The 72,089-nt window shown below is 45.3% G+C and overlaps 1 protein-coding gene across 1 annotated transcript; it reads left to right on the top strand.

Annotated features, from left to right (window-relative positions):
• The first annotated feature begins 30,873 nt into the window (after positions 1 to 30,873).
• LOC142313010 (uncharacterized) lies at positions 30,874 to 64,863 on the top strand. The gene is made up of 6 exons (XM_075351997.1): positions 30,874 to 31,283; positions 31,413 to 31,619; positions 31,668 to 31,791; positions 31,875 to 31,972; positions 32,170 to 32,260; positions 62,485 to 64,863. Exons 1-6 carry the CDS (start codon positions 31,206 to 31,208, stop codon positions 63,291 to 63,293), a joined length of 1,407 nt encoding a protein of 468 aa, XP_075208112.1. The 5' UTR covers positions 30,874 to 31,205; the 3' UTR covers positions 63,294 to 64,863.
• Positions 64,864 to 72,089: the final 7,226 nt, after the last annotated feature.

Below are 72,089 nucleotides of genomic sequence, written 5' to 3'. Positions count from 1 at the left end.
TGTGTACCATGGTTACTAGCTTACCCCGCCTCCCGACACACGTGTCCCGGAGCCGGCGTATGCTGGTAACCATGATACTATGGAAACCATGATACTATGGAAACTGCTTTGCATAGTTGCCCGCTCGGCCACGCCCCGACCACACTTTGCCCGCTCGGCCACGCCCCCACACACTCTGCCCGTTCGGCCACGCCCCCCACACACTCTGCTCGCTCGGCCACGCCTACCAACACTCTGCCCACTCGGCCATGCCCCCCACACACTCTGCCCGCTTGGCCATGCCCCCCACACACTCTGCCCACTCGGCCATGCCCCCCACACACTCTGCCCGCTTGGAATAGCGGACTAGCCATATTCCATATATTCCATATTCATATTTCCATATTGGCATGGAAATCAAATCTTAATATACATCAGAGAATTCACAAAGGGGATAAGCCATATTTATGTTCAGAGTGTGGGAAAAGTTTTGTGTGTAAATCAGATATGCTTAAACATCAAAAAAGTCACATAATGAAGAAGCCATATCTGTGTTGAGAGTGTGGGAAATGCTCTTCTTTCAAAACAACTGTTAAATATCAAACTGCTCACATAGATGAAAAGCCTTTTTGCATACCCAGAATGTGGGAAATGATTTATTTTAAAATTAAATTTTGTTTATTAGACATTGTCTTTTTACATATTGGAGAACTTATATGGGTACAAGCCATATTCCTGTTCTGAATTTAAGGAATGTTTTTCCCCCCTCATTAAAAAAATAAATAACCTTTAAAAAGCTTGTAAAATAGCTTTTTTTTTAACCTGTACAAGAAAACACTGGCTTGCAGACTTTTGGGCACATAAGATCAAAATTACTATTATTGTGAACAGTTAAGCAAGTTGAAGATGAAATGCTGTCTATAAGGCGTAAAGTTAAAGATCACACATTTCCTTTGTTTTTTTAGGCAAAAAAATAAAATTATCTTTTACATTTGTAGTTTACAAAAAAGGAAAATGGGTTGATGGAAAAGTTTGGGACCCTGCATAATTAGTACCTGATAGCACCCCCCTTTGGCAAGTATCACTACTTGTAAATACTTTTTGTAGCACTCAAGTTTTTCAACTGAAATTAATATCAAGCATGACAAACCAAAAATACATTGCAGAATATGGAGCTGGGTACACAGACAATCCCAGCAGGGTATAATCCAACTCCACCCAGAACTCCACACAAACAGAAATCAGGAAGCAAGCCTTAATACCACAGAAATAAAAACAACAAGAAAGTGTAAACAAACCAGCAAATGGTACAAAGACAAAACTTATTTGCAAGGAGTTCAGATGGAAACAGATGATAGGGCAGGCTACAGAATGTCACAGTACCACAGGAGACAACATTGACCACCGGCCCAAACCGAGAGAACACTACTCAGTTATATATGTTACGAGTTCTGCTTCTAATAACTCGCGTTCTCCTTTGTCCCTTTCTGGTGCTCTGTTGCAGCATCCTGTTGGTCCCAGATCACAGTAGCGCTGTTGACTAAGATCTGATAGTGTGACACTGTTGCGATCTGGAGGGCGACGCTGTTGCGATCTGCGCATGTGCGCCACGTGGAGAACGCTGATTGGTCGCGCGTGACGTCACGCCACGTGGAGAACGCTGATTGGTCGCGGGTGATGTCACGCCACGTGGAGAACGCTGATTGGTCGCAGGTGATGACCGCTGATGCGATGTCACATGTCTCTGACGCTATGGTTGCTGATTAGCTGTGTGATCCTCCATCTTGGAGGAGGCACAGAGTCTATATAAAGCCCTGACACACGTTGTTCAGCGTTCACTCGTCTTGGTCCATGCATAGGAGTAGACGCTCCATGCTGGTTCCTTCCCTGCACCACTACTGTCACAAGTAGGTGAGCGCTATCAGTAGGATAGCGTTCTTGTACACCGCAGCATAGCTGCTGTCCGTATCCTCTCACACTAGTGGAGCGGACTTAGGCAGGTGCTTGCTGCATGTGGCCGTGCTGGGACTTGTTGTTCCACCCCAGCTCTTACTTAAGAGAGCTTTCCCTTTGTTGCTAGCGGTTAGCTAGCGGACTTTAAGTACTCTCCTGTGCTCTTGCACAAGTGATCTCATACTGTCTCTGTGAAGATTAACGGAGACATTACAGTGCACACTCTGTGTGAGTGTAGCGATACGCTTGTTATCACTCATATGCTCCTCTGTGAGTTAATAGAGGTACCTGTCACTGTGTGTGGTTACGGTTAGTGACCACACGTTTATGTAGAGCTCTGTGCAGCTAAAAAACTCTACTACGTCCCCTTTTGGTTACTTTTATAGTCTCCATTAGTTGTTTAGCATATCCCTCATTTGCGTTTCTGCTAATTCGGTAGTCGCTGTGATTTAAACAGTGTACGCCGTCTTTGGCCTTAGTGCCACTGTAACGTAACAGTGTCAGTACTGCTTCTGTGGTACAAGTTCCCCCTTGTCCTCTGCCATTTTCAGCAGCAGGTTTCCTGCACAGTGGACCCTGACTGCCTGATAGCCTGTGGTTATCTACTATCAGACAGCCCCCGTAACATATATAGGCCCAGTCTGAGCAGCCTGATTTCCAATCATCATCCGCTGTCTGGCTTCTGTTAAGCAGAATCACTCTACTACTAGCATTGGCCACAAGAGGGAGCCCCAAACCGGAACCCAGTCCAAATATGTTGACAAAAGCCTTCCCAGCCTGAGCATACCAGATCCCAGCTGTCAGCTTGACTTGGCTGGTGATTTAATTTGGGGGACCCCACTTTTTTTTTAATTATTTTCTATTATTACTATTCAATTTTATATTATTAATTTAAAACAATAGCGTGGGGTGACCTCTGCTTTGGATTACCAGCCAAAGTTAATCTGCCAGGTGCAGGCTGCAGCTTTTTGCTTTACCTTAGCTGGCTACCAAATGGGGGGGACCCCACGTTGTTGTTTTTTTAATTATTGAATTTGGGGCTAAAGACCAGACTGAACACTTTAGTGCCACATGAAAGGCACTAAAGGTTACCATATTACAATCTGTATGTGGTGGGATATTATTTATGTGTTTCCCCCTGTGTCCATTCATTTTTCTATCTATATCTAGCTTTTGACAGTATGCAAAACTTCATGTTAACAACGTATGTCCGCGTGCTGTCTGTGTGCCGCGCATTTTTCTTGCACCCATTGACTTGTATTGGCGAGGCACTCGGCCACTAGCAGCATGCTGCGATTTGTCCCGTATGACGAATTGTGCCAAGAGAAAAGTAGCAGATTTGCTCTATTGTTTAACATTGGTGTGAGTGCAATGCACATTTTATTTGCAGATGTGACTGAAGCCTTATTGTGAGGATGCAGGAGAGGTTTTCTTCTGATGACTCTTCCATGAAGTCCATATTTGTGCAGGTCTCTCTGAACAGCAGAACAATGTAATAATAATTTTTAATTATATAGCGCCAACATATTCCGCAGCTCTTTACAATTCAGAGGGGACATGTACAGACAATATGAGACATTACAGAGTAACAGAATTCACCAGAAAACAAGAAGAGTAAGGTTCCTGCTCACAAGCAACAATTTATGAGGAAATAGGGGAGGCACAAAAGGTAAATGGTAAAAAAAAAAAAAGTGATGGGCCAGTCTAAAGAAATGCGTTTTTACGACACTCTTAAATATGTGGGTACTGTGAATTAAATGAATTGTCCTGGGTAGTGCATTCCAGAGAATTGGCGCATCTCGTGAGAAATCGTGGAGACGGAAGTGGGAAGTTCCGATTATGGAGGCAGTCATTTTTTAGGTCATTAGCAATACGGAGAGCATTGGTAGGGTAATAGAGATAAAAGAGGAGATGTAAGGCGGTGCAGAACTGTGGAAAGGATGGGTAGGGTGATAGAGATGAGGGAGGAGATGTAGGGTGGTACAGGGTAGTGGAGAGCTTTGTGATAAGTTTATAATAAACTCTATAGCGGCTGGGAAACCAGTGCAATGACAGGCACAAGGTTGAGGCAGCAGTGAAGTGGTTGGAGAGGAAAATTATCCTGGCTGCTGCATTCAGAATGGATTGGAGAGGGGAGAGTTTAGTAAGAGGGAGACTAATTAGTAGAGAGTTACAATAGTCCAGACAATAATGAATAAGAGCGACAGTAAGAGTTTTTGCAGAGTCAAAAGTTAGAAAAGGTTGAATTCTATGTTTTTGAGGTGAAGGTGACATGAGTAAGAAAGTGATCGAATGTAGGGAGTGAAGGAGAGATATGAGCTAATTGTGACTCCAAGACAGTGGGCATGCTGCTGGGGAGTAAAGGTCAAATCTCACACAGAAATGGTAATATTGGGTTTAGGAAACTTAGTAGAGGGATGAAACATGAGAACTTCGGTTTTTGACAAATTAAATTTTTGAGGGATGACATGATGTTGGATACAGCAGACAGGCAATTGTTGGTATTTTGTAGTAATGCAATGGGTGATGTCAGGAGAAGAGGTGTATGTTATAATCTGGTCACTGTGGACGATCAAAAAAATCCCATGAGTAGAAAAACATAAGAGTAGTTGGAACCTGAGCTGACCGCAATCCCCTATCTGTCAGACCACACTAGAAGTAGCCGTGGAGCGTTACTAAACACACCTAGATGCCTCGTCACAGCCGGAGAAACTTACTACACCTCACAGATAGAAATGAAAAAAACCTATCTTGACTCAGAGTAGTCCCCAAAGGAATAGCAAGCCCCCAACATATAAAGCCAACAGTGATGTAAGAAAACACAATACACAGATAGGAAATATAGATTAGCAAAGGCGATGCCTGACTTCCTAGATAGGACAGATAACTGATTGCGGCCAGCGAAAAACTCTGCAAACATACCAATCTCCTGATAATAAAAAATACTCAGAAAACATGGACTCTCCCCCACTATATCAGGTACTCTTGTAAATAATGGGAGAAACAAAATACCAAAAAGAACACAAGAAATACAAAAGTGCAAATAATCAAATAGGACAGGGAGAATCTCCCTTTTCTTGCAGTGGTGCCTACAGAGGGGGAACCCCCATGCTCATCAAAACAGAAAGACTTGACAATGTGAGGTGGTCATGGCTGGAACAGGTGCTAGATCACCTGGGCTTACACAGAGCTTTTAGGAATTTTGTGAGGGTCCTTTATGCAAATCCTCAGGCAAGAGTGAGTACCCGGGATTTCTGTCAAAAACATTTCCTTTGATGAAGGGAACCAGGCAAGGATGCCCGATGTCACCACTATTGTTTAACTTGGCTATTGAACCACTGGCTAGACGTTTGAATGAGGGGGGGTGGTTTGAAGGGATCAAGGTAGGGAGAAAGTCATTGCACTCAGCCTTATTTGCTGATGATATAATCCTGTTCATGAGCAAACCTAAAACGCAATTGAGTAGAGTCATAGAACAAATTGAGGAGTTTGGGAGGTTAGCAGGGTTTAGACTTAACAAAAACAAATGTGAAATTCTCTTCTTGGACGGAAAGAGAGCGGAGGGGGAGAGGGGTGCATTATGTGACATTCCAATAGCTAGAAATACAATTAAATACTTGGGAGTAGAGGTTGGGAGGGATACTAAGACCATATATTCATTAAATTATTCCCCTTTGATCGAGAAAATTGAACGTGAACTGCAAGGTTGGGCAAATTTGCCATTGACTCTTCTGGGAAGAAATCATCTAATAAAAATGATGAGCTTTTCCAAGCTTCTCTATCCAATGCAGACAATCCCATTGCTTCTTAAACACTCGGATGTGAACAGATTGACAAAAGCGTTCTCACGTTTTTTGTGGAAGGGATATAGGCCGAGGATTAGTGCCAAAAAGCTAATGTTATCAACAGAAAATGGAGGGATCAGACTACCTAACATCAGGGGGTATAATTTGGCCTGTATCTTAAGACATGTAGTCGATTGGATTAGACGAACAAGTAGGTATTCTGACTGGGATATAGAGGCTGAATTTTGTAAACCTTGGGACCTGAGTTAAATCCTACATACCTCCATTCCAAATTTTCCACCTAACATTAAACACTCACTGATTTGTAGAGACACAGTGATGACTTGGAAGGCGGTTAGGAAAAAGTTCGGGTTAGCCTGGAACATCTCCAAATTCCTTAATATATGGGCTTGTCCTGACTTTCCACAGGGAAGGGAAAATTATCTCTTTAAAGAATGGAGGGAAAAAGGGATTGGAACTCTAAAAAACCTGATGCATGATACAGAACGGAGATGGATGACGTGTGAGGAGTTGAGAGCCAAGTATGACTTGCGCCCATTCCAGACTCTCCAGTTTGAACAGGTGAAACAAGGGATAATGATGACACTATACAACATAAATAACGAATATGAGGCAAATCAGATGGATGCGATCATATTAAGGGACATCCATGCCACAAATATATCAAGTCTTTATGGAAATATGAGAGAAGTGTTAGTCCCTAACATATCAGGAAGAATGTTGGAAGGGTGGGCAAAGCAGTTGGGAGATCAAGAAGTGGAGGAGAAGATTTTGAATGGTTGGATGGTGATGAGAAAGAAGATTGTGAATGTGAACTTAAGAGATACCCAATTCAGGATCATACATAGAGCTATCTATGGATTTAATATACTGAATGCAAGACATCCAGATAAGATGATGAGTTGTCCAAATTGTGGTACAATAAAAACAGATCTATATCATGGGATATGGCAGTGCGAAAGGATTGAAAGATTTTGGAAACAAGTCCAAGGGGTAGTGAGGAAAATCTGGAATAGAAATGTAGAGTTAGATCCAATGGTCTGGTTATTTCACTATCAGCATCGGGAGGAGGGAGAGAAAGGGGGAGACAAGTTACCGAATCTTTTCCATGATATAGCAATGATAAGTAAAAGGGCTATTCTTCAGAAGTGGCTGGTGAAGGAAACCCCAACAAAAGAAGAACTTGTTAATCAATTGAAAAAAACGCTCATGTTGGAGAAGGTGATGGTGGAGAGGTGTAAAGAAAGGATGACAGCAAAATTTTTCAGTAAATGGAGAAAGTTCATAAGCGTTATATGTTCTAGAGAAGAAACAATACAAATAATGTCCACATTTGTGTCTACGGAATGGTACATGAAGGAAGACCTGTCAGGGTCCCTGTGTGAGCTGAAAGTATAGTTGGCAAAATTCTGGGTTGTGTCGCATGGAGAGGGGAGGGGGGAATGGGAGGGATAGTGTTTACAAGTAATGTTTGTAACAAGTTATCAAGGAATGCTGAAGGGGGGTAGCGGAGACTGAATAATGGAAATATACAATGACGAAGAAGGGGAAGGAGCAAATTTGATGACCGTGACAAATATTTGATCGATAAATTGTAGAGACTATGTTATTTGATATTTTGATTTGTTGACCCTTATTTTCTTCATTCTGTACCCTATTTTACCATTACAAGAAAAGAAATAAAAAATTTGGTTTAAAAAAAAACAAAAACAGAAAGACAATACCTCTCTTACAAGACAACAGACTTTCAGCAAAATACAAAGAAAAATAAACTCCCTTGGGTGTGAATCAGGCAATAAAGCAAAGAAGCTTGCAACTTATCTGGAATGGTACAGGCACAGGATAAATGGAAGAACAAACTCCAAGCCAATTCAGAGACTGAGGAATTACATCTATCACCAGCCCCAGCCAGCAGACACTGCTCTTCTATATAACCCAGGCTGATCTTCAATTTGTCTTCCCAAGCTCCCAATTAACTCCCACACCTGTTGAGTCACAGTCAGCTTCACTCCCAGTCCTGACTACCAGAGGGCACTCCAAAACATCACCCCCTCAGATGACATTCACAACAGGTATATAATTGGGTGTCATCAGCATAGAGATGGTACTGGCAACCAAATCTACCAATGGTTTGTCTTATAGGGGCAGTAAATAGACAGAAGAGTATGGGGCCTAGGACTAAACCCTGAGGAACCCCGACCGTACAGTAATGGGAAGAGGAGATGGGAAACGATACAGTGAAGGAGTGGTCAGCGAGGTAGGAGAACCAGGAGAGAGCGGTGTCCTTGAGCGCGATCGAGCAGAGCATAGTGAGGAGGAGATGGTGATTCACATTGTTGAATGCAGGAGAGATATCCAGGAAAACCAGCAGAGACCATTAGATTTAGGTGTTAGTAGATCATTAGAGAAGTTAGTAACAACAGTTTCATTAGAGTGTAAGGTGCAGAAACCGGATTGTAGAAGGTCCAAAAGAGAATTATCAGATGGATAACGGATTAGACGGGAGTGGACCAAGTATTCCAGAAGTTTAGCAATGAAGGGGAGATAAGAGACATGTCTGTAGTTTGCAGCAGTTTTGGTCGAGAGATGGTCTTTTGAGTAATGGGTGTTTGCTGGCATCTTTGATTGAGGAGAAGAACACACTAGAGGAGAGAGAGAGGGTACATATTTTAGTTAGGTGAATGGTGATAGGAGAAAGGGACTGAAAGAGATGTGATGGAATAGTGTCACTGGTGCAGGTAGGAGGGTTGTCTCTGAACTGGGACATATACTGTATGTACATATATATAATCCTATGTTGGAAAATGTTTATAATGGGTCAATTAAATCTATCTACAGATACATTTTAATACAATTTTATATTATTTATTAGATTAATTGAGCTGACCAACAACATAGGGTAACGTAATGTTCAAGAATTTCTTAGTTATAAATATAAGATACTGGCATGGCCATAAGAGAGGGTCTACCTCGAGACCAATGTGCAGAAATAGTCTCTCCATTTCTGGCAGTAGGACCCCAGAAGGCCTATCGTGACTTGCCAGGAGAGCAAGCAAAGGACTACGCAGTCGTGAAGGGTGACATCCTGCCACGACTGGATGTACAGTGCCTACAAGTAGTATTCAACCCCCTGCAGATTTAGCAGGTTTGATAAGATGCAAATAAGTTAGAGCCTGCAAACCTCAAACAAGAGCAGGATTTATTAACAGATGCATAAATCTTACAAACCAACAAGTTATGTTGCTCAGTTAAATTTTAATAAATTTTCAACATAAAAGTGTGGGTCAATTATTATTCAACCGCTAGGTTTAATATTTTGTGGAATAACCCTTGTTTGCAATTACAGCTAATAATCGCCTTTTATAAGACCTGATCAGGCCGGCACAGGTCTCTGGAGTTATCTTGGCCCACTCCTCCATGCAGATCTTCTCCAAGTTATCTAGGTTCTTTGGGTGTCTCATGTGGACTTTAATCTTGAGCTCCTTCCACAAGTTTTCAATTGGGTTAAGGTCAGGAGACTGTCTAGGCAACTGCAACACCTTGATTTTTTCCCCTCTTTAACCAGGCCTTGGTTTTCTTGGCTGTGTGCTTTGGGTCGTTGTCTTGTTGGAAGATGAAATGACGACCCATCTTAAGATCCTTGATGGAGGAGCGGAGGTTCTTGGCCAAAATCTCCAGGTAGGCCGTGCTATCCATCTTTCCATGGATGCGGACCAGATGGCCAGGCCCCTTGGCTGAGAAACAGCCCCACAGCATGATGCTGCCACCACCATGCTTGACTGTAGGGATGGTATTCTTGGGGTCGTATGCAGTGCCATCCAGTCTCCAAACGTCACGTGTGTGGTTGGCACCAAAGATCTCGATTTTGGTCTCATCAGACCAGAGAACCTTGAACCAGTCTGTCTCAGAGTCCTCCAAGTGATCATGAGCAAACTGTAGACAAGCCTTGACATGACGCTTTGAATGTAAAGGTACCTTACGGGCTCGTCTGGAACGGAGACCATTGCGGTGGAGTACGTTACTTATGGTATTCACTGAAACCAATGTCCCCACTGCCATGAGATCTTCCCGGAGCTCCTTCCTTGTTGTCCTTGGGTTAGCCTTGACTCTTTGGACAAGCCTGGCCTCGGCACGGGAGGAAACTTTCAAAGGCTGTCCAGGCCGTGGAAGGCTAACAGTAGTTCCATAAGCCTTCCACTTCCGGATGATGCTCCCAACAGTGGAGACAGGTAGGCCCAACTCCTTGGAAAGGGTTTTGCACCCCTTGCCAGCCTTGTGACCGTCCACGATCTTGTATCTGATGGCCTTGGAATGCTCCTTTGTCTTTCCCATGTTGACCATGTATGAGTGCTGTTCACAAGTTTGGGGAGGGTCTTAATTAGTCAGAAAAGGCTGGAAAAAGAGATAATCCAAACATGTGAAGCTCATTGTTCTTTGTGCCTGAAATACTTCTTAATACTTTAGGGGAACCAAACAGAATTCTGGTGGTTTGAGGGGTTGAATAATAAATGACCCTCTGAATAAATTTTTCTCAATTTAAAAAAAAAAAAAAAAAAAAAAAAAGAAATAACATTCTTTTTTGCTGCAGTGCATTTCACACTTCCAGGCTGATCTACAGTCCAAATGTCACAATGCCAAGTTAATTCCGAATGTGTAAACCTGCTAAATCTGCAGGGGGTTGAATACTAGTTGTAGGCACTGTAATGTGTTAGTTCGGGTCCAGCAGGTACATGAGTGGGAGTTTGACTCTTCTAAACCAGCCAGGTCCTAAGGTTATGACTTGCTACATGTGCTACAAATTTTCAGCGTAAAAAAACTGGGGAAAACGGGTTTTATGCCGCGCTAAGAGACCACAAGCATAAATATAATAATTTGTTCTTTTATTTAGGTCATTCCAACGCGTTTCGGAGACTCATCTGCCTCCTTCCTCAGGGAAAAGAATCTTACAGACAATGAGGATTTGCCCTTATGAAGCAGCATACAGAAGAGAAAAAAAAAAAAAAAAGGTGTGTGCAACCAATCGTGACATCATCACTCCATGTATTCCTGGGTGATGACTCATTGCCACATGGAATAGGACTATATCATGGTATATACATCACAGATATCAACATACTTCACATTACAAACAACAAACAAACAAAATAAAATAAAAAAATTTTGTTTAACTGTGTATTTGTCTGTATTTCTTTTTAAAGTAAAAAGAAATCATATATATATATATATATATATATATATATATATATATATATATATATATATATATATATATATATATATGAATAGAAATACATATGTAAAAAATGAAAAAAGAGTAGTTCCCGTATCCAAGACAGACTCGAACCAATGGATTTGTGTCTGTATTTTCATATGTTGTTTAAACTACCAATTCTCTACTCAGATAGCTAGCTTGGTATTGAAGAAACAACCAAAATTTTTTTTTTTTTTTAATTGAAAAAGATAAACAAAGAAAAAAAGAAAAAAGGAAAATGTGCGTTTATAAAAAGCATATATTGATGTGAAGTGATTCAAATATATGAATCTTAGAGATGAGCGAACCGGTCCCGGTTCGGCTCGAGGTCGGTTCGCCGAACGGAGGTCCCGTTCGAGTTTGGTTCGTCGAACATTCGACATACCGAACTCGAACTGCATAGGAAACAATGGCAGGCATTCACAAACACATAAAAACACCTAGAAAACACCCTCAAAGGTGTCCAAAAGGTGACAAACAACTCACAACACAACACAAACACATGGGAAAGTGACAAGGACATATACTCATGCGAAAACAAAACAGCTGGACAAGGAAAAAGAGGAGGAGACACAGATATATGAGTATATGCAAGGAAACATCGATGCCATTACTGTGCAACTTGAGCCCTGCTCATTTTAGGCTTCCAATCTGGATAAATTGCCTGAGCTCGACACGTACGCCTTGGGGATCTTGTCGTGTCCTGCCGCCAGCGTTCTCTCGGAACCTGTCTTCAGTGCTGCTGGGGGTCTGCTGGCAGATAAGCACACGTGTCTGTCCACTGACAATGTGGACATGGCTCTCAGAGGACTTTTCTTCCCCTGGGTCAGCCAGGGGACGGGAAAGGCACGCGTATTTTTGAGAGTGCTTCATGCAAAGCATCTTTTTCATTTTGAAAATTGGGTCAACTGATGCCAGTCAAGTGGGGTGTGTGGCCCAATTAGTGGCAACGAGGCAGACTGTGGTTGGAGTCCCCTCGCTGTGTTTCTAAAAGAACCAAGATGAACAAGTCATGGCTCTCAGAGGACTTTTCTTCCCCTGGGTCATCCAGGGGACGGGAAAGGCACGCGTATTTTTGAGAGTGCTTCATGCAAAGCATCTTTTTCTTTTTCAAAAGGGGGGTCAACCGATGCCAGTCAAGTGGGGTGTGTGTGGCCCAATTAGTGGCAACGAGGGAGACTGTGGTTGGAGTCCCCTCGCTGTGTTTCTAAAAGAACCAAAATGAACAAATCATGGCTCTCAGAGGACTTTTCTTCCCCTGGGTCATCCAGGGGACGGGAAAGGCACGCGTATTTTTGAGAGTGCTTCATGCAAAGCATCTTTTTCTTTTTCAAAAGGGGGGTCAACCGATGCCAGTCAAGTGGGGTGTGTGTGGCCCAATTAGTGGCAACGAGGGAGACTGTGGTTGGAGTCCCCTCGCTGTGTTTCTAAAAGAACCAAGATGAACAAGTCATGGCTCTCAGAGGACTTTTCTTCCCCTGGGGCAGCCAGGGGACGGGAAAGGCACGCATATTTTTGAGAGTGCTTCATACAAAGCATCTTTTTCTTTTTCAAAAGGGGGGTCAACCGATGCCAGTCAAGTGGGGTGTGTGTGGCCCAATTAGTGGCAACGAGGGAGACTGTGGTTGGAGTCCCCTCGCTGTGTTTCTAAAAGAACCAAAATGAACAAATCATGGCTCTCAGAGGACTTTTCTTCCCCTGGGTCAGCCAGGGGACGGGAAAGGCACGCGTATTTTTGAGAGTGCTTCATGCAAAGCATCTTTTTCATTTTGAAAATTGGGTCAACTGATGCCAGTCAAGTGGGGTGTGTGGCCCAATTAGTGGCAACGAGGCAGACTGTGGTTGGAGTCCCCTCGCTGTGTTTCTAAAAGAACCAAGATGAACAAGTCATGGCTCTCAGAGGACTTTTCTTCCCCTGGGTCATCCAGGGGACGGGAAAGGCACGCGTATTTTTGAGAGTGCTTCATGCAAAGCATCTTTTTCTTTTTCAAAAGGGGGGTCAACCGATGCCAGTCAAGTGGGGTGTGTGTGGCCCAATTAGTGGCAACGAGGGAGATTGTGGTTGGAGTCCCCTCGCTGTGTTTCTAAAAGAACCAAAATGAACAAATCATGGCTCTCAGAGGACTTTTCTTCCCCTGGGTCATCCAGGGGACGGGAAAGGCACGCGTATTTTTGAGAGTGCTTCATGCAAAGCATCTTTTTCTTTTTCAAAAGGGGGGTCAACCGATGCCAGTCAAGTGGGGTGTGTGTGGCCCAATTAGTGGCAACGAGGGAGACTGTGGTTGGAGTCCCCTCGCTGTGTTTCTAAAAGAACCAAAATGAACAAATCATGGCTCTCAGAGGACTTTTCTTCCCCTGGGTCAGCCAGGGGACGGGAAAGGCACGCGTATTTTTGAGAGTGCTTCATGCAAAGCATCTTTTTCATTTTGAAAATTGGGTCAACTGATGCCAGTCAAGTGGGGTGTGTGGCCCAATTAGTGGCAACGAGGGAGACTGTGGTTGGAGTCCCCTCGCTGTGTTTCTAAAAGAACCAAGATGAACAAGTCATGGCTCTCAGAGGACTTTTCTTCCCCTGGGTCATCCAGGGGACGGGAAACGCACGCGTATTTTTGAGAGTGCTTCATGCAAAGCATCTTTTTCTTTTTCAAAAGGGGGGGTCAACCGATGCCAGTCAAGTGGGGTGTGTGTGGCCCAATTAGTGGCAACGAGGGAGACTGTGGTTGGAGTCCCCTCGCTGTGTTTCTAAAAGAACCAAGATGAACAAGTCATGGCTCTCAGAGGACTTTTCTTCCCCTGGGTCAGCCAGGGGACGGGAAAGGCACGCGTATTTTTGAGAGTGCTTCATGCAAAGCATCTTTTTCATCTTGAAAATTGGGTCAACTGATGCCAGTCAAGTGGGGTGTGTGTGGCCCATTTAGTGGAAACGAGGGAGACTGTGGTTGGAGTCCCCTCGCTGTGTTTCTAAAAGAACCAAGATGAACAAGTCATGGCTCTCAGAGGACTTTTCTTCCCCTGGGTCAGCCAGGGGACGGGAAAGGCACGCGTATTTTTGAGAGTGCTTCATGCAAAGCATCTTTTTCTTTTTCAAAAGGGGGATCAACCGATGCCAGTCAAGTGGGGTGTGTGTGGCCCAATTAGTGGCAACGAGGGAGACTGTGGTTGGAGTCCCCTCGCTGTGTTTTACATGCTTTTAGAAGGGCATGACATGGCTTAGAGGTTGACTTTCAGCATCTGGAAACTGTTGGCTACCAAAATGCTGCCTTTCCAACCTTTTTAACCGAGGGTTTTCGAGACCTTATGCTCATCGCAGTGCCCCAAGAGCCGATGCCCAGGCGCCACTCATTCTCCAACAAAGGCGTGCATGCGCTACACCAGCATGTCGCCCTAAACATCACTGATTCCTTGAGAAACTCTGTGTGACAGGGTGCATTTCACCACAGATAATTGGCCCAGTAAGCATGGACAGGGGCGTTACATGTCGCTGACTGGGCAATGGGTTACTGTGGGGAGAGATGGAGAAGGGTCTGCTGTACAAGTCTTGCCGTCCCCACGAGTTGTGTCAATCCTTCTTCTGTATGTAGAAGTTAATACACTGCTTCTGCCTCTTCAACCTCGTGTGGGTCCTCCACCTTGGCCCAAACCCTGTGTGGTCAGGCCACCCTTCCTTGTAACTGCGCACAAGGAATACCACACACCTCCTTACTATGCTGGCAGCAGAGCTCAATGCCATCAGGCGGTCAAAGGTTTACTTTGAAATGTATGGGAAATGTGAGTCACACCGCTGAGAAGTTGTGGACGGTTAGCTCTGGAGACCGAGTTTCATCAATGGTTGTCTCCACTCAACCAGCAGCCAGGGAAGGCCGGGTGCGACAATGATGCAAACATGGGTGCGGCCCTTCGCTGTGACAATGTGACACACGTGCCTTGTGTGGCTCACGTGTTGAACCTGGTTGTCCAGCAATTTTTAAAGCACTATCCTGGCCCACATGGCCTTCTGCAGAGAGCACGGTGTAACGCCTTCCTTGATCCACACACTCAGATGGGCTGTAAATGATAGGCTAGAGGGAAGCCACTCACCAAGCAGGACCCCTAGAACCCTGAAACCCTTTAACCCCTATACAGGGATTAGGAATTACACAGGGCCCAAGGTGATCAATACCTGTGTAAGGCTGCAGTTCCAGAGAATAGTAGTCAGGCAGGGTCAAAACATTAATTGAGTAACAGGAACAGAATGGGACGGCCAGGACTTAATCAGAAAACAAGCAGAGGTGAAATGCGGATCGGCCAACAAGGTACATAAACAGCAAGCAGGAAAAGTAGTCAGGTAACAAGCACACAAAATCATAAAACTGAACTGGGGGTAAAAGTAACCAGAGGTTCATAGCTATGTCTGGCAGTGGTCTGCAGACAGGATGGGCATAAAAAACGGTGTGGTGTCTTCCCATTGGTTGTAGCTGAATGATGGTACTTCATCTGTGAGTTACCCACCAGCTACATTCAGCCAGAGATTCTGCATCTGTCAAGGTAATGCAGCCCAGTGGGTGAGCATAACCTGCGTCCACCTGCGCCGCTGGCATCGACTCCTCTCCCATCATCAGCACTATGCATGAAAGGAACACGTTGTCACCTGGCGACCGGAGTACAAATTGACGGAGCGGACTCCGTTGGTGACTTAACAGCCGTGTGTGGCAATGATGCAAACCTGGCTGCGGGCCATCGTCAGGACAATGTGAGACACGTGCCTTGTATGGCTCACGTGTTGAACCTAATTCTCCAGCAATTTTTAAAACACCATCCCGGCCTACATGGCCTTGTGCAGCGGGCACGTTCGCTATGTACTCACTTCCATCGTGCGCACACAGCAGCTCAACAACTTTCGTCGCTACAGAAGTCTTTAGGTCTGGTGGTTAAACGCCTGAAATGCGATGTGCCGACACGCAGGAATTTTAATCTGCACATGTTGCAGCATTTGTGGCACCACCGCCGAACCCTGCTGCAATACGTTATGACATATAGCCTGGGATAACTTGATCCAGAGGTGGTGCAGATCACGCTGCTGGAGTGGTGTCAGATCAAGGACCTATGCACCCTTCTACACAGTTTACAAATGTCGACGAAGATGTTTAGCACTGGCGATGCCATTCTCAGCGTGACAATTCTGGTCATCTACATGATGGAGCACACTGTAATTATTATTCGGAGTCAGGTGTTAGGACAAGAGGAAGGGGAGGAAGTACAGGAGGAGTCATATGCGGAAGTGATAACAAGATCTACGAGGTCCAGCTGGTCAGCGGCACCTAGGCGGCAGTCATGGTGAGGGAGAGGGATTAACAAGGGCGCATAGTATCAGCAAAAAGTGTTGAGGAAGGTGCAGGAGCCCATGAAGAAATGGAGGACGAACTGGCGATGGGCATGGAAGACTCAGCAGATGAGTGAGAGCTTGCTCACATTTCGGTTGTGCGAGGTTGGGGGGAGAGGGCAGAGGAAGGAAGCACGATTCTCACCTCTCTGCCACCAACACACCAAGGACTTGGTCCTCCTGGATGCACAAGACACATGAGCGCCTTCTTGCTGCACTACCTACAACATGACCCTCGGATTGTAGGAATTCAAAGTAATCCTGACTACTGGGTTGCCACACTGTTAGATCCCCGGTACAAGACAAAATTTGGCAAAATAATTCCTGCCATAGAAATGGACGCACGTATACAGGAGTATCTGCAGAAGGTGGTACGCAATCTTAGATCTGCTTTTCCACTAAACACCAGTGCTGCACAGAGTGAATCTCAACGCTTTGTCATGGATAGGAGGAAATGGTCTTTTACTTGTCCACATCTGAGGGACCGAGGGCTGGCTGCTGTGCTGAGATGGCGTTGAGTACGGTGTCCCTGCAGAGTTGCACTTTTGGTCATATACAAAATGAGTGTGTTGGAAAGGGGAAAAAAGTTTTGGTCCGTGGGTTTGGTGGTTAAGCAACAGTAACATTTGCTGAAGAAACACCATCTGTTACAGTGGGACTGGCAGATTTGGATAAGGTGGTATATACTATGTTACCGCTATATACCGAAAATTATTAAGAAAAGAAAGAGAAAGGTATATATCCCCATCAGCAGTCAGTGTCCACCGTGCTCCCAGATGGAAAAGGAGAGGTTGGCAACTGGAAGGTTTGGTGGAGGATACAGAGCTGTGTGGCTATGAAACTAATAGTAGCCTGAACCGAGTTAGACGCCATTCGGATCTGGAGACTGGGAGCCCTGTTAGCATCACAGGGTCCACATGCCCACCCAGCCCAGGAACTCACTGTTAACAACACAGGGGCCATTGAGTATGCTGACCGTGTGCGTAGGGGCCACACCTGTGGACAGCAGGTGCATCAGCAGCAGCAGGCCTGTTAATGCCACTGGGCTGCACAAGCAGGACTGGTAGGACAGGAGCTGGTCTTAACCGTTCTGCGTTACCAACTGTGGTGGTGGCCTGCATCGACACCCTATCCCTGCCTACCTCTGGCCTAAAGCCGCAATGGGTTCAACACATGGAGGTGTGCTCTTTCGGAGCATAATAGAAGACTGCGCACCACCTTGTTGGCTCCAGCCCCTTTTATAACCTGGGTCCGCCCCAAACCAGGGTGAACCACAATGCACCTCCTGGAGACAAAAGCAGAGTGACACGTCATGAGTGGCATAACTAGCGTCCTATTTGGAACCGCAACTTCAATGATGACCTCATGGCTGCCATGACCCAAACACCTTACCAGTCATCGTCTGACCATCAATAATGCGGTGACAAGTCATAGGGGCGAGCCTCTGCAAGCCATTTGGGAGTGGCCTGGCCACATTGTCAGGACACCTGATGCCCTGTGGTCTATATGGGACCCCCACATCAGGGGCAGGGCCAAAGAGTTCATTACCGGACATAGTCTCTGATGCAGTAAGTGCCTGAGCATGCTCAGTAGCATGAAATACAGTGTCTGAAAAAAGACTATCAGCTTTATGGTGTCTAGGCACAACACAGGACCTAGACCCGGCACGGAGTGCAAGTACCTGTGCAAAGAGGCTTTTTGCACTAAGTGTGGGAGCATGCGCTGTATCCCGAAATGAAGACTTAGCCTCAGCAATGGCACAGTCAGGCTGAGCATACTCACTAGGCGAAACACTGTAGTAAGGCTGCGGCTGGGGTAAATCGGCACACGCATGCACACTAGCTGCCTCTCCACACTTAGACGTGGAGGAGAAATCAGCCAGCTGGACAACCCAAGGCCCAGCCCTAAATGGCAGCTGACGCCTGGGCGCAAATGAAACCGCAGCAGGCTTCAGGTTACAGGTTTTGTAACAACAAATACCATCCAAAAGAACAGGTGTACTTCTTCCCATGGATAATCTGATATGATCCTTTTTTTCACGGACACAACCATCGCTAACAAATGTAGATGAGGCCAAAACAGCAGCTGCTTCAATGGATCTGAAGTGCTCCATAAAGTGGCCTCTCCTCCACCCCAATTTCAAGATCCCAAATACTCCATTCCTCTGTGGTGTCAATCCAATCGCACTTGCTTCCTAACAGCTCTCAAGTTTCCACCAGCCCTGCTGAGTATGGGGTAACAGAGATGGTTGAGTTTGCATAGCTGTTCAGTCGCACTATAGCCTGGGAATCAGAGGTCTGCTCCAAAGCTGCAATGAGAACAGACAAGGAAGTTATTATTATTTTTATTATTATTGATTTATAGAGCACCATTGATTCCATGGTGCTGTACATGAGAAGGGGGTTACATACAGAATACATATACAAGTAACTATAGACAGACTGGTACAGAGGGAAGAGGGACCTGCCCTTGCGGGATTACATTCTAAAGGATTTTTGGGAGGAGACAGTAGGAGTGGTGTAGGTTGAGCGTCAAGTACGTATGGTGGTGGTGTCATTGAAGGTTATAGTCATTTCTGAACAGATGAGTTTTCAGATTCAGTTTGAAGCTTGCGGGTGTAGCAGATAATCTGACATGTTGAGGTAGCGAGTTCCATGAGACAGGGGAAATGATCTGCGCAGATGGCCAGAAGCTTTGTGAGTGGGATCCAGGCCCCGATGAAGAAGGTGCTGAGCCTAATCTACACCCTCATTTCCAAAAAGTCAATCCTCCTGGTGGAGACAATGGGGAACATGATGAGGAGCACAGATACCTGATTGGAATGACAACTTTACTATTCGGTCAGGGCAGGAAGAGGTTTTCTCGGAGGACTCAGGACGAGGGGAATGAAAACACACAGGGTTATTGATGAGATTGGAGACCACACTTACTGTCAAACCAAAGTCAGCCAGTCGATGAGGTCAGCAGAGGAAGTGGAGGAGGATGCTACTGACGACGAGGTTACGTTGCGTCTTCCTGGCCAGAGACAAAGTACTGGAAGCAAGTCAACAACTGAATCCTGGACCACAACTTTGACTCTGAGCAGAAGTCGTGTTGGCTATGCAGGTCGCATGGGCTGTAAGCCTTGCCTAGCCTGTGAATTTTTGGACATCGCAAAGGATCACCCAAGTCATGGAATCTGTAAGATTTGTCAACAATCTGTAAGTAGAAGGCAAAAACTCACACCTTTGAGTAGTTCCTCCTTGAAGTGTCACATGGATATGAATTGATAGCGTGAAGGTGTATTGCTCAGCTTTAGCCACTGTCAATGCAACATGCTTATTTGCCATTGCATGCATTGTTGCAGACTACACACAAGGGGTTGCTGTTTTTTTGGATCTGCCTTGGTTTGGTCACTATAGCAATATCAAATTGCTCTTCGGATGTGGACTTGGAGATGCTGTCTATGAACAGAAGGAAAAGCTAAAGGTGTGTGTTACAGCAAGGAGCCACCGCGGAAACACTTCGTTGAATTGTGAGGGGAGTCATGTTGTACTTTGATGATGAGCCCCGTAATGCCAGTGAGCAACATCCTGTGCCACAGACCAACATTCTTACAGTGCTGTCTATACTGTTTACCGTGAGAGGAGCGTAAAGTCTGTATTTCTGGAAACTGGACATCACAGTACCTGGGTACGGTAGGCTGTGCCCAGACAATAATGTGGGCACGCAACACTTTGTTTTATTAGCAAAACACATATCTGTTCTGGGTAGGCCAACTATATAGACAATAAGACTTGCTGCCTCTGCACTGTCAAATTGTCACGTACAGTTTAAATCATAGAGGGATAGCAACACATGTTTGCATTGACTGTTGCTTTTCAAGATTTCCATGACTGTGTTGCAGAGCTGTGTGGTTTGCATTCACACTGTTATCATCTGCATTATCTGTGAGGCTTCAGCTAACAAGGGTATTCAGGGGGGGTAATGTGTTTTGACTATGTTTAGGTAGATAACTTGGAAGCTCTTGTGATGCGCCACTGGTAAGTCGTGTTCGCGCACACAATCACACACACACACACGCACAAACACACAATTACTGCTACGCAGAGGGATTAGCAGGTAGTAGGCAACAGAATAGATTGTTTAATTATTTAAATTGTATGCATGGTTCTTATTGTTTGTTTTGGTAAAGTTAAACAATCATTTATCAACCCAACTGCCTAGAGTCCTTTTCCTGTTGCCTGGTTTTGCTGCATACTGGGGAGCCCACCCTGTACACAACTTAAAATGAAGCATAAGTCTCAATGTGAATTTCACTGTGCTACAATGCGGCCTAGCGTGCCTGTGCAACCACCGCCTGCCCCATCAAGTGCATCTGCGTGCTCTTCATCCTCTGTGACTGTGGGGACAGCAGTCACACATGGTTTTTCACACTGAACTTCCACTCCTTTACCCGCAACAGGGAGTGTGATTGGCAGGTCATCACTTGTTTTGGAAGTGGTAACAGAAGGTATTGTTGAGCTGTCAGACATCGAGAGAACCATCATTGGATGCAGGCTACATTATATCCACGCCTGCACCTTTGTCACAGATTGGCTGGACTACCTGCAGTTAATAATTGCATTCCAGAAATGGAAAGGAGTGTAGAATGCACATGTGTTGTACCTTGCTTGGCAGCAAAGGAACACTAAGTTAGTATTCCAGACAATTTTAGGATGGCAGAAAAAGAGTCAGCTCTTTGGGCAAATTAAATAGCGTGGCAAAAGTGGACAGATGGGTACAGTGGCCGTGTTCTGTGGGTACCAGGACAGTAAAAGAAGCCTCACTTTCTATCTCTCCTAAAGATCAAATGCAGCAAGGAATTCCCTGAGTTTGCTATAAAATTAGCATAGCTAAATGTGCATGAGGGTAGAATGCAGAGGTGCTTGAGATTGCTTGGCACAAGTGGCACAATAAAGGAGTCCAACAGCCACTTTTTGTATGCCACTAAATGGCAGTATTTTTTGCAATCATTATAGCTTATTAAAAACAGAGCAGGAGGGTGTCATGCAGAGGTGCTAGAAATAGCTTGCCACCAGTGGGGCACTAATGCAATACAACAGCCAGTTCTATGATGCCACTAAATGGCAGTATTTTTTGCTATCATTATAGCTTATTAAAAACAGAGCAGGAGGGTGTCCTGCACAGGTGCTAGAAATAGCTTGCCACCAGTGGGGCACTAATGGAATACAACAGCCAGTTCTATGATGCCACTAAGTTTACTCAATTTTTGGTATTATAACGTCTTAGTAAGTAACAATGAGTTTGAGTGTGCAATGCAGGCAGAGGTGCTGCAAATATCTGTGCACTACTCGGACTATACAGAAGTCCAACAGCCACGTTTAGGATGCCACTAGGTACACTCAGTGTTTGCTAGTATAATGGCTTAGTAACAATAAGTTTGAGTGTGCAATGCAGGCAGACGTGCTGCAAATATCTTTGCACTAGTGGGACTATACAAAAGTCCAATAGCCACGTTTAGGATGCCACTAGGTACACTCAGTGTTTGCTAGTATAATGGCTTAGTTATAATGAGTTTGAGTGTGCAATGCAGGCAGACGTGCTGCAAATATCTTTGCACTAGTGGGACTATACAGAAGTCCAATAGCCACGTTTAGGATGCCACTAGGTACACTCAGTGTTTGCTAGTATAATGGCTTAGTAACTATCAGTTTGAGTGTGCAATGCAGGCAGACGTGCTGCAAATATCTGTGCACTACTGGGACTATACAGAAGTCCAACAGCCACGTTTAGGATGCCACTAGGTACACTCAGTGTTTGCTAGTATAATGGCTTAGTTATAATGAGTTTGAGTGTGCAATGCAGGCAGACGAGCTGCAAATATCTTTGCACTAGGGGGACTATACAGAAGTCCAATAGCCACGTTTAGGATGCCACTAGGTACACTCAGTGTTTGCTAGTATAATGGCTTAGTAACAATAAGTTTGAGTGTGCAATGCAGGCAGACGTGCTGCAAATATCTTTGCACTAGTGGGACTATACAAAAGTCCAATAGCCACGTTTAGGATGCCACTAGGTACACTCAGTGTTTGCTAGTATAATGGCTTAGTAACAATAAGTTTGAGTGTGCAATGCAGGCAGACGTGCTGCAAATATCTTTGCACTAGTGGGACTATACAAAAGTCCAATAGCCACGTTTAGGATGCCACTAGGTACACTCAGTGTTTGCTAGTATAATGGCTTAGTTATAATGAGTTTGAGTGTGCAATGCAGGCAGACGTGCTGCAAATATCTTTGCACTAGTGGGACTATACAAAAGTCCAATAGCCACGTTTAGGATGCCACTAGGTACACTCAGTGTTTGCTAGTATAATGGCTTAGTTATAATGAGTTTGAGTGTGCAATGCAGGCAGACGTGCTGCAAATATCTTTACACTAGTGGGACTATACAGAAGTCCAATAGCCACGTTTAGGATGCCACTAGGTACACTCAGTGTTTGCTAGTATAATGGCTTAGTAACAATGAGTTGGAGTGTGCAATGCAGGCAGACGTGCTGCAAATATCTTTGCACTAGTGGGACTATACAAAAGTCCAATAGCCACGTTTAGGATGCCACTAGGTACACTCAGTGTTTGCTAGTATAATGGCTTAGTTATAATGAGTTGGAGTGTGCAGAGGACAGGAGGGTACAGTGCCAGGATTGTGGGGCTCTGGGTAGAGGAATGGAAGCCTGCCTTTCTATTCCCTCCTAATGGGGAAATGCAGCGAGGAAATCCCTGACCTTAGCTACACAGACGCTGTCTCTGTTTTCAGGACCTGTCACCTATGGCTCTGACCCTGCCGGTACGAGCCCTTAAAAGGACTGATAGAAAGTGCTCTCCCTAAGCTGTCCAGCGCTGTGTATGGAGCGCATACAGCAGTATCGGCGATAGGACTCAGGACGGAGCTGCGCCAGTGATGTCTGACACCAAGGACGCAGAAGGCAGATAATGGCGTGCTGGAGGAAAATGTCCATTTTTATAATGCAGGGACATGTGACATGGACATCCTATCAAACATGCCGTTGCTTCTCTGGCTAAAAGTCCACTTAGCTGTGTGTGTGTCTGGGATTGGCTGCCATAATGGCCCTCCCCACTACACGCACGCGCTTAGGGAAGGACGACAAGGAAAAAAAAAAAAATGGCGATCGCCATTATACAAGCAGCAGTGATCTGAAGGCGTTGTTCCCGCACACTATACACTGAAATTTCATAATAGTGTGAGTCACAGAGTGACTTACACTATTACAGCGGAAAGCCAGCTAGGAATTAGCTGTTTTTTTGCTGCTAGAACCGTTCTCGAACGTTTCTAGAACTATCGAGCTTTTGCAAAAAGCTCGAGTTCTAGTTCGATCTAGAACAGGCCCCAAAATCACTCGAGCCTAGAACTGGAGAACCTCGAACCGCGAACCGCGCTCAACTCTATATATGATATACTAATCAATATATGTAGAGAGAAAGAAAAATTGGTAGTGAATTGCATTACATTCCGGCAAACATATATTTAATATGAAGTGATTCAGATTAATAATGTGATATTTGAGATATATATATATATATAAAGAAAGAAAGGGATATATGGTAGTGTATTGTGGACATACAAAGGAGAAAGAATGTAAAGGAAAGAAAATATATATATAAATGACGGAGAAAAATTACGGAGAAAAATTGTGGTGGGTTCTTATAGATGTGGCTCAAAAAATTGCCTCTGTTGCAGGAGCATCTGCCATGGGAGAACTACTTTTTGCTCTCTGGGAAATTCGGAAAATTTTAAAATAAAAAACCGTTTAACATGTCAGTCCGACCACGTCATATATTTGGTGGACTGTTCATGTGTTAAACAATATGTGGGTAGGACATGTCAGGCACTTCACAATAGGCTGAACTCCCATCGTTATAATATAAGAACAGGCTTCTTGCAACATGGTTTATCCAAACATTGTACAATTTTTCACAATAAAAGTTTAGATTTTAAAATCACACCCATAGAACAGATTCCATAAAAACATAAAACCCATTTTCCCCAGTTTTTTTTACGCAGAAAATTTGCTCTGTAACGGGGCCGCTGCTGAACCACCTAAGCGCTCATCCACGTCTGCAAAGGGGTTGTGACTGGCACAACCCTGCCAGGTGAGTGCATTGCCTTTTTCTTTTTTCACCCTGTAAACCGGGTAAGACCCTATTGCGCCTTTTTTCTCTCCTATCACAGTACATGTGATACAGAAATGGATGCAGCCCGAGGTACTGTCACCCACTGCTATGGTTGACCGCATAGTAGCTGACAAATTCTGGAAGGCCTTACTTTTCCTTCTCTAATACTGGGTGGGACAGGTGACTCTCAATAATATGCTCCAGATGGTGGACCTTATAGAGTAATATGGGGCTATCAAGGACCTCCAGGGAGGGACCCCGGGGAGGGTGACAGGAAAGTCAAGCAAAGCCCAGGAGGGTCGCACAGGACTTATCAGGGGGAATGGGCCCCCGCTGTCTGCTGGCGATGCCAGGAACCAGGCCATCTAACAAACGACTACCCCAACTGGTTGAACCTATGGACACTAACTTTGGGTATCATCAGTCCCTTTATGCTAAAAAAGGGTTATGCAACTGGCATTCCAAAGGATCTCGATGATGGACATTTGTGTCATGTTGAGGTGGAGGGCACCCCAGCATTTGCGCCCTACTGGACTCCAGAAGTCTCATGACCTTGTGCAACCTACTGAGCTCACCAGCAAGAAATTTAGTGTATTATGCATTCACGGGGACTTAAAAGACTATCCTACTGCTCTGCTAATAATAAATACACTTGTCGGAATAAAATGCCAGGAAATAAAGGTGGTTACAAACCTGCATTATGATCTGATAGTTGGGAGGGACTTTCCACTATTTTCGGCTCTATGGCCAACAATTATGCCACTTGGGGAACACAAGTCGGGGCTAATAAAGTCCACAGAAGGTTCTACAGAAGGAGTGTAAGAGCCTTGTGGGCCCAAGGAGAAGGTGCCGGCTGTAGGGGTAACCTCCAATCGGGTTCAGGAGGGGGAGGTGACCCTAATGGAAGTAATGGCCGGGGAAGTAGAGGACTTGCCGCCGGGTCTTGAATTGGCAGACTTAAATGTCTCGGTTGACAATTTTCGTATGGCACAACTCCGAGAATATAATTTGTCGCTAGCGAGGAAAGGTGTATTAATTGATGGGAAACCCCAACACCCCGAGGCAGATAAAAGGTTTCCATGCTTTGAGGGGACCCATGACCTGCTGTATTGAGTAGTCAAAATACGGGGTTAGGTGGTAGCACAATTGGTAATGTAACATTCCTATCGCAGGTCGGTAATGGACCTGGCCAATCCCCGCATACTTGGCGGACACCTGGGCCATAAGAAAACCCTGGATTGTATTCTGCAACAGTTTTATTGGCTCGGTGTCTTTAAAGAAGTAAAACGGTATTGTGATTCTTGACCAGTGTGTCAGTTGACCAGTCCCCAGCCATATTTTCAAAGCCTTTTGTTACCACTGCTGATTATAGAGGGCCCATTCAAAAGAGTGACAATGGACCTGGTGGGTCCACTAAATAAGTTTGCAAGGGGACACCAATATATACAGTACAGACCAAAAGTTTGGACACACCTCCTCATTCAAACAGTTTTCTTTATTTTCATGACTCTAAAAATTGTAGATTCACATTGAAGGCATCAAAACTATGAATTAAAACATGTGGAATGAAATGTTTAAAAAAGTGTGAAACAACTGAAAATATGTCTTATATTCTAGGTTCTTAAAAGTAGCCACCTTTTGCTTTGATTACTGCTTTGCACACTCTTGATGATCTTCAAGAAGTAGTCACTGGAAATGGTTTTCCAACAGTCTTGAAGGAGTTCCCAGAGATGCTTAGCATTTGTTGTCCCTTTTGCCTTTACTCTGCGGTCCAGCTCACCCCAAACCATCTCGATTGGGTTCAGGTTTGGTGACTGTGGAGACCAGGTCATCTGGTGTAGCACCCCATCACTCTCCTTCTTAGTCAAATAGCCCTTACACAGCCTGGAGGTGTGTTTGGGGTCAATGTTCTGTTGAAAAATAAATTATGGTCCAACTATAATAATAATAATAATTTTATTCATTTATATAAACTAAACGCAAACCGGATGGAATAGCACACCGCTGCAAGATGCTGTGGTAGGCATGCTGGTCCTGTATGCCTTCAATTTTGAATAAATCCCCAACAATGTCAGCAGAAAAGCACCCTCAAACCATCACACCTCCTCCTCCATGCTTCACGGTGGGAACCAGGAATGTAGAGTCCATCCGTTCACCTTTTCTACAAAGACACGGTGGTTGGATCCAAAGATCTCAAATTTGGACTCATCAGACCAAAGCACAGATTTCCACTGGTCTAATGTTCATTCCTTGTGTTCTTTAGCCCAAACAAGTCTCTTCTACTTGTTGTGTGTCCTTAGTAGTGGTTTCCTAGCAGCTGTTTTACCATGACTGCCTGCTGCAAAAAGTCTCCTCTTAATAGTTGTTCTAGAGATGAGAAGGTGTGTCCAAACTTTTGTTCTGTACTGTACTTGTGGTTCTTGATGATGCCACCCGATATCCAGAAGTGGTCCCTCTGCGTCATACGTCGGCTAAGCTCATAGCCAAAGAACTTATGGGAATGCTCTCTCGGGTGGGGATTCTTAAAGAGATCTTAACCGAGCAGGGAACCCCATTTATGTCAAAGATCATAAAGGAACTCAGCAAGTTATTGAATGTCAAACAGATATTCATATCAGTCTATCATCCCCAAACAGACAGCCTGTTTGAAAGATTCAACAAAACATTAAAAAAACATGCTAAAAAGGGCTGTATCCATGGATTGGAAAGACTGGGACCTCTTGCTGCCCTACTTATTGTTTGCAGTGCGAGAGGTGCCCCAGGTATACATGGGTTCTCGCCCTTCGAGCTATTGTAGAGCAGACATCCCTGGGGGTTGCTAGACGTGTCTAAAGAGACATGGTAGCACTAGCCCACCCCACATAAGAGTGTGATAGAACATGTCGCTAAAATGCAGGAGAGCATGGAGACGGTTCTGCCACTTGTACGGGAACATAGGGAGGCTGCACAACTACCACAGAGACGGGTCTGTAACCAAGCCACTTGGGTAAGAAGCTTTAATAATTTAACCTTGGTGACCATATGCTGGTACTTGTATCCACCATGGACAGCAAACTCCTCACAAAATGGCAGGGTGCCTATGAGATATTAGAGGAGGTGAGGCCAGTAAACTACAAGGTACTGCAGCCAGGGCAAAGTAATCCAAAACAGGTTGATCACGTAACCTTGCTAAAGTCTTGAAAAGACAGGGACAGTGACAATAGGGACAATCCGCTGCCTGTGTTTCCTGTGGAAAAGGTTCTGTTACCTCCAATGGTTTCGGTAGGTGCCTCCGCCACAGTTAAAAGCTGATACATTGTCCCCTAAACAGGTTCAGGAAGCCCGGGAATTCATTAGTCAGAATACAGACGTCTTCTCTGAGTTCCCTGGACATACTTCCATAGACCGACATGACATTGTTACTGATCTACAGGCCAAGGTCCTTCTAAAGCTATATCGGGTGCCTGAGACTTGTCGACAAGCCATCTCTGAGGAAGTGAAGTCAATGCTACAGATGGGGGTCATTGAGGAATCCTGGAGTGAGCGGACGGGTGCCCAATAGTTCTAATACCTAAACCTGATGGTACACTGTGGTTCTGTAATGATTTTCGAAAATTTAGTGAAATATTAAAATTTGATGCCTACCCCATGCCCCGGGTGGATGAGTTGATAGAGAGGTTGGGGAAAACTCAGTACTTTTTGACCCAGGACCTCACAAAGTGGTACTGGCCTTTTGGTTTACATGGTGCACCATCGACATTTCAATGGTTAATGATGTCGTCCTCCGTCCCCATCGCTGATATGCCTCTGCATACCTTGATGACATTGTGGTATTTAGTGCAGATTGGGAGAATCACTTACCAATGTTTCAGGCAGTAGTGGACTCTCTTTTGACAGGAGGGGTTAACCTCCAACCAAAAAAAAATGTACCCTAGGGGTGGAAGAATCTTCGTAACTGGGGTATGCTAATCGACAAGTAGTCATCAAACCCCAAGTAGACAAAATAGAGGCGAATAAAAACTGGAGCCGTCCATTCACAAGAAAACAAGTGAGATCTTTCTTGGGTTTGGTTGGATTTTACAGGCAGTTTATTCCCGACTTTGCCACATTGTCAGCTCCTTTGACAGACTGTCTAAAAGGGAAGAAGTCCGTAATGCTAAGCTGGAGTGATCATGCTGAGGAGGCCGTATTTCCCTCCTGACCCCACACAACACCTTCACCTCATCCATGACATGACAACCAGCACAGTAGAGTAGTGATGGGTAGTTCGTGAGTGAGTAGTTCAAAATGAACTACTCCTCAGAGTGAACTAGTTCATCTAGTTCACCATTCTGACAGAGATTAGTTCATTATGAACTAAACAGCAGTGTGAGGAGACAGACAGTGATCCTCTACAGCTCCAGGAGGCTCCTGCTCTCACACTGCCTTTATAGCTCCTGATGCTGGAAAAGGAGGTAGAAAAACACTAGCACACATCAAATACAAATATAATAGTAATAATAATAATAATAATAAAACTGAAATTGCACAGTAGACAGACACAACTCATGTGTGTATGAGAGAGAGTTTCTGTGTGTGGTTCATGCCCCTCACCTGTCTGTGTAATAAGATTAGCCTCCTGTAGAGAGGATCACCCTCCTGTAGAGGATCACCCTCCTGTAGAGGATCACCCTCCTGTAGCCTAGATCAGTCTTGCTAAAATCTTTACCACTGGCTCCTTCTGTTCTCAAAATGGTGGCTGCTGAACTGCTCCTCAGCTCCCTCATACACATTCATTATGGGTCAGTACTCTACACTACCACACGGGGCGCTGATGGGCTCAGTGAGATGCATCAGACTGAACTAGGCCATCCTGATTCATTCTCAGTAGAACATTTAGTTCAGCAGCTCATATAGTTCATTTAGTTCACAGGTCACATGATGCATTTCCTGTCAGCTCACAGGACAGGGTGGACAGAAATACTGAACTAAATGAACTAATCTTTTGAACTAAACAGCAGTGTGAGGAGACAGAGTGATCCTCTACAGCTCCAGGGGCTCCTGCTTTCACAGTGGCTGTTTATAGCTCCTGATGCTGGAAAAGAAGGTAGTAAAACACTAGACCACACATCACATACAAATAGAATAGTAATAATAATATTAATAACTGAAATTGCACAGCAGACAGACACAGCTCATATGTGTGTATGAGAGAGAGTTTTTCTGTGTGTGGTTCATGCCCCTCACCTGTCTGTGTGATAAGATCAGCCTCCTGTAGAGGATCAGCCTCCTGTAGAGGATCAGCCTCCTGTAGAGGATCGGCCTCCTGTAGAGGATCGGCCTCCTGTAGAGGATCGGCCTCCTGTAGCCTAGATTAGTCTTGCTAAAATCTTTACCACTGGCTCCTGTTCTGTTCTCAAAATGGTGGCTGCTGAACTGCTCCTCAGCTCCCTCATACACATTCATTATGAGTCAGTACTCTACACTACCACAGGGGGCGCTGCTGGGCTCCTCATACACATTCATTATGAGTCAGTACTCTACACTACCACAGGGGGCGCTGCTGGGCTCCCTCATACACATTCATTATGAGTCAGTACTCTACACTACCACAGGGGGCGCTGCTGGGCTCCCTCATACACATTCATTATATCAGTACTCTACACTACCACAGGGGGCGCTGCTGGGCTCCCTCATACACATTCATTATGGGTCAGTACTCTACACTACCACAGGGGGCGCTGCTGGGCTCCCTCATACACATTCATTATGAGTCAGTACTCTACACTACCACAGGTGGCGCTGCTGGGCTCCCTCATACACATTCATTATGGGTCAGTACTCTACACTACCACAGGGGGCGCTGCTGGGCTCCCTCACACACATTCATTATGGGTCAGTACTCTACACTACCACAGGGGGCGCTGCTGGGCTCAGTGAGATGCATCAGACTGAACTAGACTGTCCTGATTCATTCTCAATACAACATTTAGTTCAGCAGCTCATATAGTTCATTTAGTTCACAGGTCACATGATGCATTTCCTGTCAGCTCCTCACAGGATAGGGTCAGAGAAATACTGAACTAAATGAACTAAATGAGCTAATCTTTTGAACTAATCTTTTCAGTGAACTAATCACCAAAATGAACTAGATTTCCCATCACTACAGTAGAGCCCTGCGCGTACACTGAGGAGCTGATCATGTGACCCCTGACTCCTCCCCTCCATGTGACATCATCACAGGTCCTGGAAGCACAGAGCAGCCATATATCTGGGGTAGATTCTAGAGTGTATGGGCTCCTGCGCGGTATGATGTAACTTGTCATGTGATAGGGCGTGTTAAAAATGGAGCCTGATGTTTCCAGAGGAAATAAACATTCTTTCTCTAAGTCCACATGGGCATAGAGGTGATTATAATAGAAGCAGGGGTCTGGAGGTAAGACCTCATATGGGAGCTGCAGGGAGGGCGACGCCCCCTTGCATGATTACAGGAAGAAACATCACCACGCCCTCAACCAGGCTGGACATTCCCACCATCCAAGCTGGTCACGCCCATTAACCGGGAAGGAGCCCGTACATTCTAGGCTGAACTATATATCTAGTGTGCGGCTCTGCAGGAGGAGGTGTGTGGAGATTCCCCATTACTGGGCTCAGGCTCCATACACATTAGATGCTGGGGAGAACAATCGCTCTATAGAAGAGAATTCTCCTGATTGCCCCGTGAAGGATGGATATGGACAGGGACAAGATGGCGAAGAGGATATTACACCTCACCCTAGAGATCCTCTTCCGGCTTACTGGAGAGGTGAGAGATTCTGATGACGTCACATTACACCATTCTTATCTATGGGAATAACAGATGGACAGAACTGGAGAGGTGAGGACTCTGGAAATGTCTGGAGTGAGATTTCTTACTGTGTCTCTCCATAACCAGGATTACACAGTAGTGAAGAAGACCTCTAGTGAGCGCTGTCAGGCCCCTGTGTCTGAGGGAAGACCCCTGAGCCCAATCACGGGGCCTCCACCTCACCCCCCGATACATGAGGACATCAATGACCAGAAGATCCTAGAACTCACCTACAAGATGATTGAGCTGCTGACTGGAGAGGTGACACTGCTGGGAATGCTGGGACATTATACAGTAACGCTATGAAGGGATCGGGGGTGACGGTATCATTGTATGTGTCAGGTTCCTATAAGGTGTCAGGACGTCACCGTCTATTTCTCCATGGAGGAGTGGGAGTATTTAGAAGGACACAAAGATCTGTACAAGGACGTCATGATGGAGGTTCCCCGACCCCTCACATCACCAGGTAATAGACAGGACTAAATACACACGGCCTATAATTATCTGTATGTAAGGAATGAATTCAGTCCCTGTATGTGTCTCCTCCAGGTCTATCCAGTAAGAGGACAACACCAGAGAGATGTCCCCGTCCTCTTCTCCCACAGGACTGTAAACAAGAAGATCCCGATGTTCCTCAGGATCATCAGGTAGATGGAGAGAAGGGGCCATGAAATCTCCCTATGATGTGTAGACGGCTGTGAAGGTCTTGTGCTCAGTCTTGTTTTATCCTCCAGTATTATATGTGTTATACTTGTGTAATGAGAGCGGTGGAGATGGCAGGATTAGAGCTGATCATAGATGGGACTTCTCCATCTGTCTGTGACTTTTACAATATTTGTTTCAGGGTGAAGATCTGCCCCATATTAATACTACAGAGACATCTGTGAGGGGTGATGAGCGGAGTAAAGAGGAGATTCCTACAGATAACCGCCCAGGTGAGTAGTGACCACTAAATGCAGAGAAGTCACAGATTCCTCTCATTCAGCAGCTGCTATAATGTGGGACTATAAAGAATGAACATAACCAGCGCTGGACTGGAGTATCCTGGGCCCACCAAAGATAATCATTCTTGGGGCCCACTATGTAGTGTTAGAGACTCACTCAAGTAGACCTGATAATGAAAGGATCGGCACCGTGTTCTTGGAAACACTCAACAAAAAGAGGCAGACACTGGTCTTTGCAATAGAGGTTTACACTCCTTTATTGTATTAGAGTGGTTTATATAGGTTCATGTAGTATACAGGAATAGATTGCTGCATGCATAGCATATTATATTTTATAATAAGTGCTTTATCATTTTTGACAAAAGTACAATGACAGGATTTTATGATTTGGCTGAACATGGACATTCTTTGGTTCTGACCTTGGCGAATAACCATTAGATTAGAGAACAAGAGAATCATCAGTAATAATAAAGGTCACAGGAAATCTGTTTTCTTGCTATTTCTGAGAAATATTGGGAGTACAGATCATTTCCATGAATTATCTGTTTTCCTTCCCCTCTTTGACTATGGCTCCTATGTTATGCCAGATGGAATAATAGGTCAAGAACAAGACGAAATGAGAGAATCGAATATGATAACTTTTCATGAACAGACTCAGATGACAAAATGGCTGAAGCTAACAAAATGGTATCTTCTTTAACAATTCCCCTCTTTTTATCATTTCTATTCTTAGCTATCTTACCTATCCCTACCTGTCATTAGGTCCGCAGAGCTGTCCTACTTCACAATACACAAGGCTTTTCCTACGCGCACTATGAGGCACTGCCATTCAGACAGACCCTGTTGGTCGGCCCACCCATTCCCCAAGCTTTTCCCTTAGCCTAATCCTATTAATATGTGAGGAAGGAGGGGAGATACACTTGAGACTATGCATGCTATATTGTTACAGATGTATAATATATATATACCGGATTTTTCGCTTTATAAGACGCACTTTTCCTCCAAAAAATTTGGGAGGAAAATGTGGGGTGCGTCTTATATAGCGGTACCTGGGGGGGGTCCTGTCTGAGGCGATCGTGCGGCCAGGTGCCTGTGGCTGCATGTAAGCGGCTGGATACCTGTGCTTGCGTGCGGTGGCAGCTGGGTACCCGTGGCTGTGTGTGGGCGGCAGCCGGGTGCGGTGGGGGGTCGGCAGCCGGGTACCTGTGCTTGCGTGCAGTGGCAGCCGGGTACCCATGGCTGTGTGCGGGCGGCAGTCAAGTGCCCGCGCGGGCACCCATGTGCCGCCCGCACACAGCCACGGGTACCCGGCTGCCACCGCACACAAGCACAGGTACCCGGCGGCTTGCACGCAGGGTGGGCGGGCAGCCTGCTGGCTGCCACTCTGCGTGCGGGGCGGGTGGCTGTGCAGCAAGTTACCAGTTGTCCGCGGTCCCACTTTCAAATGATGGCGACGGTGGAGCTCTTGGATGAGAGCTCCATCTGCGCACGCGTCGCTCCGGGCGCCATTACTTGAAACGGGACCGCGGACAGACTGGGAAAACACCGCATCCATCTGCTCCACCACTGAGCAGTCGCCGCCGCTGCCACCACTGAGCAGTCCCCGCCGCTGCCACCACTGAGCAGTCGCCGCCCCTGCGACCACTGAACCGGGACCGCGGACACTCACTGCACCGGCCTGCTGCACGGCTCACCTGCCGCCGCTGCTGCCGCCACCACGGACCCCACGGCTCCTGCCACCACGGACGCCACCGCGCCTGCAACCACGGACGCCACGGCACCTGCAACCACGGACCCCGCTGCCACTGACCCGCCGCACCTGCCAGCACAACCTGTGCCTCCTGTGACCCCCGCTTCACCACCGCTACTGCCCCCCCTCCGGTAAGAGAACACCGGAGTATAAGACGGACCCCATTTTCCTTTTTTTTACCTTTTTTTTTATGTCTAAATTTGGGGTGCGTCTTATAATCCGGTGCGTCTTATAAAGCGAAAAATACGGTGTGTGTGTGTGTGTGTGTGTTTGTGTGTGTGTGTGTATATATAGTACAGACCAAAAGTTTGGACACACCTTCTCATTCAAAGAGTTTTCTTTATTTTCAGGACTCTGAAAATTGTAGATTCACATTGAAGGCATCAAAACTATGAATTACCAAATGTGGAATGAAATACTTAACAAAAAAGTGTGAAACAACTGAAAATATGTCTTATATTCTAGGTTCTTCAAAGTAGCCACCTTTTGCTTTGATTACTGCTTTGCACACTCTTGGCATTCTCTTGATGAGCTTCAAGAAGTAGTCACCAGAAATGGTTTTCTAACAGTCTTGAAGGAGTTCCCAGAGATGCTTAGCACTTGTTGGCCCTTTTGCCTTCACTCTGCGGTCCAGCTCACCCCAAACCATCTCGATTGGGTTCAGGTCTGGTGACTGTGGAGACCAGGTCATCTGGGGTAGCACCCCATCACTATCCTTCTTAGTTAAATAGCGCTTACACAGCCTGGAGGTCTGTTTGCGGTCATTTTCCTGTTGAAAAATAAATGATGGTCCAACTAAACGCAAACCGGATGGAATAGCACGCCGCTGCAAGATGCTGTGGTAGGCATGCTGGTTCTGTATGTCTTCAATTTTGAATAAATCCCCAACAGTGTCACTAGCAAAGCACCCTCACACTATCATACCTCCTCCTCCATGCTTCACGGTGGTAACCAGGCATGTAGAGTCCATCCGTTCACCTTTTCTACAAAGACACGGTGGTTGGATCCAAAGATCTCAAATTTGGACTCATCAGACCAAAGCACAGATTTCCACTGGTCTAATGTCCATTGCTTGTGTTCTTTAGCCCAAACAAGTCTCTTCTGATTGTTGCCTGTCCTTAGCAGTGGATGAGGTGTGTCCAAACTTTTGGTCTGTACTGTGTGTGTGTGTGTGTGTGTGTATGTGTGTATATATATATATATATATATATATATATACACACACCGTATTTTTCGCTTTATAAGACGCACCTGATTATAAGATGCATCCCCAAATTTGGTGAAGGAAGAGAGATTTTTTTTTTTAATGTTAAATGGGGTCCATCTTATAATGCCAGTGTCCCTCTAACAAATCATATAGGGTATATGTCCGTCATAGCCCCCCATCCTAAAATTAGCCCCCTTAATCTGGATATGGCCCCTTATATTGAATATAGCCCCCTTGTGATGGCACACGTTCCCCTGTTCTGCCTATGGTCCCCTATGAATTGCACACGTTCCCCTGTGTTAGATAGCGCCCCCATGCTGCCCATGGCCCCTATAGATTGCACAAGTCCCCCTGTGTTAGATAGCGCTCCCATAGTGCTGCCCATGGCCCCTATATAGATCGCACAAGTCCCCCTGTGTTAGATATCGCCCCCATAATGCTGCCCATGGCCCCGATATAGATCGCACAAGTCCCCCTGTGTTAGATATCACCCCCCTGCTGCTCCCCATAGTAAAATAAAACACTCTTTCCTTACCTCCTCCAGCGTTTATCTCCCTCCTGTCTCCCTCCATGCTTCTGTTCCTTACTTCCTGGTTCTCAGTGCGGTCATGTGATCGGCACAGCAGCCTGAGCTTTCTGCGCGCCTGCCTGATTACAGTGGAAGCAGGAGACCGGTGAGAAACGCTGCAGGGGGTAAGTAAAGCTTTTTTATTTTAGAATGAGCAGCAGCCTGGGGGCCAAATCTAACACGGGGGGGGGCATGTGCCATCACAGGGGGACGCAGAAACATATAATATGCACCGCTCCCCAGCCCATCACTGCGGTGCGATTTCAGCACCACCGGAGATGGACAGCGGCTGTGCATATTATATGAGCGGGAGCAGGAGATCAAACGATCAGCGTTCACCTGCGCTCTAGAGCTGCCCCCACCTCCCCTGGACCCTGCAGTGTACATATATATATATATATATATATATATATATATATATATATATATATATATATATATATATATATATATATATATATATATATATATATATATATATATATATTATACACCCCCCTCCCCCCCGTATATTCGGCTTATAAGACGCACCAAAATTTGGGGGGAACAAAAGTGTGTTATAAAGCGAAAAATACGGTATATATATATATATATAATATATATATATCTATATCCAGGGCCGGCCTTAGCCTGTATGGCGCCCTGTGCAAAACTTCCCTTTGGTGCCCCCCCTACTGATTTTGTACCCAGTTTCCAGGAAACAAATGAGGATCAGAGGCCATGTTTTTTTTATATCCTAAGAAATTTGATTTCTTCAAATGTACAATAAAGTCCTCCAGATTTGTGCTGGAGAATCTGATTCTCAATCCATATTAATTCCACCACATCTAAAATTATTGTTATTGGGGTCTTCTCATCTCGTACATGCTGTATGCCTGTATATTACATTATGGATGGTACATATGGATCCCCCCCCAATGGGGCGCACATGTATCTGCAGAATGAGGCGCTGCTGCTCTTTGTGGAGAGATGGTATAAATTCCTATACACTTAGAGCGGCGCAGATCGTGGTTCCATTGGTGGGATCGACATCTACTATACAAATCCTGAGGATAAATGTACCAGATGATAGCAGACAAGGTACCATGGAGCCAGCGGCCGATGCTGTGTGTACGCCGGACCAAAAAGTCCAAAATACAGATGTTAAAGGGGAATGTACGAAATTGGAAAAAAAATCTCTGCTTTCTAATAAATAATGTAATAGTGAGTCCTCAGGATATATGTGTCGCTGCCTCTCAGCTCCACTGACCTGAACAGACTGAGGTGCAGCACCACATACACACCGTAAGGACGGTGGGGCGCTGTGTATGTGTCGCTGCCTCTTAGCTAAAATGACCTGAACAGACTGAGGTGCAGCACCACATACACACCATGAGGATGGGGGCGCTGTGTATGTGTTGCTGCCTCTCAGCTCCACTGACCTGAACAGACTGAGGTGCAGCACCACATACACACCATGAGGGAGGGGCACGGTGTATGGAAGAACTACGGCATATATATTGTAATCTCTTTATTAACCAGACTGGGCACACCCCAATTGGCAATGCTGCAAATAATTTTGTTGGAAAATTTGTAAGATAAATCCACACCGAATAATGTAATATTTTCTAGAACTTCAAAATGCACACCTCAGCTGCTGCAGAACCTCAAAATACACACCTCAGATGCTGCAGAACCTCATTATACACATCTCAGGTGCTGCAAAATCTCATAATTCACCTCAGTTGCTTCAGAACCCCATAAGACACACCTCAGCTACTGCAGAACCCCATAATACACATCTCAGCTGCTGCAGAACCCCATAATTCACACCTCAGCTGCTGCAGAACCCCATAATACACAGCTCAGCTGCTGCAGAACCCCATAATACACATCTCAGCTGCTGCAGAACCCCATAATACACATCTCAGCTGCTGCAGAACCCCATAATACACACCTCAGCTGCTGCAGAACCCCATAATACACACCTCAGCTGCTGCAGAACCCCATAATACACACCTCAGCTGCTGCAGAACCCCATAATACACACCTCAGCTGCTGCAGAACCCCATAATACACATCTCAGCTGCTGCAGAACCCCATAATACACATCTCAGCTGCTGCAGAACCCCATAATACACACCTCAGCTGCTGCAGAACCCCATAATACACACCTTAGCTGCTGCAGAACCCCATAATACACACCTCAGCTTCTGCAGAACCCCATAATACACAACTCAGCGGCTGCAGAACCCCATAATACACAACTCAGCGGCTGCAGAACCCCATAATACACAACTCAGCGGCTGCAGAACCCCATAATACACATCTCAGCTGCTGCAGAACCCCATAATACACACCTCAGCTGCTGCAGAACCCCATAATACACATCTCAGCTGCTGCAGAACCCCATAATACACACCTCAGCTGCTGCAGAACCCCATAATACACACCTCAGCTGCTGCAGAACCCCATAATACACACCTCAGCTGCTGCAGAACCCCATAATACACACCTCAGCTTCTGCAGAACCCCATAATACACAACTCAGCGGCTGCAGAACCCCATAATACACAACTCAGCGGCTGCAGAACCCCATAATACACAACTCATCGGCTGCAGAACCCCATAATACACATCTCAGCTGCTGCAGAACCCCATAATACACATCTCAGCTGCTGCAGAACCCCATAATACACATCTCAGCTGCTGCAGAACCCCATAATACACACCTCAGCTACTGCAAAACCCCATAATACACACCTCAGCTGCTGCAGAACCCCATAATACACACCTCAGCTGCTACAGAACCCCATAATACACACCTCAGCTGCTGCAGGACCTCTTCATACACAACTCAGCTGCTGCAGAACCTCATAATACACCTCAGTTGCTGACGATGGATTACATTGATAGAATGGCCTTCATAACAACATTAAGGCTAAGTTCACACAGGACATCTTTTGTAGCATTTTTGAGGTCACACAGATGCCCCTATATGCAGCATTTCCTCCTTCCAGCAAAGTCTATGGGATCTCTCTTTTGCTGTCCACACTGGGCATCTTTTGTTGGCTGCGTTTTTGAAGATGCAGCTGTCACTTGTTTTTGCGTTTTCGTTTTTGAACCCTTCCAGTCAATAGATTAGACTTAAAAACCGCATTAGGCAAAGCGCGGTAAAAATGTGTCAAAAACACATTGCGTTTTTTTATGCGTTTTTGCCGCGGTGCATTTAGTGCTCTCTTGGGACAAAAACACTCCATATTTGTGGTAAAAAAAGATGCCCCTGTGTGAACATAGCCTAAACCATTCCATGTGATGTGCAGACGCCAGTGAGGCCATGTAACATACGAGACTCCACTGTTATTTGCTACCAGGTGAGGAATCTGACAGCTGATTCCTCCTGCACATCCCCTGCAAAAACCTGCTTACACTAAAATCAATGGCGCTGGGAACTACAGGTCATTAATAAGAGCTGTAATTGGTTGCTATAGGCAACAAAGGACATTCTTTTTTTAAGACAGGTAATGTGTCAGATAATATGATGTCGATAGAGACAAACACAGACACACACAGAGACACACAGACACACACAGGGACACAGAGTCTGATACAGAGACAGAGACACACAAACACAGAGACAGACACAGAGACAGAGAGAGACACACACACACACACACACACTGATGCAGAGACATGGACAGGGACACACACGGACACACACAGGGACAGGGACACACACAGGGACAGGGACACACACAGGGACAGGGACAGGGACACAGACTGAAAGAGACACACAGAAACAGACACACAGAGACATAAACACAGACATAGACTCACAGAGACTGATATAGAGACAGAAAAGAGACACACAGAGACAAAGAGAGAGAGAGACACAGAGACACACAGAGACACAGAGATTGATACAGAGACACACAAAGACACACACAGAGACAGACTGATACAGACTGATAAAGAGACACACAGAGACATAGACACACAAAGACTGATTCAGAGGCACAGAGAAAGAGACGGAGACACAGACATAGACACACAGACAGAGACACACACAGGGACACACAGAGGCACACATACAGAGACAAAGACACGGACACACACAGAAACACAGACACATACAGAGACACACAGAGGCAGAGACACACAGAGACAGACACATAGACAGAGATACACAGACAGACACACACAGAGATCCACAAAGACAGAAACACACAGAGACAGACACAGATATAGTCACAGAGACAGATACACAGAGACAGAGACACACAGAGATACATACAAACACAAGTACAGACAGGCAGAAACAGAAAGAGAGAGAGGGAGACAGACAAACAGAGAGGGACACAGAGAGTGGAGAGAGGGAGAGAGACAGTTACTATCCCAGGCACCGCCAGGTACTACAGCTAGTAAATATATATATGTATCTATTACCCCTACACATGCTCTGCACCCACTCTGGCCGCAGCTGCAGGGCCCACTGGCATCACATCACAGGCTCCCCCTGATGTCATTACACCTACCCAGGGCCCACAGCTGCAGAGCAAGGGCGAAACAGAGAGCCAGTGGCCATCCAGTCCTCAATGGTGTTCAACCATGCATCCGAGAAAATAGCAATGGCCACCATCAGCGACAGGCCCAGTCATTTTGCCACTGCGTAAATTACACCATATACATGACACACACATAGATACTGTAGAAAAGATAGATGGGTTGGACTGGGGTGTCTGGGGTCCACAGGAGGAGATAACTCTAGAGGCCACACAACTATATGCAAATCGCTGCAGGAGCCCCCACACAGTCTCCTATGCATAGCAGGAGCCCCCACACAGCCTCCTATACACAGCAGGAGTCCCCACACAGCCTCCTATACACAGCAGGAGTCCCCACACAGCCTCCTATACACAGCAGGAGTCCCCACACAGCCTCCTATACACAGCAGGAGTCCCCACACAGCCTCCTATACACAGCAGGAGTCCCCACACAGCCTCCTATACACAGCAGGAGTCCCCACACAGCCTCCTATACACAGCAGGAGCCCCCACACAGCCTCCTATACACAGCAGGAGCCCCCACACAGCCTCCTGCACACAGCAGGAGCCCCCACACAGCCTCCTGCACACAGCAGGAGCCCCCACACAGCCTCCTGCACACAGCAGGAGCCCCCACACAGCCTCCTGCACACAGCAGGAGCCCCCACACAGCCTCCTGCACACAGCAGGAGCCCCCATACAGCTTCCTGCACACAGCAGGGGCCCCCACATAGCCTCCCATACACAGCAGGAGCCCCCACACAGCCTCCTATGCACAGCAGTGGCCTCCACATAGCCTCTTATATACAACAGGAGCCCTCACAGATCCCATATAGACATAAAAAAAATTATACTCACCTAATCCTGATTCCCAGCACCGCAGCCTCCATCTTCTCTTCTATGGTGGCCTGCGGAGGCAGCGCGATGCAATGATGTCACTGCTCTGCCCTTGTGGATATACGGTCTCCTAAGACACAGGCCTGCAGCGGTCTGTGGCTTAGGAGATGAGCAGTGATAGAGCAGGGAGCTCTGTGCTCTGTCACAGGATTGAACTGTATCGCGGTGACGCCGACATAGTTCAGTGCGGTGGTTGCAGAAGACTCTGGGCTCTGGCCAAGAAGTTCTGGGTCGGAGCTCTAGATCTTTGATGCCAGTGGTGCCCCTGCCAGCGGGTCCCTTGTTCAGTTAAGCTTCTTTCACACATCCGGTTTTTGCTAAGCGGCACAATACGGCGCTTTGCAGAAAAAACGCAACCGTTTTTTTTGCCGCCGGTTGCGTTTTTCCCGCATAGACTTGCATTAGCGCCGTATTGTGCCGCATGGCCTTGCGTTGTTTCCATTTTTTGCCGGATGCGGCATATTTAGCCCATGCGGCGGCCGGATGGAATGTTGCCTGGCACTTTTTTTGTGCGGCGCAAAAACCGCACTGCGCCAGATCCGGCGCTATTTACAATGCAAGCCTATGGACGCCGGATGCGGCGTCCTGCAGCAAAAACCGCATCCAGCCGCCGGATGCGGTTTTTTACACTGCGCATGCTCAGTATCAAGACGCATCCATCAAAAAACGGACAGGCCGCATGGAAAAACTTATGTAATGGATCCGTTTTTTTCGCCGCATCTGTTGCATAGGTTTTGAAGCCGGATTGAGCCACACTGCAAAAACCGGAGGTGTGAAAGCCGCCTAAGAGAGCTTTCTGGGGCATTGACTGGTGTCTGTGTACCAGACCGACGCTGGATAGATGATAGGCAAATAGATATCAGACAGATAGATAGATAATAGAGATACATAGATATAGACAGATTTATAATAGACAGATAGGCAGACATAATAGATAGATTAATAGATAGATAATAAATAGATAGATATAGGATAGATAATTGAGATATATAGACAGAGATATATAATAGCAAGATAGGCAGACAGACGGATAATAGACGGACAGACAGATACACACACACACAGACAGACAGACAGACAGACAGACAGACATTGCACAGTATACAGGACACACACATGTTATACATAACACACACACAGCACATAATACATTACAGATGACACACAGCATGTTATACTCACAGTCACTTCCTGGGCTCCAGGAGTTCAGTGTGGCTTTTGTAACTGCATCTCCGGCAGAGCTGCTGCTGCCCCTCCCCCCTCTCTATGGTAAAGACAGGAGAGGATACAGAGCGGAGAGCAGGTAAGGGCGCCCCCTGCCTGAGGCTGTGCCGAGCGGGAGGAGACTAGATGCAGGGCACAGAGGAGGGGGGAAGGGCGCTCCGTGCTGGAGGCTGTGTAGGGAGAGGAGAGGAGGGCGCCCCCTGCCTGAGGATGTGCCGAGCGGGAGGAGACCAGACGCAGGGCACAGAGGAGGGGGAGGGGCGCTCTCTGCTGGAGGCTGTGTAGGGAGAGGAGAGGAGGGCGCCCCTTGCCTGTGGCTGTGCCGAGTGGGAGGAGACCAGACGCAGGGCACAGAGGAGGGGCGCGAGCAGCAAAATGAAAGTAAACAGCTGCTCCCTAGGCGCCACCTCTGCTGTCGGCCTGCCGGCGCCCTGTGCGGCCGCACAACTTGCACATGCCTAAAGCCGGCTATGTATATAGCTATATACCGTGTGCAGAATTTTTAGGCAAATGAGTATTTTGATCACATGATACTTTTTTTGTAATGACATCAACACCCTATATAAGGTATGCTTAATTATTAGGCAACTTCCTAGAGAGAGATTTGACGGGCTCTCAAAAGTCCAAAATTGTGAGATGTCTTGCAGAGGGATGCAGCAGTCTTGAAATTGCCAAACTTTTGAAGCGTGATCACCGAACAATCAAGCGTTTCATCGCAAAAAGCCAACAGGGTCGCATGAAGCGTTCCGGGACAAAAAAGGCACAAAATAACTGCCCATGAATTATTAATAATAATAATTTATTCAGCGCTATTAATTCCATAGCACTTTACATACATTGGCAACACTGTCCCCATTGGGGCTCACGATCTAAGGTCCCTAACTATATGTTTTTAGAGTGTGGGAGGAAACCGGAGTACCCGGAGGAAACCCACGCAAACACGGGGAGAACATACAAACTCCTTGCAGATGGTGTCCTTGGTGGGAATTGAACCCAGGATCCCAGCGCTGCAAGACTGTAGTGCTAACCACTGAGCCACCGTGCCGAATTGAGGAAAATCAAGCATGAACCTGCCAACATGCCATTTGCCTCCAGTTTGGCCATATTTCAGAGCTGCAACGTTACTGGACTACCAAAAAGAACAAGGTATGCCATACTCAGGGACATGGCTATGGTAAGGTAGGCTGCAAAACGACCACCTTTGAACAAGAAACATAAAACGTCAAGACTGGGCCAAGAAATATCTTAAGACTGATTTTTCAAAAGTTTTATGGACTGATCAAATGAGAGTCACTCTTGATAGCCAGATGGATGGGCCAGAAGCTGGATCAGTAAAGGGCAGAGAGCTCCACTCCGACTCAGACGCCAGCAAGGTGGAGATGGGGTACTGGTATGGGCTGGTATCATCAAAGATGAACTTGTGGGACCTTTTCGGGTTGACGATGGAGTGAAGCTCAACTCCCAGACCTACTGCCAGTTTCTGGAAGACAACTTCTTCAAGCAGTGGTACAGGAAGAAGTCGGTATCATTCCATCACATGTATCCAACTACTCCACAGCGTGGTTGGCCAGTAAAGGTCTAAAAGATGAAAAAATAATGACATGACTCCCTTGTTCACCTGATCTAAACCCCATAGAGAACCTGTGGTCCCTCAGAAAGATCTACAGGGAGGGAAAACAGTACACCTCTTGGGACAGTGTCTGGGAGGCTGTGGTGGCTGCTGCATGCAATGTTGATCATAAACAGATCAAGCAACTGACAGTATCTATGGATGTTAGGCTGCTGAGTGTCCTAATGAAAGGTGGCTATGTTGGTCACTAATTTTTGGGGGTTTTGTTTTTGCATGTCAGAAATTTTTATTTCTAAATTTTGTGCAGTTATATTGGTTCACCTGGTGAAAATAAGTGAGATGGGAATATATTTGGTTTTTATTAAGTTGCCTAATAATTCTGCACAGTAATAGTTACCTGCAGATATCCTCCTAAGATAGCCAAACATAAAAGAAATCCCACTCCAACTTCCAAACATATTAAACTTTGATATTTATGAGTCTTTTGGATTGATTGAGAACATAGTTGTTGATCAATAATAAAAAAATCCTCTAAAATACAACTTGCCTAATAATTCTGCACACGGTGTAGTTTACTGGATCTGTCTAATGTACTTACAGTGCCTACAAGTAGTATTCAACCCCCTGCAGATTTAGCAGGTTTACACATTCGGAATTAACTTGGCATTGTGACATTTGGACTGTAGATCAGCCTGGAAGTGTGAAATGCACTGCAGCAAAAAAGAATGTTATTTCTTTTTTTTTTTTTTTTTTTTAAATTGTGAAAAGTTTATTCAGAGGGTCATTTATTATTCAACCCCTCAAACCACCAGAATTCTGTTTGGTTCCCCTAAACTATTAAAAAGTATTTCAGGCACAAAGAACAATGAGCTTCACATGTTTGGAGTAATTATCTCTTTTTCCAGCCTTTTCTGACTAATTAAGACCCTCCCCAAACTTGTGAACAGCACTCATACTTGGTCAACATGGGAAAGACAAAGGAGCATTCCAAGGCCATCAGAGACAAGATCGTGGAGGGTCACAAGGCTGGCAAGGGGTACAAAACCCTTTCCAAGGAGTTGGGCCTACCTGTCTCCACTGTTGGGAGCATCATCCGGAAGTGGAAGGCTTATGGAACTACTGTTAGCCTTCCATGGCCTGGACAGCCTTTGAAAGTTTCCACCCGTGCCGAGGCCAGGCTTGTCCGAAGAGTCAAGGCTAACCCAAGGACAACAAGGAAGGAGCTCCGGGAAGATCTCATGGCAGTGGGGACATTGGTTTCAGTCAATACCATAAGTAACGTACTCCACCGCAATGGTCTCCGTTCCAGACGAGCCCGTAAGGTACCTTTACTTTCAAAGCGTCATGTTAAGGCTCGTCTACAGTTTGCTCATGATCACTTGGAGGACTCTGAGACAGACTGGTTCAAGGTTCTCTGGTCTGATGAGACCAAGATTGAGATCTTTGGTGCCAACCACACACGTGACGTTTGGAGACTGGATGGCACTGCATACGACCCCAAGAATACCATCCCCACAGTCAAGCATGGTGGTGGCAGCATCATGCTGTGGGGCTGTTTCTCAGCCAAGGGGCCTGGCCATCTGGTCCGCATCCATGGGAAGATGGATAGCACGGCCTACCTGGAGATTTTGGCCAAGAACCTCCGCTCCTCCATCAAGGATCTTAAGATGGGTCGCCATTTCATCTTCCAACAAGACAACGACCCAAAGCACACAGCCAAGAAAACCAAGGCCTGGTTCAAGAGGGAAAAAATCAAGGTGTTGCAGTGGCCTAGTCAGTCTCCTGACCTTAACCCAATTGAAAACTTGTGGAAGGAGCTCAAGATTAAAGTCCACATGAGACACCCAAAGAACCTAGATAACTTGGAGAAGATCTGCATGGAGGAGTGGGCCAAGATAACTCCAGAGACCTGTGCCGGCCTGATCAGGTCTTATAAAAGACGATTATTAGCTGTAATTGCAAACAAGGGTTATTCCACAAAATATTAAACCTAGGGGTTGAATAATAATTGACCCACACTTTTATGTTGAAAATTTATTAAAATTTAACTGAGCAACATAACTTGTTGGTTTGTAAGATTTATGCATCTGTTAATAAATCCTGCTCTTGTTTGAAGTTTGCAGGCTCTAACTTATTTGCATCTTATCAAACCTGCTAAATCTGCAGGGGGTTGAATACTACTTGTAGGCACTGTTTATTATATATGTCACACACTTATATATGAGTGTTCTACACAGTGTTAAAGTTCTCATTTTGTTGACTTTCTTGAGTCAATTCAATACAATTTCTGCAGTGGGCGCAGTCTACCAGGTCCACTAGGGTTTCCTTGTCACATAGTATGCATCTGCATCTCTTTGCGGTAGCCATTGTCATCATCACTTGAGTATGGAGTGATTCTGTGTCTTTTTCTTTTTTTATGTTAAATTTATTTGGAACCAAGGTTGTTTTGTCCACCCTGTTATAGGCAAGGGTCCAGAGGTCTTACTTTGTTTTTCATTTAAACCTAAAGCTTGCAGCCTCCAACATTTTGGACCCATTAATTCACTCTCTGGAATAGGGGTAACAAAATAAGGCATAGTTATTGCTGCAATAGGCCCATGTGAATATATCCAAGAATTTGAGAGATTTCGAGCTTTTATTATGTAATAATGGTACATTACAAACTTATTGTACCATTGTTTGGGTACTTCATCCCACTGTTGGTCACTCTATTCAGCTACTTTTCTGTTCAAATACTGCTTTCTCCTTTGGTTTAAGTAAATTATCACCTCCTGTTACTGGAAGGAAGGTATAATATAAAAATAGAATCAAAACACAATACTTCCCTAATATCATTCTTTCAGTCTTTGTGGAACTTCTTGCAATGGGATGCATGGATCCAAATGTCCTTTCCCTCGACTTTTAGTGAGGATGGTGTGGTAAGTTGGACTTGGTTTGGTCCTACAAATCTAGGATCCAAGCTTTTCCTCACGTGTTTACGGATTGTCACCCAGTCCCCAGGCTTTAAAGAATGTGTGCTGTCCAGGGAGGAGGGATCTGGAATGGAACTTGATGCAATACATTCTGTAAAGCTCCCGCATATGTTGTCATGTCAGAATGTAATGTCTGAAATTGTTGAGGATAATATATTCCTGTTTTTGGTGGTCCCCCAAATAATATCTCACATGAGCTTAATCCAGGCTTTTCGCTTGGGGTGACCCATACAGAGTACAGTGTTATAGGAAGACATTCAGTCTATGACTTTCCTGTTTCTGCCATGGCTTTTTGGATTTTTAGTTTTAGAGTCTTCTTTAACAGTAGCTACATATAAATAAATATAAGACCATCAATTGTGTGGCAAAACGTGCTAATATCAGAGTATAATACAAGTAATACACTTCTTACAGCTTCTCTCCAAGTTTTTTTTCCTTTACAGCTGGAGTTGGGGTTCTCTTCTAGGGTCCTTGACTCTTATACTCCCCTTCTGGCATCTTCACCTTCTAGTGCTAATGAGCTTGTCGGTCTCCGGCAGTTTGTGACCTGTCGGCTGCTCCAGTGTTTCATGGAGCCAGAGGTCACACCTCTTTAAAAGTCTGAGAGCCTCGTTCTCGTGTATTGAGCACTTATGAAGTAACTTATGACTTACGGACAGTCAGAAATGGAGCTCACAAGATGAAGCCACAGGTCAAAATAAAAAGGAGAAAACAAAAAAGTGAGTATAAGATAGTGGCAGAGACCTTGGGTTAAAAACAGCACTCCAACTGTCAAAAAACCCCAAAATGCTGGAGTGGTGTATTAATGTTCTAAAAAGAACTTGCGCCCACATTTTGGTGAAAACTCAATGATAAATGTTCCCTGATAGAAATTAGCGAAACTCAGAAACCATTGCCTAGCCTTCACACCATCAGGAAAGGGCCACTTCAGAATCGCAGACACCTTCTCAGGATCCATCGTCTGCCCAGAATAAGAGTGTCATGTCTTTACCAGAGCTTGCTTTTGCGACTTCGGTTTCTGTCACCAGAAACCGCCATATTCATTCTGCAGGCGGTGCTGGTGATAGAGAAGTCATCAGTGCCAGTGCCTTTGGAGTGCACAGACGCTGCCCACCTACTAGGGTTGGTGTGGCTGGGACCTGTGGTGCTTCTGTCTGACTTGATTACATAGGTCTTTTTTCAACCTATGTAACTAAGTGCATCTAGATCAGTGTTTCCCAAACTTCAGTCCTCATGGCCCCCAACAAGTCATGTTTTCAGGATTTCCTTACTATTGAACAGGTGATGGAATCATTATCAAGGCATCACCTGTGCTATAGTAAGGAAATCCTGAAAACATGACCTGTTGGGGGTCGTGAGGACTGGAGTTTGGGAACGACTGATCTAGATGAACCTTCCTGCCCTAACTATATATTTTGTCATTGTCATTTATAACCCACAATGTTGTGTGTACTGAGGAAATTATCTAGCCCTTTTTTTAAAAGCTGTTATAGTATCTGCCATTACTACCTCTTGTAGTAGAGAAATTCTACAATCAGATTGCTCTAACTGTAAAGAACCCTTTCCTACTTAAGCCGGTTTTACACATCTGGCATTTCGCCCCTTTGCTGGATCCGTCACACTCCACTACAGTGCAATATATTACAATGGCATCGTGGCAAGCTCCGGTCACCTGCTGTCATGTGACCAGAGCTTGCCGCGATGCCATTGTACTGTATTGCACTGTACTGGAGTGTGACGAATCTGGCGAAATACTGGATGTGTGAAACTGGCCTTAGCAGCCGGAATCGCCTTTTTTTTCCACTCGCAACGAATGCTGGTTGTGTGTGCTTTCCAGCTGAAGTCATCAGCCCCTGCCTCAGCCTACTATAGAGCAGCACACCATTTTTTTAGCCTTCAGCCTTTTGCTGTTCCCAGCCTTATGTTAGTCTAAAGGGCCATTTACACGCTGCAACATCGCTAACACTATATCGTCGGGGTCACGGTGTTTGTGATTCACATCCGGCATCGTTAGCGACATCGCAGCGTGTGACACCTATATGCAACCTTAAACGATCGCAATAGAGGTAAAAATCGTTGGTCTGTGAGACGTCGTTCACTTAACAGTAATCGTTGTCTGGTCAGAAGCAAGGTTGTTCGTCGTTCCTGCGGCAGCACACATCGCTATGTGTGACACCGCAGGAACGAGGAACATCTCCTTACCTGCGTCCACCGACAATGAGGAAGGAAGGAGGTGGGCGGGATGTTCGGTCCGCTCAGCAGCCGCTTAGTGACATCGCTATGACGCCGAACGAACCGCCGCCTTTGAAAGGAGGCGGTTCGCCGGTCACAGCAACGTCGCTAGGCAGATAAGTATGTGTGACTGTTCCTAGCGATGTTGTGCACCACGGGCAGCGATGTGCCCGTGACGCACAACCGACAGGGGCGGGTACACTCGCTAGCAAGATCGCAGCGTGTAAAGTACCCTTTAGGCTTTGTGCGCACGGTGCGTTATTTGCCGCGTTTTTGCATGCATTTCCTTCCCCAGCAAAATCTATGAGATTTCAGTCTTTCTGTCTGCACGTTGCAGCTTTTTATTTGGTGCATCTTTGTAGTGACCAGAAAGATGCAGCATGTCAACAATTCTGTCTGCGCTTTTGCCAGTGTTTTTGAGTCCTTCCTGTCAATAGATTTGATTTTTAAAACGCACTGGGCAAGAATGCGGTGAAAAACGCAGTAAACCGTGGAAAAAAATGCATGCCATGGAAGTGTTTTTTTGGGACCAAAAACGTGCATCTTTGTGGTCACCATGAAGATGCAGGGTGCGCACGTAGCCTTATACTGCTGCTTTTCTGGTTCAGACTCTTTGCTGCTCTTGTAGCATTGTTCTCCGTTTTGACCTCGGCCTGATTTACTGACAATTCTCTTCCTGCTGTTTTTGCCCTTTTTGTGCTTCCTGGTTTTAACCCTGCCTAGGGACTATTCCTCTCTGGACTTCAGCCTTTCCATAGGCAGCAATCTTGCAGACCCTGTAGTAAATCCAGATCCCTGTATAGGAGTTATAGGGTTTCAGGGTTTCTTGGGATTCTGGTTAGTGGGTGGCTTCGGCCTAGTCTGTTTGTGATAACCATTCTATGCCTGTGGCCCTGGACAGCTGTCACACAGAGATTATGTAACCCATGAAGGGAAGAGACGTCTGCTCGAACACACACTTCTCAAACATGCCGTACACATGGTTCTCTTTAAGCCTCTGGAGGATCTGTTGGACATTCCTCCTGTGAGTGGGGCGGATTAGAGGAGAACACCAGAATGTCGTTAAGGTATAAAACCATTCAAGAGTATAGAATACTCATCATCATTATTATTATTGTTGTTCTTATTTATCATTATAGCGCCATTTATTCCATGGCGCTTTACAAGTGAAAAAGGTATACCTAAAAAACAAGTACAACAATCATGAACTATACAAAAACAGACTGGTACAGGAGGAGAGAGGACGGAAAATGGCATTTACGAATTCTTGGAAGACTGCAGTGGCATTGCTGATCTCAAACAGCATTACTCAATGCTCATAATGACTGTCCCTGGTGTTAAACGCAGTCTTCATTCGTTCTCCTGGTGTATGCGGATCAAGTTATATGCATTTCAAAGATCGAATTTAGTGAAGATTCTGGAGCCTCGGAGATGATGAAACAATTCTAGAATGAGGGGCATCGCATACTTATTCTTGCTGTGATTTGATTGAAACCCCTGTTAATACAGGGCTGGAGAGAGCCATCTGTGACAACATGGACTTTGTCAGTGCCTAGCATAGGTTTAAGTTCTTAAAATTCAGCCAGACATGGGCTGTCTCTCCCTTGTGACTGTCAGAGACCATTACTAATAGGGATATTTTATATGTGGCTTGAAATCTAGCCAATAAGAGCCCAGTCTTATCCACCAATCGTGAAGACCCCAATGGTCTGAAAGGAGAGCTCAGGGGTATAAGAAGGAGGACTGTCCATTGCCCGGGGAGACTCTTGCTACATGCTACCAATCTAGGATCTGCGGATCCGATTGGCAAGCCATAGCTGAACCTGGATTATAACACTACATGGACTTCAGCATCGAATGCAAGGATTCGGCTGTGATATCAAAGACTACCTAAGGCCTTGTGCGCACTGGGAAATGGAATTTTCAGGAGAAAATTCCGCATGCTCTCAAAGATTACCGCACCTGCGGTAAAAAACCGCGGGAAACCGCACCCGAAAACCGCATGCTGTTTGCCGCGGTTTGCTGCGGTTTTACCGCGGTATTATTCGCGGTATTGCCGCGGTTTTGCCGCGTGCGGGTTGGGATGTGCTTTATTGCATTCAATGCAATAAAGCACATTGAAAAAAAAAAAAAAAAAGTCATTTAATTCTGAGATAGTAGATAGACAGAAGAATAGATAGAGGGATAGATAGACAGACAGAGGGATAGATAGATAGATAGATAGAGGACAGATCGCTGCATTTCCCACGGTGAGTTCACATTACCGGCCGTGGGAAATGACCGGTAATTACCTCGGCTGTCTGCTGCTTTCATTCAGCGCTGTGTCTGTGACAGTCGCGGCTGGATGGAAGCAGCGCAGGACCTGTGGATTACGCCGGAGCGGTGGATTACGCCGGAGCTTTGGTGCGGGAGGGGTTAATAAAATGGTGAATGAGGCTTGTTTGTTTTATTTAAAATAAAAGATTTTTCGGTGTCTGTGTTTTTTTCACTTTACTTACGGGTTGATCATGTCAGCTGTCACATAGACGCTGCCATGATCAAGCCTGGAGTTAATGGCGGTGGTCCCCCACCACCATTAACCCCTTGTATTACCTTGCTGCCACTGCTACACGGTGGCAAGAAGAGCCGGGGACACTCCGGTAGTGCCGCATAATGCATGTGACAGTGCCGGGGCAGCTGCGGCTGGTATTCTCGGCTGCCGGAGGGGGAGTGAGGCGGGGGACATTAACCCTGCCCCTCTCCCTCCCCAGCCTGAGAATACCGGGCCGCCGCTGTGTGCTTACCTCGGCTGGAAGGTAAATATGCAGCGGAGCCCACGTTCTTTTTTTCTATATTTCCGTTTTCTTTCTATGTGTGTTCTATGTGTCTGTGTCTGTGTTCTATGTCTGTGTGTCTGTGATCTGTGTGTGTTTACTCTCTGCACGGCTTCCTCTTCCTGTAATGACATCACTTCCCTGCAAAACCGCAAGCAAGCGATGTACATTACCAGAGGTAAACCGCGAAATACCGCAGGGAATAACGCAGGAAAACGCAGTGAACCGCACAGAATTTGCTTCCTGCATTATTCCCTGCGGGATTTCATGATTAACATTGGAGTCAATGGAGTGAAATCCCGCAGCGATGTGCGGAAAAGAAGTGACATGCACTTGTTTTTGCTGCGGGATTCCCGCAGCAAAACATGCAGCTGTCAAATTCCGCCCAGTGCGCACAGGATTTTTTTTCTCCATAGGATTTGCTGGTGATTCACTGCAGAGATGTTATGAACATTTTCTGCAGCGAAACATGCAGCAAATCCGCGGAAAATCCGCGGCAAAATTCGGTAACTGCGCACATAGCCTAAGGAAGGAATCCAGCTTGGGACAATCCAGTCATCTGACTACAGACTTTGCGGTACTCGGTCAGCTTCCTAAATCTGGCATTATTCCTTTCTCGGTGGGTGCCCGCCGAAAGCGGGGTGCTGCTGGATTGGAGTAAGTAGCCCTGGAAGCTCTGAGGCATGGACATTCTAATCCCTGGTGAGCCAGTGGAAGGGTGAGAAACTGTTGGCGATTACATTTTGTGGTTTTGCTGGTTATGTGCTATGTGCCGTTAATTGTTTGGGGATCCAATAAAGTCTTAATATTGTGATTCCCTCACCCTGTGTTGTCTAAGTAGTGTTCCGTCCACGGTTAAGGAGGTCGAGCGTTCAGTTGGGATGAGCCCTGGGCCATGCTGTCTTTCTAAAGGCGGCCGAGCCAGCGGACGAGAGCACCCACTGACCCCCGTGTCTCCACACCATCCTTTTTTCCTTACAAAGAAGAATCCAGCTCCAGCCGGGGATGAAGATTTCTGGATAAATCCTCTAGCCCTTTGATGTATTCGGACATGGCTTGGGTCTCCGCCTGGGACAGAGGTTAAATACAACCTCAAGGAGGAGTGAAACTGGGAAGTAGATCTATAGCACAATCATACGGCCTGTGAGTAGGTAGAGTCTATGCTTCCATCTTATCGAAGACGTTTGCATAAGACCAATAAGCAGGTGTTAAGCCCAGTTGGTTGGACGGAGTTGCCGTAGGTCAAGCAAAACAAATGGGGACAAGACATTTCTCATGACAAGACTGATCCCAACAAAGCACTTCTTTGGACCTTCAATCCAAGACTGGCCCATGCCCGGCAGACCCAGAAGCAAAGAATGTGATAGGCCTGGTAGCAAATAGAAGGTGATCTTTTCTGAAAGCAACCCGAAGTTCCACTGGTTCAGTAACAAATTAAGCGGTTTCGGACAGAGCTCTCCCGTCAACGGACAAAATCACCAAGGAACTTTGGAGATATTGAACGAGAATCTGATACCTGTCCCCCAATGCCTGTTGCATGAAATATCCTGTGGATCCAGAATCCAGATCAGCCGACTTGCTTAACCGGGTGTTACCACAGAAATGGTCACCAACAAAGTTACAGCCGGAGAGGAGTTGCTCTTGCCCAGGGTAGCCTCTCTAACAGACCCAAATCATGGGAGATTAAAGACTTCTTGGGACAGTAGCGGATTAGATGTTCTGGACTGCCAGACTTAAAACACTTTCCTTTGGTGCTATGGACCTCCTGGCTGGCAATGTTTAGCCAACTTCCCTTCGTCTACTTGCATAGATTTAATAGTAGATGAAGACTGAAGATGATTACCCTTTGGAATGACAAAGACAGATGCATCGACCTCCTATCTTGGTTCACCTCTGTAGAGCGTACCTAAAAACCTGAGGTCATTCCGGAAAGCCAGGAAACCGGGTTGTCTAAGGAAGCCATCACAACAATCAAAACTCATCTTTAGTTCTTCTGGTCAGGCCCTTTCAGAAGGTTGCCATCTGTGCCTCATTATTGCTGGTTTGGTGCAGAAACAAACGGCATACTGACCTACTGAAAGACGTCCCTTGCACAGTCTGAGAAGAGATGGCGTTGCTGAGTTGACAGCCCAGCTCATCGAAAACCTTTTGTGGTACCCCTCCAGAAAAATCTACAGGTTCACGATTGCAAGATCCCCTCATTCCCATAAGGGGATGAGCCACACAAGGGCCTCTCCTTCCAGGTGGGACATTGTGAATGCCACCTTGGCCGAGTCTGAGGACCATGGAGGAGCAAACAAATGAGGTCCAGACCTCGGAACAGGAATAAGTGGCTGTACTGAAACCGCAAGCTGGACTGGTGCAGATGAGGTTGCCGGCGAAAGAGCATTCAAGCAGGTGTTCACAGACCACAGATAGGTGTGATCCTGCTGTTCCCACTGGTGGATCATCTCTTGATACATCACCGCAGGCGTAGTGGAGCTTGGGTCAGTGGGATCCATGGCCTGACAAAATTGTCACGCAGTAGGGTATGGACCCACTGCACCACTGATATGGGCTTACCTTGGAGGAGCGATACTAAGCAACTACTTAGTCTTCACTAGAGCCTCTGATTGGGAAATTAGGCTTGTGCTGGAAGGTAGCCGCAAGGTACCACTCAAGGCCTTCCCCCTATTTTGCGGCAGTTGACCCCAGATGGCTGGTACATACTGGCAGGCTTGTACTGGCAAGATAGCTGAAACACGAGTACGGGTATGCAGGACTGGAATATGTGTGCAGGAACACAGGGCTAGAACAGATTCTAGAACACGAGTACAGAAACAGGACTGGAACAAATACAAAGGACCTGACAACTAGTTAACGTAAAGACAAACTGACAAGAAATGTTGGTCAGGCACATCCCTAAAGGGTAAAATGCCTTAAGTACCAAGTAGCTCACAGCCATAGCCTGAGGTGCATTTCCAGATTAAATATACTGTCCCTTTTAAGGAGAGGGGAGATGAGGGGGCGTGGCTATAGTCTGGCGCTTGGAGGACGTGTTTCTGGCGAGCTCCACTTATCCTTATCAGAAATCCTCTAAATACCCCAGCGGGGGAGACAACAACTGACCCCCTAAGGGCCCCTGGTGAGGTGCACGGACGATGGAGTGGCCGGTGGTGTGGTGTACCTGCCTGGAGCGCTGGGTGAAGCGACAGATGACAGGAACAACAAGGGGTCATCCTCGAGGGCTATGGTATGAGACACAATGAAGGCGTTTCTCAGAGTAATCCTTATTAAAGAGGTAAATGGGATTAAAAATGCTTCTAGAGTATTTGGGGACACACTGAGGAGGGAGGCCCACAAGGCAGAATCATCTTATGTTGATCACCCATCAGACGGTAATAGGGCATCGTTGGAACACGCACAGAAACAGCTAGTCCAGCACATGTTGATAACAGCAGGGGATAAGTTATTCTTTAAAAGGCAAAACTACTTTGAAGAAGGGAAAAAGCAGGTCATTTGTTGGCAGTGGTGTCGCGGGCCCAGCAGGGAGCATCCTTCGTTGAGGAAATGAAGAAGAGGGCTCGCTGAAGCAGTCTGATAGGGAGGTACTGATAGTGTTTCGGGAATTCTTTGGGTAATTCTATAGTTCTAAAGTGTCCCCTGTGGTGGAAGACATAAAGGCTTTTCTGCTGCAGGGAAACATACCGGCCCTCTCGCATGACTATGCAAGGGCATTAGACGCCCTGTTTAGTCTAGAGGAATTGGAGCATGCTCTGTCATTGTTGTGTCCCATGAATGGGAACAACCTGATGTATATAATTCTTGCATTGCATATTTTTCCTCCTATCAGGAAATTCCTTATTGTTACTAGGTAGATTAGACTGTATGAAGTTTGTCCCTATGTTCCTCCCTTAGTTGGCTTCTGTATAGAAAGCTCCTCCCTTCTCCTTCAGTTTAGTCTAGAGGCGCCATTGCTGAAGAGACATGTCTGCAACCCTGTACAGATTATTCCTTTTCACCTGCCTTTACTTTGTACTTAATACAAGATTCTAGAAGAAAACTACAGCGTTTCTCCTTGTCTTCCTACAAGTCATCGTTTGGGCTGAGTTAACACTATCTGTGGAAGCCAGTAGAGTGAGTAAAATCATACAGTTATCTAAGGGACTGATAATTAGAGCGGTTGGATTCATTGCTACCAGGAAGAGACAGAATAGTCATCAATGTCTAACAAGTCCCCGGGCACGGATGACTTGCCGGCTGAGGTTTTTAAGTCCCACAGTTCTGTACTATTGCCCCAGTTGCTGGAAGTATTTAATGAGGCACTGGAGAATAGGAGGCTGCCACCTTCCATGAATGAAGCCATCATTGTGGTAATTCCCAACCAGGATAAAGACCCCGGCCTGCCGGAATCCTATCGCCCCATATCCCTCCTTCCTGTGGATGTTAAAATTCTGGCAAAGCTCTTGGCCAACCACTAGCACTGGTAATAACTGCCCTTACTGTTTATACTCCGACCAAACAGGTTTTATGCCAACTAAATCTACGGCCATTAACATCTGACGGCTCTATCTGAATCTGCAATTACCCGTGGAAGGGGATCAGTTTAAAGTGGTGGTCTCCTTAGATGCCGCTAAAGCATTTGATAGTGTCGAATGGAACTTTTTATGGATGGAATTGACTCATATGGGTTTTGTTGAAAAATTAATCTCCTGGGTAAAACTGCTATATGCAGTTCCCAGCGCCTAGGTAAAGGTAATGGGCTGTTATCAGAGGGGTTTTCATTGGCCAGGGGGACTAGGCAGGGATGCCCACTATCCCCATTGCTGTTTGCCATTGGCGCTGTGGCCCTGAGAGTATCAAGTGGTGTGTGTGACGGGGTATGTAACAGAGCAGTGAGGGACGCCAGGCCAAGGAACAATCCAAAGGGCTTTATTGGAACCACAAAGATAAAGCAGCAAACATAAATATAAATCCTTCAAATCTGCAAGGAGTCCACAACAAAAAACAAAAGATCCAGGGGCACCGCCTGGTATTCCGATGCTAGGGAAATTAGGGCAATGGTCCTTATATGAGTTCCTTGAGTCCAACCAACAAAACACAATCCCACGTGGCCGCGGATCTCCAGTCTGTAACAGTCCACACACACAGACCCCAGGATCCAGCCTCAGCTATAGATCCTAGTACGTCTCCAGCCGAGATCCAACTAACTGAACTAACATGTTCTTCTCTCCTGGGATCAGCCCCTTAGGTGGGCACACCTCCCCCTGGCCATTTGATGCATGAATGGACTTTAGACTGCTGGCTCTGTTCTGTTTACCAAGTTGTAGATTGGAGAAGTCCCATGCTGAGAAGAACAATATATATATGCAACCCCCACCAAATCAATGACAATAGCTACTGCTGAAGCCTGATTGCAATATGATACAGGCTGGGGGGAAGGTATGGTCACTTACATCCCAAGACATTTCAAAGTGTTCAGTAAGTACAACCAAAGGAAAGTTACATCACATCCTGACATAGTATTACAGCAAATACAGTGAGAAGGTAAAATACATCACATGGCATCTTATACAGAAATATGGGATGGAGAAAACTATATACATCATGACAGTGTGAAAGGCTTCCGTCACGGTAATTTAACAGAGAAAGTTGCTCTTATGCAGACAACATGGTCTTATTCCTAAATGGTTGCCCGAACTCCCTAAAGGAAGCCATAGGTGTTATTGATCGATTTAGCACACTGTCGTGCTTAACAATTAATTGGAATAAATCATATTTGTTGACATTAGGGCCTGTCCCTCCTACTCCTGAGAGTCTAGTAGGGCAGCTGAAGCTTGTTCCCTTCTTTAAATACTTGGGCGTTTGGATTAGTGAGAAGGTGACAGACTTTGAGAAACTGAATATTATTCCTCTTTTGAGTAGATTTCAGCAGAAAACCAAGGCCTGGTGTAAACTTACTCTATCGGTAACTGGCAGGACTAATTTAGCAAAAATGATTTTGATGCTGCAGGCACGATACCTATTACATAATGCACCAGTCTGGCTACCCCAACATATCTTTCAAAAAATTAATAGCATTTTCAAGGAGTTAATCTGGAAAAGGTGAATTGCGCCGATAAAATTGCAAGCACTGCAAAAGCCTAAGATGAAGGGGGAGTTGGCGGTTCCGGACCCGTTTCTCTATTATATGGCAGCGCAACTGCAGCACTTTAAGAATTGGGGGGAGGAGTGTGCGGGATCTTCACTGTCAATAGTGGCAATGCTGTGTCATGCTCTGGGGGAGGAGGGATTTGCCTGCGGAGTTAGATTCAGGAGGCTTTCTGAAAATACCTCAGAGTGTCATACCTTAAGGGAGATAGGGAAGACTTGGGAAAAAGTAAGATGTTTTGAAGGTGGGAGTAGTCACCAAATACTCACTTTTTTGGGGAAACTCGAATCTCCCTGAACTTGATAAACTGTGGATTCGAGCTAATGCAGCGGAAGGGGTTCAAGAAGGTGCAGTAACTGTTTGAAGAGGGGCAGATTAGACGTTTGTAGTGCTCAGGAGGGAATTTAATATCCCGAATAACAGGTTCTTTCAATACCTTCAAGTTCGACATGCTTGTGAGGTACAGTCGGTATCTGTGAGTTTGTCACCGGTGAACCGGACGCCGTTATTGGATATTTTGGTGGCGGCTGGTGACACTAAGGGTGTGATTTCCTGGTACTACATGTACTTCCAAGATGCCAAACTCAGGGTGGTGACCTGCGGTCTGCGAGATAGGTGGCAGAGAGACCTAGGAAATATTTCTGGGGAGCTGTGGGAAGAGTTACTGCAAAATATTCCGCTATTGTCTGTAAGCGAGTCGCAGAGTGCTGTCACACATATTTGTAGTACATAGGTTATACAGTACGCCAGCATCCTTATTAAAAATAGGCGCTAGCCCTGACTCGTGTTGCTGGAAATGTGGCGTTCCAGACGCTGATCTGATTCATCTTTTGTGGAACTATCCACGTTTGAGAAGATACTGGACGGTAGTGCTTGACCTGATTGATTCTGTGTATGATTGTCGTATTGACCGTGGACCTTTGACATATATTCTTGGATACACGGCGGAACTACCTATTCCGGAGAGCTGTAAGATTGCGATCACGTGTATAGTATATCAGGCACGGAAGGTCATAGGAGTATACTGGAAAAATAGAAAGGTCCCCGATATTAATTAGTTAGTTGACAAGGTAAATTATACCCTCCGGCTGGAGAAGTATGGCTACCAGAAGAGAAGAGCATACAAAAAATGTGAGGATCTGTAGACCCTGTGGCTTCATACTCCAAATTTCGCTCTGGTGACATAGACCTGGGCTAGAGCTCTGATGGCGAACTTGTTTTAGCTTAGCTACTTGGGAATGGGCCAAAGTGTCAGGTCGGATTGCAGGTGTTTTAGTCAGTTTCTCTATAGGTCCCGTTACACGGGACGATATATCGTGCGATCGCACCCACCCCCGTCGTTTGTGCGTCACGGGCAATTAGTTGCCCGTGGCGCACAAAGTCGGTAACACCTGTCACACGTACTTACCTCCCAGACGACGTCGCTGTGAGCGGCCAACATCCTCTTCCTGATGGGGGAGGGATGTTCGGCGTCACAGCGACGTCACACAGCGGCCGGCCAATAGAAGTGGAGGGGCGGAGATGAGTGGGACATAACATCCCGCCTACCTCCTCCCTTCCGCTTTGCCTAAGGCATGTAGGTAAGGAGATGTTCGTCGTTCCCGGGGTGTCACACATAGTGATGTGTGCTGCCCCGGGAACGATGAACAACCAGCGCACAGAAGGAGGGACGATATTATGAAAATGAACAACGTATCAACGAGCAACAATAAGGTGAGTATTTTTGCTCGTTCACAGTTGCTCGGTGGTGTCACACGCTATGATATCTCTAATGATGCCGGATGTGCGTCACAAACTCCGTGAACCCGCCGACATATCGTTAGATGTATCGTCCCGTGTAATGGGGCCTTATGAGTGGTAGTTTGGTCGCTGATCTATGCCTAAATGTGATTATGAATGTAAATGTACAGAAGAATATATTGTTTACTGAGTCAAATAAGCGATTTTGCTTGGGGAGGAGGATGGGTCTGCATACTTTCATGTATGCGTTCTTCTTCTTTTTTTAAACTAAAATGTTAATAAAAAGACTATTTGATATGAAAAAAAGAAGAGGGGAGAGAGTGCGCTCATAGGAGATCTTTGTGGCGTGTGCAGGCCCTTGTAACAGGAAGCGGCGACAAGAACGTGAGACACCACAGGGCAGCCCGGATGGTAACTGTGCCACCGTCTCTGGTGGAGGAAGCTGGACTGTGCAGGGATAGTAGCGCCGGTTTTACACCCAGTATGTGATTTTATTCTGTTGGTATAGGTGTGAGTCTCACTGTGCGCACACTGCAGAATTGTTTCTCCAGTGAAAAACGCACCTACCTGCGGAAAAAACGCACCTACCTGCAGAAAAACTGCGTTTTTGCCTGCGGTATTGTCCCTGCAGTTTTTAAGAGAAAAAAACGCAGAAAAGGAGTGACATGCTACTTCTTTTTGCTGCATACATTCTGCAGCAAAACCTGTAAGGAAAAAAAAAGCAGTGTGCGCACAGGATTTTGGATTTCTCATAGACTTTGCTGAGAAAGGACTGCCTGAAGCTTATGAACAAAAAACGCACCAATTCTGCAGCAAAAACTGCGGCAAATCTGTAGCAAAAAACACAGTGTGTGCACAGGGCCTCAAAGAGTGAAATGTGCAACTTGCCGGCACATTTTTCACATTGATTACTGCAGTGTGATTTGTCACTCTGGATATCATGATGGTCTTCCACTGCCAGAGGTCCACAGCAAATCTGCTCCAAGGGAAGGTTCTATAAAATTTATTGGAAAAAGACAATTTGCAAATACATTTAGGAAATGCCTAAATAACACAATTGTTCCCACTACATTACGTCCCTCAGCATTGATCTGGAGGCCGGTATGTCACCCATTTTTTTACCTTTTTTCAACACTCAGTTACCAGAACTTAATTATGGATGCACTTAGTGGATTTACTTCTCACTTTTTTACAAAAGGAGGTTTGGTGGGCACAGGCTCCTCCCATCCACTAAGCTAGGTTTCCTTGGGACCTGCAGTACCAGTGGCTGACTGTGGTGGCGTCTTCCAACTGAAATTACCACCTTTTCAGCTACAGCCAATGGGAAGGCACCACACCCTTGTTATTCCCCCTCCTGTCTGCTGGTCGACACCAGATATAGTCTTGTAGTACTGCTTGTCTGTGGTTCCCGCCCTGCTCTGTATATTGATCCCTGTGTTTTTACCCCTGCCTGCTCTCTGACTGCTCGCCTGCCTTCTATTTTTGTACCTTGTACCTTCCTGCCATCTCCGGTTTTGACCTTAGCCTGATTTCCTGACTACGCTCTTGTCTGCTGATTTTGCCTGTTTTCTGTATCTCTTGGTTTGACCCTGCCTGACGGCTACTCTTCTTGGGATTGCAGACTTCCACAGTTAGTGATCTCCGGGGCCCTGTAGTAATTCCAAATCCCTGTATAGGGTTTAAAGTGTTTTGGGGTTCTTGGGTCCTGCATATTGGGCGGCTAGCCTCAAGTCTGTCCGTGACAGCCATCCTGAGAATGTGGTTCCAGGCAGATGTTACAATGAGAAAACCACTTTACATATTAATTTGCAATCCAAGTTTTATACGTTCTACAAAGTCAGAGCTTCTTCATATATAATTGCACTGCTCCTCCATTCTGCAGTAAAATACATGTGGCTGTGAGGGATTGTGCCTGACAGACCCCCCTAAGGCCCAGTGCCCACGCTGTGTAGTATATTCCAAAATCAGCAGCAAAATCTGCATGTCCATTGTGAAGCCAGCAAATTCTATGAGAATTCAGAAGCGCTGTGCCCAAGTTGCTTATTTTTCCCTTGTGTATTTGGTGCAGATTTGGTGCAGAAAAAAAGAAATCTGCACCAAATACGCAAGGGAAAAATACTCAACGTGGGCCAAGCACTTCTGAATTCTCATAGACTTTGCTGGCTTCACAAAGGACATGCAGATTATGCTGCAGATTTCTGAAAATCTGCGTCAAAATCTGCTTCAAAGTACGCAGCGTGGGCACAGGGCCTAATAGTACTGACTGACAGGCTCATTTATGATTCTCCACTGAGTGTCTTACTACAAAATAGTGGTGACCGACACTCTGAGACATAAACCTAGGAAGATGCTGAATTCTGCACTGAAATGAGAAACTGCTAGAGCCTATCCTGGTGGCCTGATATCATTATCTAGTGGTCCTTGCTCTGTGGTCTTCGATTAGAATGTGAATTGTTTTGTCACTAATACCTTCGTGGATAGCAAATTTTGCAACATGAGTTGCAATTTTAATGGACATTTGATATGGTAAAAAAAAAACTATTTCTAAGGTTATATTATTGAAAAAGTAATATGTGTTTTTCTTGGCAGGTGACTGTATTAGGAGATCAGAGGGATTTCTGACATCTTCAGACTTTCAGTCATATGAAGAACATTGCATTATCTCACCTGTATCCTTGATGCTTCACAGCAAACATCTATCAACTGATCCTATTAAACAGGTCTTTTCTCCTGATTCATCACAGACTAGTCAGGAAAATAAATGTCACAGATGGGATAACAGCAATATCAAAGGAAATAATATACTTTCATGTTCAGAGTATGGAGAGTGTTTTAATTATCAATCAAACCTTGTTGTAAAGAAAATAATTCATACAGGGGAGAAGCCATATCCATGTTCAGATTGTGGGAAATGTTTTCCAAAACAATCAAAACTTGTTAGACATCAGAGAACTCATACCGGGGAGAAGCCATTTTCATGTTTAGAATGTGGGAAATGTTTTACAGATCAATCAACTGTTGTTATACATCAGAGAATTCACACAGGGGAGAAGCCATTTTCATGTTCAGAATGTGGGAAATGTTTTGCAAATAAATCAACTCTTGTTACACATCAGAGAACTCACACAGGGGAGAAGCCATATTCATGTTCAGAGTGTGGAAAAGATTTTACTCAGATATCAAGTCTTCGTTTCCATCATAGAACTCACACAGACATGAAGCCATATTCATGTTCAGACTGTGGGAAATGTTTTGCAAATAAATCAACTCTTTTTACACATCAGAGAATTCACACAGGGGAGAAGCCATTTTCATGTTCAGAATGTGGGAAAAATTTTACTCGGAAATCAAGTCTTCATTTCCATCAGAGAATTCACACAGACAAGAAGCCATATTAATGTTACATAGTTAGTTACATAGGTTGAAAAAGTGCTAGGTTCATCTAGCTCAACCTTTGGTGTGGAAAATACTTTAATAACAACATATCAAATTTTGTTAAACATCAGAGAACTCACAAAGGGGAGAATCATTTTCATGTTCAAAATGTGGGAAAAGTTTTGTGTGTACATTATATTTGGTTAAACATCAAAAAAGTCACATAGGAAAGAAGTCACATCTATGTTGAAAATGTGAGAAATTCTTTTCTTTCAAAACAACTTGTGTTAAACATTAAAGAGCTCATGTAGGCGAAAAGGCTTCAACCCCTTCACCCCCGGGGTGATTTTCTGTTCTTCATTTTCGTTTTTTCCTCCCTTCCTTCTGAGGGCCCTAACTTTTTTATTTTCTTGTCAATTTTGCCATATGAGGGATTTTTAGCTTTTGAATTAAATCATTAATGTTACTATATAGTGTACTGGAAAATGGGGAAAAATTCCAAGTGCGGTGAAATTGCAAAAAAAATGTAATTACACAATTGGTTTTGGGTTCTTTTATTCAGTGTTCACTATATGGTAAAACTGATGTGTCCATATGATGCCTCATATTTTCATGAATTCTTAGATACCAAACATGTACAGTACACTTTTACTTTTATCTAAGGGGCTAACAAAAATTCAGAAGCTTTTCCAAAAAAATAGTGCTTTTGGCACCATTTTCTGAGACCCATAGCGCTCTCAATTTTCGGGATCTGGGGTCTTCGATGACTTATTTTTTTGCGTCTTGTGCTGACATTTTTAAATTTACCATTTTTGTATAGATGCACTGTTTTCATCACTTATTGCATTTTTAAACAATTTTGCGGCAACTAAACAATGTAATTTTGGCATTTGGAACTTTTTCTTGCCACACCGTGTAATGATCAGATGAATTGATTTTATATTTTGATAGAGCATTTCTGAACGTGGCGATACTAAATATGTGTATATTTTTTCAGTTTTTTTAACTTTTATTTTCAATGGGTGAATGGGGGTAATTTGAACTTTTAGGTTTTTTGTTTTTTTAATTTTTTTCATATTTTTAAAAACGTTTTAACATTTTTTATCTATTCTACTAGTCCCACCTAGGGGAATTTATCACTGCACACTGCGATCGCTTATTCATTTTTGCTGATCAGAGCAGCATCGCTCTGATCAGCAGAAATGCAGTGTTCCTGTGAGTGGCAGCGCTCTGTCGGCTCTCACAGGAAGTGAGTCATGGCAGCATCATTGGTCATCAGCTACCATTTAAATTGCGCTGTCAGTATTTTCTGATCTGATCAGCAGATATGTATAGCTAACAGGCGATCCACCTGCGTCTGTTAGCTATACACGTCTGCTGATCAGATCAGCAGAGATGGGCTGGAATTACCAGGGACTCGCTGCCAGAGCCAGCTGTAACCGGGAGGAAGCGACCAAAGACGTACCAGTAAAGAGGTTAAAAAGAGAAGGGAGGGTATGACAAGCACTATATATACTTACATTTATATTTTCATTGTCGCTTGATACTTATTTTTTAGGCTGCAATAAATCTAATGCTTAGTCCATGATAGTCACAGGTTAATGTTGTTTTTAATCTGTATGTTCATAAATGAAAATAAAATTCCATAAATTGTTGCTTTGTCCTTAAAAACGTCTGGATTTTTCTTCTTTCGTCTTTTAAGGCAGGCACAAGTGGCATCTTTGTGAGTCGGGTGCCCAGCTCATGCTTCAATTCTGATGACGTCACCTTGTCTCTGTCCATGGGAACGCTGCTTGTTGTATAGTGCTTCACCTGATTGTTCTTGGAATGATCTTTTCTTTTATTATACCTCCTCTCTGTTACTCTAGTGATATTTAGAAAGTTTTCTGCACAGTTTATGTGCAATTAAAAGTCACCTTATGACGCACAAGTTGCTGACTTTTGAAGATAGAGCAAAAGCCTCAGAGACAAGTCTGTTCTGATCTTCAGCATGTTCCTTCACCAGAAAGTCTGTTTTCACCGTTCTGACCTCGCCAAACTTTTCAATATTGACCAGTGTCACTTTCAGTTGAAATCCCACATAATAAGGACCCGTTTATTATTATTTGCTGCCTTTTCACTTTGTTGCAGCATTTCACCCTCTACCTGTTTGGGTATGTTAGGAGGCTTATAGCAAATAAAAATTCACAGGTTTCCATTATTGCCCCCCCTTTGTACATTTACCCATACTGACTCTACATTGTTGCAGCACCCCCAATCTCATCATTGAGCACAGGTCTTAAGGGGGCTTTATACGCAGCGATATCGCTAGCGATATCGCTGGTGAAAGCACATGACCCCATCGTTTGTGCGTCACGGGCAAATCGCTGCCCGTGGCGCACAAAATCGTTAGGAGCCGTCACACGGACTTACCTGCCTAGCGACGTCGCTGTAGCCGGCAAACTGCCTCCTTTCTAAGGGGGTGGTTCGTGCGGCGTCATAACGCCATCACTAAGCGGCTGCCCAATAGAAGCGGAGGGGCGGAGATGAGCGGCCGTAACATCCCACCCACCCCCTTCCTTCCTCATTGCCGGCGGCCGCAGGTAAGCTGTAGTTCGTCATTCCCGAGGTGTCACACATAGCGATGTGTGCTGCCTCGGGAACGACGAACAACCTGCGACCTCAGCAATCAACGATTTTTTGAAAATGAACGACGTGTCAACGATCAACGATAAGGTGAGTATTTTTGATCGTTAACGGCCGTTCGTTGGTGTCACACACAACGACGTCGCTAACTATGCCGGATGTGCGTCATGGAATCCGTGACCCCGGCAATATATCGTTAGATACGTCATTGCGTGTAACGAGGCCTTTAAGTTAGATGTGATAAATATACACACCTCTCCATTTTTTTTGTCTTTCCTGGCTTTTTTGAATGTTGTGTAAGCCTTTACATTTGACATCCACTCATTGCTCTCATCCAGCCAGGTTCTGTTATGTCAACCACGGATTACGGTGAGGTTGGCATTAGAGTCTCCAATTCATTCATTTTGTTTACAAGAATTCTTGCATTTGCCAGCAGACATTTAATACTATTAAACACAATTTTTACTCCTCATCTCCTTACTTTCCTTGCATGTCCCGCCGCACCTAAACCTGCCTTGACCCCTACGGTCTCACTCTCTCTGTCTACTCTATGTACCGTTTCCCCAAAAATAATACACTGTCTTATGGGGTTTTTTTGCCCCGAAAAAAGCGCTAGGTCTTATTTTTGGGGGAGAGCTTATTCTCGGAGAGACATGGTTGGGGGTACGTTTACCCCCCTCAAAAAATGCATATCCCCCTTCCCAGGGTCGTCATGCTTATCAGACCACGGGCATCTGCGTGGCTCCCAAGTCCTCATGTGATCTCCGGCTGGCACTCCCAGCAGGTATGCTGTATGCATTCCTCCCCTGCTTCTCGTTGACAATCACACATCAGATCCCATACAAACACTCACACGTCCGATCGCATACACACTCACACAGCAGATCGCATACACACACTCATGGGATCGCACATACAATCACGCGCGCGCACACACAATCAGCACATCCAGTGCTACCACTTCCTTCTGGCCAGCAGGGGACTCTCTGCTGTCTTGTCCCTATGATGCGTTCCACCGATGGGTCCTCCTGGCATTACACCCGCAGGTCCTGGAGCTCCACTGCACAGCGTCACAGATCCTTATGCCAACTAGAAGAAATCAATATTGCTGGATGTGGTGTGTGCGTACAATCTGATGTGTGTGTGTGTGTGTGTGTGTGTGTCAGCTCGTGTGTGTGTGTGATCTGTTATGTGTGTGGGTGTGCATTCCTCCACAGGTCCTTGATGCGTTCCACTGGTCCCTTTCGGCGTCTGGTGAGTATGATCGTGGGGTCTTCTCTCTTTTGAGGTTGTCCACTGTGTATAATGAAGTTTCCTGCAGTATTCTATAACTTTTTTAGCTGCATGTGTTAAGGTGAACTCTTAACCAGAGATCACTAGTTGCCTACTGCCTGGACTAATTGGTGTGGATCAAGTGCATGCTTGAAAAATGAGATCAGACACAGTCGGATATGCATCTTTCCTCGACAGAAGTCAGCCCATGCTCTGCTTTATTACAACTGAGCTTGCTCTGATATAACCTTGCAAAGGGGCATGTCCGGATGTGTTCATTGGTCAGTGGGTCGAACAATGTATTAGTCCATGAGCTGATTGGTAGGCGTCATTGTAGGCGGGTCTATGACATCATTGGATGGATCCATGGCAATGGTGATGGGAGGGACGTCATCTGGTGGATCCATGCTGGATGGTCTGGTCTGTAATGTCATCTGATCTTTGGTTTGGTCTGCTCTTATATGGTATCTTCTTACACCTGGACATTCCTTGCATTCCAGGCAAGGTGTGGAGAAACAGGCAATGACAGCCACCTTTATATCTGTGTCATGTTTATGATCTGAAACCTGAATTATGTAAGGCAAATCGACATATTTCCCACAATGTTCTATGTCCAGAGGTTAATTAAGTATTTCATTTTATGGCTCTCCTCAACAGTCCCCCCTAAATACTTTATTAACCTTCTGACCCTACCGTGGTCCTCTAACACATCAGCTCTAATGCTTTAACTGCAACTTTTTCATTTTTCTATCCGCTATACAAGCAATGCTAAGCCTTTGCCCCCGCTGGTACAGACTGCTAATCAGAAAGTTGATCACATCCCGCACACACAGTTCACAGAGGCACAGGTAACGAACCAGTCCTTAGAACAGACTATTTAATACCGAAGATTTTGAGATTAATCGATAAGAAAGAGTAAGGCAATTGTAAGAATAAGCTTCTTACTGTTATGCTGCAGCTTTTAGCGTTACTGTTTCTGAAAGACTGAATCTCAGTCAACATCTGAGTGCTGTCCGCATCTTCGAGACTTTTCTACCCGAATACACCTGATTGTATCACAACACTAATGGATCTCTTCTTGTCTCGGGTCTATAATCTACCACCAGGAGGCCTTTAACAAGATTTCCCTTACACATGGATCCGATTACCTTCAGTAACACAGAGTAGCACTTTTACGGCTTCAAATACCAACAAATAAAACAATACCAGTTACCTACAAGTGTATGTTATCCTTAAAAGTCACTTAAACCCTTAAAATAATTGATTGGTTCAGGTCAGATAATGTTTTTTTCCACCATGAGCCCTTATTTGTGTAATGTTCCTGTACCCAATGTTCCCTTATCGTTATTTCCCATGTATCATCCCCAATCTAGAAATTCTCCATAAGGTTCTATGTGAGATAATCCAGCACTATGTGACCCTCATTCTGCTGGTACGATGGACTCTTTACAGCGGCTGCTGTCTCCAGATGGGTTTTCCCTCAAGCTTCATGGAAGTCGCTGTGGTTGGGATAAGCTGGACCGGTCCACCTGATTCTGACTCAGGGATTATTCTGACTTGTCTTTTTAGGATCACCCAGTCTCCTGGCTTGAGACCACGTGCTCCTGACCCTGATTTAGGATCTGGAATTGGAGGATACACATGTTTAACACACTATATAGGCAGTTGTATACGGCTCGTACATCACTGGTCAGGATATCACACTGTATCTGCAGTATCTGTGAGAAATATAATCACGTTCTAGGTACTAAACCAAAAATACCTTATATAAAGATCTAATTATTAAAGGAAAACGAACATTTGTTACATGATTTGCAGCGTTCACTGTGATCTTGTGGATCGTTACATGTTTATGTTATAATCATTAAAATTCCAAACAACATCCACCCATGTGACTATAGACACAATTAAATATTCCAATAAAGGAGGGGGCAGGGATTGGGGCAATAGCCCTAAACTCTCCCTACCTCGCAGCGGAGGTCGGCACCCTATAAGCAGAATTGGCGCCCCCGCTCACCGACGGCTCGCCCTCCCTATCCCTACACTGCTAAGCTAATACGTGCTGCTAATGTCAGTGAGGGAATATAGAAACCGTGAGATACAGGGGATAAAGAGGCGTCAATATGCAATTATATATATCCAAGTCATTCCCAAAGATTAAATATTCACACTCTGTATTTTACATAGCTGTTTGGTAGCTTAAATCAATATGATACAGCAAAATTGAAGGACCAAACCCTAAAATAAATTAAATATCTCACATGTATAACATGTACCCACTGTATAAATATAATAATAATAAAGCCAGGTAAAGTCATGAGGAGATCTCGTCCAATCACAGACTCTCCACTGTCCAATTCACACTCAGGCTAATAAAATAAACGCATATTTATCAGACACTTAGCATGAAAGAAGCGCAACGCGTTTCTCCCCTCTTCACAGTGGCAGACAGGGTTCATCAGGGGCATACCCAGGTACTGTAAGATCTTTATAATGACCTGTGCTATAGGATATGTACTTTTACCACTTTTTTAGGAACTCCATCTTTACATACCACCAGCACCATGAGTTTTTCAGCAGTAACGTTTTCCACACTGGATATGTTTCAGAGCAGACCTGAAAAGAAATTCACATAACACGCACAAAACTCATATAAACCTACTCATGGTAGATGTATATGACTAATCTGCAATCACCGGAGCAGTAGAGCGGATGAGGGGGTGTTTCTACGAGGTCTTTACAGTTTTTCTACCTTAATAGGCACACGTCTTACAAGACTGGAGGTGTCTCGCCACCTGGGTACTGAAGCAGTGGTGCTGCCCATATCTTGTCCATCCCAACACCTTTGTCACATGGGTTACCTGGGCCATTATTGAGTAGAACGCTCACGGCAGAGAAAGCTTACCGCCCTTTATCCACAGACCTTCCTCAGTCACTGACTCCCTGCGTCTCACACTCCGTTCCTTGCTGAATCGCTTGTTCCTGTAAGGATTTAAGAACACAAGGAGTGACCAATGTCACGGACGACGTGACAGGAGCCACCGAGGTACTGGTCTGCATTGGACTCTCAACTCTAGGCCCATTCACTGCTTCTTTGTTGTGCACCTGTGCGAGCATCTCCTCCGGCTGCTGCCTATATCCACATTTTGACTATCTTACCCCTTTCCGCTCTACGAACCATAGTGATCGCAAATCTTCATCTCATTCTCCTATTCCGATGAGAGAGGAGTGGTTTGATTTTTTAATACCTCATGTTGCGTAACCTCAGCATATCCAGTGCAGAATCAACCAGCATCTTGGTATCTGGATCCATCTACAGAAAAACTCAAAATCTGCATTAGCAATGGGCTCATCTGAGACATGTTCAAAACCTGACAATTCTTGTTACATCAGAGCAATCATAAGATATGTCTGTCTGCTGTATCCTCCTTACAGATAAAAATATAAAGACAACTTAATAGAAAAACCCAATCGATGAACAAATTAAAACCTTAAATAATACGTGTGTCTTTCCACATCATCTTTCCCCCCCTTTTTTAATCTATTATCCAAAGCATAATTAGATTCAAAAAGTGTGTGGCCCCGGAGCTCTACATTTAGGCATGAAAGTCACATTGTATAGATTGTACCTAATCGGGAACACCAGAAATATTGTTTTTTTTTTCCAATTTAAGATTTTATTAAATTTCAAAGGAATTACAAAATTAAAACATACATCATACATCCATGCTGTACCAAATGATACAGATCAGAAATCCCAAGTCAATGCAATACCATGCCTTCACAGGCTTCGTGATATTCTATGGATAGTAGAAATAATACCCGGGTAAACATTTAAAACCTTAGATGATAATGTAACAAGAAAAAGAGATTAAGTTGAGTGAAAGTCATAGAATCCAAAGAAGGAGAGGTATTTCAGAGAAAAGAGGGGAGAGATAGAAAGTAGGGAGAGGCGACCGGGGCTGATGCCTTGTCTATTGAGCTAAAATTTGTCGGAAGGATGGTGTGTACTGTCTAAAAGAGAAAAGGCCAGGGTGCCCCCAATCCGGAGATTAAATTAGTTCAAGAAATTTCTCACTGGACAGGAAAGCCTCCCACTGGAACCACTTAGTGGCTGTCTCCACTGTTTGCCCTCGTGATTGGGCCATCACCCTCTCCATGCGATGTATCACATTCACCTCTGTTACCCACTCGTCCAATGTTGGGGGGGTAGAGTCTTTCCATCGCCGTGGGACCACTGTCTTGGCAGCCTGAAGAAGGTGACCCAAAATGGATTTTTTAAAAACCTTTTCCGGTACGTTAAAGATATACAGTAAAGCTGCCTCCGGGCGGCTGGGTACTACGATCCCTGTAACCTCTTTTATGGCTACCAGTACTTTGTTCCAAAAGACCGACAGGCCCGGGCAGTGCCACCAGATGTGAGACATGGTACCTCCTGAGGCCCCGCAACGCCAGCACGTGTCCGGTATTTCGGGGCACCACGCATGAAGAGACGCCGGAACCCTGTACCACCTGGAAAGTATTTTATAGCTGGTTTCTTGCATCCTAGTGGCAACTACCGACCTGTGGGTCAAGCGGAAACAACGCTCCCATAGATTCCTGGGGATCGTTTGATTGAGTTCCAACTCCCAAGTTCTACAAAAGCGAGGAAGCGACCCTTCTGCTGCACTTGTCATAAGCTTATACACCCTTGATATTGCATGACGTGTGTCGGAAGGCCCAGTGCAAAGGTTTTCAAAAGGAGTTTGGGGTGGAGAATGAGCCCTGGTAGTGTCCTGAGAGGCTAGGAAATGCTTGAGTTGAGCATACTCAAAGTTAAATCGCATTTTGAAATTCCGGCCCTCTACTATCTCCAGGAGTGGGATGAGAGACCCGCCCGGAGCCACCCGGTTTAATCTTAAAGGAGTCAGTTTCGTGCTGCC

This window comes from Anomaloglossus baeobatrachus, chromosome 5, assembly GCF_048569485.1.
Source record: "Anomaloglossus baeobatrachus isolate aAnoBae1 chromosome 5, aAnoBae1.hap1, whole genome shotgun sequence".
Taxonomy (NCBI): Eukaryota; Metazoa; Chordata; class Amphibia; order Anura; family Aromobatidae; genus Anomaloglossus; species Anomaloglossus baeobatrachus.
Note: the sequence above shows the minus strand (reverse complement) of the source record. Positions and strands in the feature narration are given on the sequence as shown.

Excerpts from the sequence above, each read along its gene's own strand:
- LOC142313010 (XM_075351997.1), top strand. The coding sequence starts at position 31,206 with ATGGATATGGACAGGGACAAGATGGCGAAGAGGATATTACACCTCACC. Across the intron at positions 31,792-31,874 it reads CCGACCCCTCACATCACCAG|GTCTATCCAGTAAGAGGACA; the intron begins GTAATAGACAGG and ends TGTCTCCTCCAG. Across the intron at positions 31,973-32,169 it reads ATGTTCCTCAGGATCATCAG|GGTGAAGATCTGCCCCATAT; the intron begins GTAGATGGAGAG and ends TATTTGTTTCAG.